Source organism: Ochotona curzoniae, unplaced genomic scaffold, assembly GCF_017591425.1.
Source record: "Ochotona curzoniae isolate NIBS_2020 unplaced genomic scaffold, NIBS_Ocur_1.0 contig_2688, whole genome shotgun sequence".
Taxonomy (NCBI): Eukaryota; Metazoa; Chordata; class Mammalia; order Lagomorpha; family Ochotonidae; genus Ochotona; species Ochotona curzoniae.
This window is the reverse complement of record NW_024465553.1, coordinates 11466274-11538362: the sequence shown is the minus strand read 5'-3', so window position 1 is coordinate 11538362 and position 72089 is coordinate 11466274.

Here is a 72089-nt window from a genome sequence, read left to right as displayed (position 1 = left end):
AGATGGGCAAACTAATTCAAGGAATCTCTACATCAAATTCACTTATTTCAGGAATGGAGGCATATGCCTCGTAAAATTATGAGCATTCAAATTATATAAATTTATATAGCTAAATACAGAAGTACCTGCCCAAAGTATTTCTTGTATGCATATGATATGGCTGGGGACCCATTTTGTTCTTGTGAATTTAAGTCTAATCTTCTTCACACAGGTAGAACTCAGCTGTCACATACAGTCTGTTATTGGTGAGCAGGATGGGAAACAGAATGAATTGCTGGTAGCATTTGTTAAATCTGAAATAATCCTGCCACCTTGGGCCAAAAGACAAATAAAACTCTGGGAGAAGGATAAGTGTTCTCTAAATTATTTAAGCCTATACCATCCTTATTATGCAGCACTGCTGATTTAATTAAACTGTCTCCATACCAAAAAAGGTTCAAAGCTAATGAGAACCATAGCCTAGAGCATTTCAAATGCACTGAGAAAGCAATTTGGTGATAAAATGCATGTTTATTTATTTATTTATTTATTTATTTTTGTAATTTCAAAGACCTTAGACACAGGAACCATTTGCTATCATTAGTAGAGTGTTTTGCTTTTTTTCTTACAGTATTTCTCTTCTAAACAATAGATTAAGTTAGGTTGTATTACTTATTACATACCAATGCTACTTAGCATCATGTCACCTCTACAAATAAGTCTGTTGGACCCTCAAGGAGGACTGCACATCACCTGCAAGTCAGCAATGAAGACTGTGAAAGATCTATCTGCTCATCCTTCTACTCTGGCCTTTGGCTTTTATTAAGGAAAATTATTAAGCAAAAGTAGCAAAAGATCATGAAAGGGCTCCTGTGTGAACTGAAGGTAATCTGCCAGTCTTTGTTCCCTGGCACGAAAGAAACAATCACCTTAGTTCATCTATTTTGTATGCTTAATCCTATCCCTCGCCTCACTCCGAAGTGAGGGTGCTAGGATGTGTGAACTCAAAGGTGGAAAGGTCAGACGTATGGAACACTTGTGAACAAGACAAAGTGCCCCCAAAGAGACGTTTCTGTCTCTGTGAGAATCCAGCAAAATTATACCCTGGACCTGGAATTGGTACTGCACCAGTCACTGAATTTGGGGGTGACATGATCATTCACTTTTCAACCTGCAGAAGTGTGAGAAAGAAATCTCCACTGCTTATAAACCACCTAGTGTATTCTATTTTTGTCACAGCAAGCCAAATGCACTAATCCAACACTATTTGCCAATCTGCTTTCTAAAAGTCTGTATTACAGCATCCACTGAGGACAGAGTTTCCAGAACTGAGTTCGCTAAAACTGGTATCTCCCTCCTCAGATGCTCCAGTCACCTAAACCGCTGCCCTAACTTTCTCATCCACCTTTGCTTTGAACCTGACATTACAGTTCTCCACATAGTTTGCAGGGTGATTTTTTTTTTTTTTCATGAACACTACTCTGTCCATTCTGCTGTCCGGGTTAATTGTTCTTATGACTCCCTGTTGTATACTGAATCGCATCCAAGCTACTTCACACAGACACTGATGGTTGTATTTACAAGTGAGAACGAGTCAGCAGCACATCCAGCCTCACACTGGCATGAGATCAGCAGTTAATGGCTGTGTCACATGCTTTCCTCATTCATCTCCTCAGCCAGGGTTACCTCTGCGATCTCCATCCTACCTTACCTCACTACTTGTTCTGTTCTGGGGTTGCCAACTCTCATTGCTCGCTCTACCCTAGGTTCCAGGCTCATCCGTATGAGCTTTTTGTGCATAAGAATCCTGCAGGCAACCGCACTGCTGCTGCTTTGACAAGGCCGTAAACACCCATGTAGGTATACTGTCCGCTACATGAGAAGTTTCTCTGGGAAAAGGCTTGATTTGTCTTTATGCCATAATATGGCATTGTTCTCATCTTTAGGAGAAAATTATATAGGTGAAATAGATGATAAGAAAAACATGTCTTTTTATTCTACTCACTGAATACTAAATGCCATGCACGTGTTATGTTATTAAATTTTTGAAATCAATAGTAGATATTCCTTTTACAGGATGCTTGAAGAAATTGAAGCTCAGTCATTTTTTTTTTTGGAACTAATCCATGACTCTTAGAGCAAAAATGTGAACTCCAATGGTGTCTCCAGTCATTGCCTTTAATTACTGCACTGTGGAAAGTGATAACCTAAACAATACAGCTACAGAGCCCGTGCTGTTGTGGCTACACTACACAGTTAACATTCAAGGAATCAGAACAAGCCTGGTGTTTTAGGAAAAGATTGATGAAAAAAGATCACCCTGGGGTCTGATTTTTGCACTGACTGCTCGCTTGCCTTTCTTCCAGCTGTCCCCTTCTTTTCCCACGCAGGGCTTTTTGCACGTTTATCGTTCCATCATGGGTAATCTCTTAAGCAGCACAATTTCGAGCGTTTTCTTTTTATATCTCTCTGTCTTTAATCTCGGTGATAGAAATGGCTTGATCTTCAAAGATACAGAAAATTGTGCTGACCCTGACCTCATGCTGAGAGAATGCATTATCTTTTGAAGAAAATTAAGCAGATAAACATATGTTCTCATAAACTCAATAGCTGACATAGCACATCTTAGAGTGACCTGTCAAAAGGAAGAGCTACCATAAATCCAAGCATCTGTAAAATGGAAATGCAGAAGGCATAAAAAGTGTGTGGGATAATGCAAAGCAGAATCTATGCAGAGCAATTTGGAGGAGATGGGAGGGATTTATGCTTTAACTATGAACTTCAATACACTAGTAGTATAGCTTCTGATTAAAGTATCTGTTCTTCTCTTCTTTGTTTACTAGCACAATTTCTAACAAGAACCAAAGGCCGTGAAAGATGTTTCTTCCACAGTTGGAAAGGTGCTTTCATGTCTTTCCCGCATATGAAACGTAAGAGCAAAGTGACTTTTGTCGACCTCAGAATCCATAGCTACCTGGATTGGGTATTTTGCAACCCGTGGCAGAACAACTGAGCTTGATTCCTGATTCTGACTTCTGATTCCAACTTTTTTTCAGTGCAGACCCTCATAGCTAGCAGTGAGGACTCGAGTAATTGGGCTTCTGCCATCCACATTGCAAACCTGGATTTTGGCCCCAGCTTTGGCCTCAGCCAAGTTCTTGCAAAACTTCAGGGAATGACAAGGCGGGCCAGAGTTCTCCATCTCTTTGAGTCTTAAATAAATCAGTATCAATTAATTAATAAGAATGAATATAGTAAAACATCAACTTCTTTCTTCCTCTTGCTAACACTCAATCACTTCCTCCCAATTACAACCTGTTTGAGAAAAGCCTTGCAATAACCCGCCTCTGGGTGTCAATCCTCAGCTATTTTATCACAACCCTACTTTCTCAACCAAGTCTGAGAAGCTGTTCCCATTTACCTCTGATTCACAGTCTGGCTTTTCTGCATCTTTCATCCCATCAACGCTGCTTTCAAAATCTGGGATGTCTTAGTGTCACATTTTGTATTTGCCTATTTTCCTTTTTAACGAAATTGTAAAATCTTATGCTTTGTTGCTAACTGCTTCAAAAAAAAAGCCTACTTTTCCCTTTTGAAAATTTCCCTTATGATTCCCTCCTACGTGTGGTTTACTGGGTTATTTCTTGACCTTTTTGTCTCACACACACATGTTTATAGATGACGTCACCTGAATGCATGCTTCCTATTTTCTGTGTAATCAATGGGTTAGTTATTTAAAACAGTTCAAGTTCTAGTTGTTACGATATTATTACCAGCAGCTAATTGCCGTAGACTGGTTCTTACCATGAGCCGAAAACACCAGATGTAACTAGACACACAACGACGCAGCAAAGTATCTTAGGGACAGGAACAAGGCTGGGTGGTGGTGGAATAGCGAGGAAAAAAAGGAGGAAGGAGGAAGGGGGCGGGGGAAACTGGAAGGAGAAGAGAGAGAGAGCAGAGCCGCACCTGGAGGCCTTGATGCCATTCAGGTGAGCCCGCAAGGTGTGGGGCGCGGGGGGATTGGGAGGGACTGAGGGCAGGTCCCAGGGGATTGGTGCTTAAGGATGGTTGGTAAGTGGGCAGAGTTGGGGAAGAGGCTGGGGGATTGGGGGTAGGATTCTCAGGTGAAATGCTGGGTTACATCTGATTGGTGGACAGCTGGACTGGCGCCTATTTTGTGAGCTGTGAGGAAGAAGAAATGGCGCCGGGTCCAGGGTGGGAAATTTGATTAACTCCTTACACAATAACCCTAGAATATAAAATCCTTGATCAAATTTCTCTCCCAAGCTGAAAAACAGATGTCCTCTCACCTCCTGGGCATTGCTGGTTAAATGTTTTTAGATGTTTCCAAATCCATGTCACTAGAGACCAACGCAGGATTCTTCTCCCCTTATGCCTCAACGCCCTTCTGTATTCATGACCCAGAGGGTGACTCATTTTTTAACCCTTTCAAAGAAAGCCATTCAGTAACTTGCATTTCACAAACTTTATATGGAAGTTGCCACAAGGTCTGGAGCTGTCTTAGAGAAGCGGGATCCAGCTGTGTTTCTGTCAGAACTGCACCCATGCAGGGCCTGAGTAGTTATGGATTCGGGCAAGCGCTACACTTTCAGAAAACACCATTGCTCAGAACTTTCATCGATTTGTCTGTATGGGAGTCTTCAAAATCCTCTTTCTGTTTTTTTCTATCAAGTTATTTCAAGTTAGATAGCGATTTTTTTTTTCAATAATAGTAAATCTCATACAGAGAAGAGAAGTTTACTTTTCAAGGGAGGATGGAGACATTTGGGGGCTTCAAAACTGCTGTTTACTACACGGTCTAGATTCATTTAACTAGAGGGGCTTAGGTCTTTAGTTAATCTGAATGTCACACCAAAGATTGACAGAGAAGGGGATGGGGAATTACCTTGCCGCTCCTTCCAGAAAATCTGCCTACCCCAACTGGCACCGCGGGGATTTCACACCAATGTTTATGAATGAATTCCATGGCTTAGAAATGGGATTTCCTGAGTCTAAAATATGTGGTGTCTATAAACCGTTTTTGTCTGCCAGTTTAATGACCACACTCAGTGTGAAGGGAAGGTAGAGTCTGTGGCTCTGCACTTGCTAGCTCATTTCGAGCTGGCCTCCTTTATGATGGCTTTGCCCTTTCTGAAGCACCTGCCCTGACTGCTCTGCTACCCCTCACATTCAGAAGTGATGCTGGGGATTTACAACTGCCTTCCTCCTGCAGAGCTCCAGGACCGGGAGGCAAGCAACAGGAAGAGAGAATAAAGGGGTTTTTGTCACATGCCATATTTGATTGCTTGTTATCAATTTAGAAGGATGTAACGCAACATGGCTCCCTACATGAGAAAGCCTCATTTTCCTGCGTCCATCAACGGCAGATGATTTTATACATTAAAGCCCCCGTCACTGTGTCTAATCCCATGTACTAGCAGAATTAAAAGATTCTGGTATACCTCTTGATTGCAATGTAGATGCATAAGTCATTTATTGATCAGGGCTGATATTTAGAAAGTATAATCCATCTTCAGTCAGTGACCTCTTAAGATGATTCATTATCTAACATTTAAAGGAGTCTACTACTATTTGCCTTATCACAAGATTGCATCATTTTTAATTAGTTCAGAAATATGAGTAATTGCTAAAGCAAGAATATTTACAAAGCATATTAACGGCACACTTGTCTTTTAAAAGGACAGTGCTTCAGATATACTGCTTGTTGTGCTCCCTCTAGGTCACGGCAGGACCTGCGAAGACTGTTTAGCAAGAATGGCTGGTCATCCCAGCCACGATGGCACACCGTCAGAGCCTTTTATTATAGGTCTTCCAGCATATCTTTTGCTTTTCCATCTGTGTGGAAATCTGTTTTTCAATATCATCTTTTCAATATCATACATTATTTTTCAAAGCAGTATTTGGATTTTTTTTAAGATTTATTTATTTTTATTGGAAAGTCAGATATTCAGACAGGAAGAAAGAGAGGAAGATCTTATGTCTGCTGATTCACTCCCCAAGTGGCTGCAATGGCCGGAGCTGAGCCAAGCCGAAGCCAGGAGCCAGGAGCCTCTTTCGGGTATCACAGGTGGGTGCCAGGTCCAAAGGTTTTACTCCATCATCAATTCCTTTCCCAGGCCACAAGCAGGGAGCTGGAAGGGAAGTGGGGCTGTCAGGACAGGAACTGGTATTGATGTAGTATCCCAGTGTGTGCAAGGCAAGGATTTTAGCCACTAGGCTACCGTGCCAGCTCCTGCACTTTTTTGAAGCTAGCCTCTTGGATTCTATTTCATTTTTTCTTCCCAGAAGTGGGTTTTATTAGGGACGTTTCGCCTGGGACCACCTCTAATCTCTTGCCTACACATATTTTATCTTCCCATTCAGCTAACCTCCTCTCACTGGAGTGGGAAGGAAAGAAAATGTGATACTTAATTAGTTCTGCATTCCTTCCAATGTTATTCCTAACTTAAAATACCATAAAAAGTAATTTCTTGTCAGAATGCATTTTTATTGAATTTCCTCCATGCTTAGCATCAGCGGCAATGCGTACACTCAGAATCTCGCTTCAGCATCTACTCACTAGCACAAAGTATAGTATCTCATTTCAGGAAATCATCAGTGGAGCTCTCTTGTTTCCTTCCATTACAACATCCAATCTGTGTGCCAGATCTTAAGTGCCAGTCCTGTACTAATAGATGCATAAATGAAATGTACATTGCTTGTATAAGATGCTATCCTTGTTTCATTCCCTCCTTTCAGTTTGTAAGAAGTGCAGGAAATTCTGTTTCTGGCCACTAAACCTTCTTGAGCCTTAGTGATACTCGTCTTGAAACAAAGACCTCAATGCACTGTTCATAAACATCTGATTCTACATAATTGCAACCGGGGAAGGGAAAATAAGATCTTGTTTATATAGCAGATAGAATACATATTAAGAGCTTCTAAGGCCAATACCAAGTTGTTTATCATTCATCAACCAGAGCATTCACTCTTAAAACGTAGATCTGTTCTGCTCTTAAATAACATATCGGATCACGCTCAAGGGCCTGCTATTTCTAAATATCTCAAAACAATCTTCTGAAACTGGATTAGTGGTAATACCACTACCTCACTGAGAGCTAATAGGAAGTCCACTTTTGGTGAAGTAACCTTATGGTCTGACTTTTTGCAAAAAGTTTTCCCTCTTTTTAAGGCATCCTATGTAGTGAGTACACAAAGAAAATTATCTCTGTCATCAACAATTACTTGACAATTTTTCCATTTTTTTTACTTAAAAGTTAATTTAAGCATTCCATTTGCTTTATGCTTAAGTTAGTGAACAATTTCAATAAGAGCTGAGAATGTCTAAATACTACTCTAATATCTGCGAAATACAATTACGAAAGCAAGTAAAGCAGGAGCATGTGCCCAATATGATTAAAAGAAATACCCAATCATCTAAAAAAATCTGAAGGCATTCCAACATACAGAACTTTCTGCCTGAACTGCAAATGAATCTAAAAAGTTGAACAAAACAGAAATTCACAATGTACATAAGATTTATTGTAACATAACCCAGGAAACCCTGGGCACCACACTTGAAAGTAGAGACAGGGTAAGTACACTTACATGAGAAAGTTCTCACTGGAAACAGGATTGAAACATGCTTGGATATGGAAAAGCAGAGAAGAAAGAGCAAACCATTTCTATGATAAGTAGCAATAGCAGAATACAAAAAACTTCATGCCTCAAGACCAGAGGTTGGAACAGGGAGCTAGAAGATCAAATAAGGGGTTCCGAATTCTGCAGCCAAATTGCAGAACTTTGATATTCCATGGTTATTGCACAGAAAACTAAACATGAAACTGCCATTACTACATCTGTGTAACTTAAATAACAAAAGCAAAACAAATTAGTAAAAGTACTTTAATCTGTTAGAGTAGCTGCAGAATATTGAATTAAAAAGTCTGCATTGCAAACAATGACTTTTGCTAACTTACTTTTTTCATTTATTAGAAAGAATTACACACTGACAGTAAAAAAATCTCCGTTCTGATAGTTTCAATCCTCAGATGCCTGCAGTAGGCAGGAAGGGGACAGATTGAAGCTAAGCACTCGGTCTGAGTCTCCAACAAAGGTGACAGCAACACAACTGCTCCAGTCATTACTTGCTACATTCTAGGGTGTGCATTGTCAGGCAACTGGCATTGGAATCAAGGCATTCCACTCCAAGATATGGGAATACCATACATTGTCTGTAACTGCCATGTCAGATATCCACCCCTAGAATCTGTACTTCAAATGTGAATATTCGTATCTGTTACCCTAATAAGACTTCTTTAATTTTCAGGTGTTGTACTATTTTCAGGTTTACTTGTACTATTTAATACAGCTTCTGAACCAATGATGCAATATATTATGATTTTCCTAGATACTTTGGACCACTGTTTACATAAATAAGTGGAAATTTAGAAAATTTTTTTTTTAAAAAAAGGAATAAGGCCTTAGATGGTTCCTCGACAAGTTCTATCAGTTACACTACAGTTGTTCAATAGAATGCAGGTTTTGACTTCTGTTTCCATAGATGCTAATTTCAGTGTGGATACTACAAAACTGCTTGAAATCTGAGTGAGATAGATTTTGTCTTCTTTGTTTCCTCTGTTTTGTCGTTCTTGATGCTCCAGAGCTGATTCGACAGAGCACGGTTGTGCTGTCCTTATCATCGTTTGGAAATGATTTGAGATATTCTGTAGCTAAGGGAAAAGCCAAGACGGTACTGCTAATGCATTTCATTTAATATTTTAAAACATACAATGACAGGGCTTATTTGCTCAAGCAACACTTGGCACATTTTTATCTCTGTATTAATACTGATGACATCAAAGCTAAAAAATACAGCATCTAATAGTATCCTGCATCAGCACTTTATTGTGTATACAACTGCAACTCCATCATCCTAGAACAAGATTTTAATTCTCAGGTTAAGTATTTTGCGTATCAGTAATCCTCACCATTGTGTCATTCAAGGGCTTGAGTATTGCTCTAGGTTCAGCTTTTCAAGAGGAAACAGCAATATGGTGATGCTTAATAAGACACATATTTAACAATGAAGACTTTTCTACACATAGCATGGAGATGAGGTTGTAATATGTATTCTCTCATTTTCTAAAAGCTTATTGTTTTGATTGAAAGTTTTCTCATTTTTACTGAACTCATAGCATTTATCTGAAGTCTGAATTCTCTGAAGTTGCAAGGGATGATCTCTTACTGAGGGGTTCCCACGTTTATTATTTCCATGGAACTTTGCCTACATGGATGCTCTGATGTTTGGTTGACATGAAGTGTTTTTAATGTGCTTTCCCATGTGCCTCACACATGTGGGACTTCTTGTACCAACTGTTTGCTTTGTAATAGGAATTGATTTCACTCTAAAATTGATGTCATATTTCTTTTTTCCCTCCTGGGGAAAAGAAGTTAAACAATTTGTTTTAACTTCATGAGAAAAAAAGCACATCTCCAGAACTCTTTTAACATAGAAAACTTTAATGCTCATTTCTCCAAAATTCTCTGGTGAAGGCTTCTGAGATAATCTCTCATTATGGAATAAAATTATTGCTTTGAGATTTAAGCTGAGATTGCAGCATACAACAGGTATGGATACCAACGTGATGTACCATAACACAATGCAGATATTCAAAGCATGCGTGATGTTCAATGGTACCACATTTGTTAGTGGTATTTACCTCCAGAATAAATGTGCATATATATAAAGACAGATATGTTAGTATATAATTTTGGCTTGTATTTTTTTAAGATCCTCACCTTCAAAATAAGGATAACAGGGAGTGTTTAGTAATTTAAACTTACTTAGAGAATATGGAGGAAAAATGTAATTCTTACATCTAAGAAAACATCAGACTAATTATTGTAAAAGACCAGGGATAGAAATTGAATGGAACTAGTCTCCTTGCACGGGATTAAGCATTCTAATTGAAACTTTCAGTAAAAAGTAAATTCTGCTTAAACTTTACTAGAAAGTGAATGGCACAATTGTGAGCTCCTGGCATATCCAATATCATGAATAGAGTAGCCTGACTAAGAAATCCCAAGCAGATGGCAGAGGAGATTATAAAAACATGTGTGGCATATATATATATGTACACACTTATATGTATATGTGTACATAAATAATATACTATAGACACTGTATATATGCACACACACACACACACACACACACACACACACACACAAGTAAACCTTGAGTGAATCTGCATCATCATTAACAATCTTCTGCTCTGAATTACTGCTCCAACCCATTCTCGATGAAGAATACAAACTATTGAGCAAGCTCCACTGCACTGTCATCCTGATTGAGTTTCATATGATTTTGTTTGTTTGAGAGGGAGAGACATAGGAAAACAGTCACACAGATTAACAAAAGAGCTTCGAACCACTGGTTCACACTCTATGTATTTACAATATTTAGAGGTCATGGGCTGAGGCTGGAAGCCAGACACCCAATCCTCACATGTGTGGAAATAGCGGTCTTGACAGCACACCACCGAATGCATTCTCAGAACACCAACACTAGGAGCCAGTGCTGGGAATCAGACTCAGGCTATGAGCAACACAGGCATCCTAAGAAATTCTTGGCTAAAAGTTTATGCTCAGAGTCAGATTTGAATGATGATAATAAGTTTCAAACTTGCCAATGTGTCTCCCTGTTCTGTGCTAAATACAAAGTTTGCATTTTAATAAGGAAGAGGAATTATCAAAGCAAGAAAATAAAACACATCAGCCCAAGGTGTTATGCTGTCCTTTTATCTTTTAAATATCAGTTTAAAGGCTTGTTTATGGAGTCTAGCTTGTGTGAATGCAAATATCAGTATTGATCCTATACGATTATTGCTCTTGCTTTCAAAGCCAATTCATCTCTCTGGCCTATCGGGATAAGTGGGAGGAATTACTTCAGTTTTCATTTTTAGAATTTGTTTTCCCTAACATCATGTCAACCGAAAGTAAGCCATGTAATTCAATAGATAAAGAGAAATTTGAATGACACGATTTCCTCTCTGAACTGTGCATATGCAAACTCACTTCTCAGAAAAGATTCCTGGAACCTTGTAGCACACTACTCAGTAAGAATCAGAAATTGTACAATCTGTTAATTGCCTGTTTCCATGGAGAAAGGAAAAAATAAAGTCATGTTGCAATGAAGAGAGCTGTAGATTAAGGACTGAATGATTTAAGAGTTAATCTCTTCCAAAATGTTCTTCCCATTTGACACATAAAATTAACCTTCACATTCACAGAAACTTAGCATTACTGTTAGAAATAACTTAAGTTACCATAATGCATAGGAACTTCAGAGTGGAAAAACCAAAATGGCAACTCTTGGCTCTGTCTCTGCTGTGTTAATTTTACTGTTTTGTTTGTGTTTTTTTTATTCCATTTACATTAGTATAAGTGAACACCATAAAGCGAGTGACTTAATAAAAGAGAAATTTAGTTTTCGGTTTTGAAAATGGGAAAGTTAAGATAAAAAAGCTAGCAGGAAAGAACTATTTGGCAAGGAGGGATGGCTTGCTTCCTGGTTCGTTGAAAGAATGCCTTTTCACTGATCCCACAAAGGGCAGAAGGCACAAAGAAGGTCACCGGGGCTCTTCTGCAAGGTTGCTCCTCTGATCCAGGGGAGCTCTGCTTCCATGAGCTAATTTCTCCCCTCAAGGTCCCATTTCCTAATACCATTGCTTTGGAGATTAGGAATTCAGCATAGGGATTCTAGGCTGCCAGAACACTTAGATCATAAAATAATTACAATACTTAGATGATTCAGAAAAGAAGAAGGAGTTTTGCATATCCTTTTCCAGCAGTATTCATTTACAGTACACAATGTTTTTAAAATTTTATTGGTGTTGCAGACCGGTGTTCCATAGCCTAAAGGAGACAATTTCTATTTATACCTGAGCAATCATTTGACAAATTTGTATTTCTGAGGCATTTGGATAAATCCTGTACATGGTAAATACAAATACACAAAGATACAGAAATCTTTTCTCTTCTTATGCATTTTGGAGCTTTTCTGTGAATTCAGCTATTTTTGGTGAATAAATCGTAAAATAGGATTTTTGGCATCGAACCTTTAAAGGACGCAATTTTCAAGGTGTAGCCACTGTTGTCTATCTCTCTTCCACACCTTTTTCTCGGTCTTTCCCCTTTTTACCACTCCATAATTAACACTTCATTAATTAATGATTTTTGTAATCATATGAAATGTATTTTAGTCAAGCAAAGATACTTTTGAGTTCATTAAATTGCTGAAGAGGGACAACGATAATAACTCCTTTGACATCACTGATATTTATAACAATTAAGGTATAAAAGCAAATGATGTCAGATTCCTTTTACTATATATTTTGGATTTTACGTTTGTGTGTAGAATGCATTAACAAGTTAGACAAGACAAAGCATAAAAGGAGTATGATTTGCCAAAATCGTAAGATAAATGAAATGTTCCCAAAATATTTAGAAGCTACACAGAGACACAACAGATGTTAGAAGTACACAGAGACACAACAGATGTTAGATGCATTGATTAAGATGCCAGCTTGGGCACCTGTATCCCATATTGTAATTCTTTGGTTTGAACAACATCCCTTGTGGATACCTCAACCATGGCCACAGTTCCTGGCTGCAACTTGGCCAAACCTTAATTGTTGAGTATCTTCAGAGAGTGAAATTGTAGACTTTAATACTCTCTCTCTCTCTCTCTCTCTCTCTCTCTCTCTGTTTTGAATATGTAAAACGTAAAAAGGAAAAATCAAGAGAGGAAAAACTCAGGCACACAAACGCTAAATTGTCAATCAGATTGTAGTAGTCACAGATGTTTTAAAAAGAAAATAAATGATAATTATGAAGCACTTGGTAGTAGTTAACAAACTGGATGAATTAAAGGTAATTCCATGTAAAATTAGTAATTGGAAATGTCCCCATCCTCTTAAGAAATAATTTGTAATTACTAACCTTTCAGCAAAAAATAGTTACGATGCTGATAGTTTCACTTCGATATTTTATTTACAACATTTTAGTTAAATCTGCTTGTCTTTAAAAACTGTGAATACTTCACAGTGATTTTTCTTTAACTGGTAGAGCTCTGATATCAAAATCTGACATGGGCATTAAAAGTACAGATCAATAAACCTGGATGCAAAAGCCTTTAAAAACATTATACTACAAAAAAAAAAAATCTGTTGTTTTTCAAATAGCAGAAAAAGTATTGTTTCTCTTTGATGATAAGAAAGTTTATTGGGCTCTTGCTCTGAATTGGATTAACTATGAATCTCAACAACTAATTAGCAGCCTTTCAAATCATAATGGATTAGCATGGAATTAATCAGTCTTGAGTCAACACTTTAAGCTGAAGGTACTTTGTCGAATGTATCACTCTCCTTTTCTCACTGACCCAACATTTCTGCCTTCTAAATGAAAAGGATATGATAAAAATCACTTGGTGCTTTGCAATGTTCAAGGTCCTAGAGAGTTAGAAAACTATTAGTTTTCATCAGGCATGACTCTTAAATGTGCCAGAGCTCCTACATTCAGTGTAAATTCTGATCATCCATTTATGTCTCTAAACTTCACATTCATCCCCATGAATTGGAATCAATATTACGTTTGACTAAGGAGATCATTTAAATGGGTTTCTTATAGGTGATTGTTAAAAAAGAGAAAAAAACATCATAGATACCTGCGAGATTTTTATTTCTTGTAGAGTGGAACCAAGTAATGAGAATTTTGTTTTGTTTTTTGCTTCATTTTGGTATATGCGATTTCTACTTTGGTAAAATAACAAAAGATAATTAGTTGGAAACAAGATATTTGGTAATTATGTTTGGTCTTGAGGAAATTTTACAATTATGACCTGCTTCGTGGAGGAAAAAAAAACCTTTCAAACTATTTGAAGAATGCTATCAACCTCAGTTCACACAGTCCGCACGAGGATGCACAGGAGACAAAACGCCAGTGTCAGACATCCTGCAGTTCAGGGGCGGAAGAACCCAGAACTTCAGGGATGTTGAGAGAAATCAATTACAATCAAATGACATTACATTCCCAATAAACATTGAATCAGTAACTTAAAACCAAGTTCTGATTTTGTTTAGGAAATAAATCACCTAGCAAATTGTCATTCTAACAGCAGATCTAGCTGAACCACAAGCTCACCTTTTGACCTTGAATAAAGTCTTCAAGTTACTCAAAACTGTCTGTGCATTGTTCTTTGGAAAATCGTGGCAGGTCTCACACACAGTTATTGTAAGTAATGAATGATGAAATTTTCCTGCAGCATCTCTCACTGTGACTGACACATCGACTGTTTCCATAAATATTTGTTCTATCCCTATAAAGCAGGTCACCGGACCGTGACTGTGTTTCTCAACACTTCTCCAGAGGAGCTCTCTGTGTGTTTGTAACTTGGCTTGGGGAGTAGTCTCCCCAGGAACTTCACTTAGAGGTGCTGACACATGGCCTCACTGCACTAATCACTACAAAGTATAAACAAAGTGAGGCTCTCGCAGCTTAAGGAAAGCAGTAGATTAAACCATTCCCAATCCTCCCTACACATGGTGTGATTCTTTGATCACATCATGAAGACATTTTGGAATGGGACCAGAAGGACAACATGGAGAAAGAGCAGGGGCAATAGTCTGCATCTAACTTTAGTGAACACCTCTACCACACATTCAATGATTCAGAGCCCAGGTAAAGTCAAGTTTTCCAGAATAACATTGACCTGTATTCTCTAGTTGCTTCTTTTGACTGAAGCTGTCAAAGCCAGGAGATATATCTTCTTCAAACCACAAGCAGCGTCTCAGATGTAGTCAGTATTAACATCCTCCTTTCTTTCCTTTTTTATTTTTCTGAACAACTCATTGAGACCATCCAGGCCTTATCATTTATTTTGCCTCTTCTAAGTGGGAAAACAAATTGGATATTTTCTTTAAGATTTATTGATTTTTATTGTAAAATTTATTGTACACCTCCCTATAAATACAGAGCATGGTCATACATGGGTGTTCTCCAAACCTAAAACTTGAAATTCTAGAGTGTGTGGGCTTGTGAAAATGTATTCAACGAAAGCCAGAATTAAAATAACCCAACAAGCAGCATTCTTACTGTTAGTTCACAAGCATGCTGCAATTCTAAACTGGGTTATGAAAATGCAAGAACGAAAGCATGCCAAATAACTCAAATTAATGTTTCATGGAATCATATCTCAAGGACCCAAATAATCATCTGACTCGTTTCCAGTTCAGCAACTCAGATCTTCACCCTCTCTGATGTTCTACATAATCAGAAACGCACAACACAATGCGAAATTAAGAGCTGCTCAGTGTTCAGTGCTGTGCATGAGCTTCAGGCCTAAGTAAAATCTTTTTAGAACTTACATAGCCCAAATGTTTAATTTTCCTTGAGTCATAATCAAAGTAGTTGCTAAGCTATAGAACAGGTGCAGTGCCCTACGGTTATTTCCTGTGTCAACTCACCTTCAAATTCACATAGAATCCCCAAGGAGAAAAGAAGAGAGGCTACTATGAGGAGTTGATTCATCTGTTTTTTGGTGCATGAAATTCAGGAGGAAAGAAGAAAAAAATGGAGCTGATTTCTCTACCAACAAACTCTCACTCACTATGTCAAGTTTAGGCCTAATGCAATATCAGAGTATGTTCTTCAGTGCATGCCGATGAATATGCAAAGAGGTTTCCATAAGCTCCTTTGTGTTACAATTCAGCAGTTCATTTATTCCACAAATACTCATTTGTCCTAGAGAGGCCTCAAGCAAACTGACAAGTCCATGCAGAACCATTACATATAACATATCACAGTGCAGTTGTGGAGAAAACAGATCATATTTAAGTAAAAATAAGTAAGTGCAGAGAATTATAATTGCTGTAAAAATAAGCACATGACAACATCATTTAATCAAATTTTACTGAATTACCCCCCAAGAAAACCCTAAGATTTAAAATGAGAAAGCCTGAATTCTTCAAGAACATATTATCACTTAGAGTGACGGCGTGACATTAATCTAGCCTTCCTTGTATTCTTGTCTGTAAAATGGAAAGAAGAGATTAAAGTGTTGTCAATGTGTAATGCCCGCAGAAAGAATATGTAAATTAGTAATCTTGACTGAATTCTTGTTTCATGCAAGCACTTCACTACATTTCCAGCCTTGCTAATTTTAATATTTCTGACAATCCAAGGAAGTAGATGCTACAAAGCCTGCTTTACAAAAGAAAAAAACAAGAGAGGAAAGTTGAACAGCATACCCAAATCATGCATTTAAGGTAAGTATCCAAAACTGAAAACGTATGCAACTACGTCACACTTATTTATTTGAAAAAAGCTAGACTATTCACTGTGTTCATTGAAATGATTAGTGGCTTAGCTTTTGTGGAACTAATGTTTATCTTAGAACAAAGGTGGAGTCTTGGGGTTAAATTGTGACCTTTTGTCTTGCTTACACAAGATTCCTTTACCTAGTATATATTACAGTGTGTCTTTTTTAAAAAAAAAAAAAGATTTATTTAGCTTTTTATTACAAAGTCGGATATACAGAGAGGAGGATCTTCTGCCCAATGATTCACACTCCAAGTGAGCGCAATGGCTGGTGCTGTGTTGATACAAAGCCAGGAGCTTGGAACTTCCTCCAGGTCTCCCACATGGGTGCAGGGTCCCAAGGCTTTGGGCCGTCCTTGACTGCTTTCCCAGGCCACAAGCAGGGAGCTGGATGGGAAGTGGAGCTGCCGGGATTAGAACCGGCACCCATATGGGATCCTGGGGCATTGAAGGCGAGGGCGTTAGCCGGTAGACCACCATGCCCGGTCCAGTATTACATCTTTGTACCAGAACTTAACATCTGTCTTTCCAAAACATATTGGTGATGCTCAAAAAAATGTGTATTTATAAACAGATCATAGGTGTGGATTTCAGGATCATTTCCAGGAATGGACCACATGGAGAATATCAAACATTTTAATGAACTAAGTCTGAATTCCTTATGCTTTATTATCCAATTCTATATGGTAATGTCAGACTGAACATCTACTTAAAAAATGAATTTCAGACAAGGGTAATTATTTGAGACAATACACTTTCTTTTGATACCTACTAGTTAGTACGCATGTACACATTTTACCTAAGAATATGCTTGTCTATGCAACATGTTGGCTCATCTAGCAGCCTCTTAGTGGGAGAGCTTCTCAGGGTTAAATTATCTGTTTTAAGGAGAAACTCTTTTGGAAGGAAAAGAACTCTGAAAATCTTGAGTTTCAGTAAAGTTTTTCCTGCTGGCAGAGTGAATCTATTTAATTTTTTATTCGTTTGAGTATATACAATACGGCAATATTCTAAACACAAAGTGGTGTTTCACTGGGGGTATTTCTGAGGCTTCCTCTGCTTGACAGGAGGGGCTCATGTCACCCATACAACATAAAATGAGATCAAGGTTAAGTTCTGCCTCAGAAGGCCTTTGAGGGCACAACAAGCCATGAAGCCATTTTTAACCTGAGGCCATTTATTACATAAAGGGAAAGGTTAAATTAAAAAGTGCCATTTTCCAGTCTTTATCTCACATAAAAAGGGACATCATGCATCAAAACTGGACTCTGTAGCTGTAGTGTTGAGATGTGGGATAGAGTAGAGCCCACGCTGAGACACAAACTTTCGGCTGCAACTAACTGGCCATGTGTCTTTCCACTCCATTCTGAAGGAGCCAGGGCAGGAAATATCAGACCCTTGCATGCAATGAGAAAGCATAAAAGGAAAGCCTTTAGGTGAGATAGCAAGGCTGGAGATGAGGAGATGGCCTCGGAAGAGCTCTTCTGAGCCCTCTCATGTTCTAGAAAGATGACAGAGTTCTTCCAAGGTCAAAATCAGCTGCAGTTCAAACCTCTCCTTGTGTGGCTGATGTGATTATACAAGGCTGCCAGAGCACCAGGGTGGTGACAGTCTCCTAAAATCATCTAGTGTAAAACTTTCCCAGTTAGAGAAATATGTTATTTTGGCTCCTCCAATCAAAACATCAAATGGAAATTATATTCTGATAAAGTTGAAATCATGGGTTCTTATAGAAAATTTGTAACTCATAATTTGACATTCATGAGCTAGGGATGAAAGTTCAAAAATGCTTAGATAAATCTAAATGAAAAAGAAAAAAAAACTTTAAAATCCTTTTAGTTTGTCAGTGAAAAAATCCTACCATTTTATGGGAAGATCATGATTTCTGAGCCTCATTTTTATTCTCCCCAATGGAAAGATTATAAAGAAGGGTAAAAGTGCTGAAAATCTCTCAAAAGAGTTGGCCTAGAATCCCAAGACAAGGGCAAAGAGGAAAGGTGAGAACCCAGAAGGGCTGAGCTTTAGGCTTGCGTCCATCTGACTCAGAGCCATGCCCTTCCTCATGTGTTTAACTTTCCTTTTGGCAAGACAGCGCAGAAGAATGTAATTTCTCTCATGCACATACTATTGAATCCTGCCCAATGCATCTATGTGTATTGCTTTATCCACAAGTAGAAGCAGCCCCGTGAAGAACGATTCAGGCGCTAGAAACAGGACATTTCTATTACTTCCTAGCTTTGAAATAGCAGACCAATGACTAGAGTACCACGCAATGTCCATGGAAGTGTTAGAGAATTGATGCAGCTGGAAGTAGCCCGGGACCTTGAACATATCTCGCCCTTTGCACCTTTGTCTAAAGTGTCTGCAATTCAGTAGAATTGAGATCACAGACAGAACAGGCGTGACCACATAGCCCTTCTTGCCTTCATTCCTGCTTGCTTTGGGGAAAACAGAAACCTAAATCTGAGCTGAGCATGAAAGTTACAAACAGATGCCACTGCAGGAAAATGAGCTGCATAGTATTTTCAGAAAAAAATAAAAGAAAAGGTGAATCTGTGCCTCGCGTGAAAATAGGCCTAGCACAGGCTCCTGGGACACTGGTCATACCTGGGTGTAATACATGTTATAATTAGCACTGGGGGGGGTTAAGATAAACAGGCTAAGGCAGAAACTGTTAGGAAAACTGTTGAATTCATATTAAATACAAATAATATCTTAACCTAGGATTTTGATATATCCATGAAGCAAATTTTGATCATATTCATATATACATATACATATACATATACCATGAGGCTCTGGAACACTGCTGGTATTGATTTGTTTCATCATTTGAGTCATGTTTCTTGATCGATGTCCAATATTTTCTCCACGGTTCAAGTTTCATGCACTGATATGTTAATGCCACGCAATGATCTTGTCTTTTGACATTGCCCTCTTAAAAGAGGATGCTACTGTGTTAAGTACATGGCTTTGTTATGAACAACAACATGTAAAATAATTCACAGCCTGCAAATTATTGCTTTGGCATTTGCTTCTCTCTCTCTCTCTCTCCATATATATGTATGTACATATATGTATAGTGTGTGTGTATAGCATTTTGAAGAGCTATTATGAGTCAGTCTTAGATGCCCAAAGTAATTTCAGGTCTGGATAGTAAAGAATGTATTTATTGCTACCAGCATTCCCTTTTATCACTCCCTATATCACTATGGCTTTGCTATATGTTGATAGGCAATATTGCCCAAAGCTTGTTCTTAAGCTTTTAAAAATCATAGCTATAAAGAATATCCCGGTGAGTAAAGCATGAGATGCTAGATCTATGGCAGGCCACTCAGGAGAAATGACCCACAGACTTCATACAGAAGGCAGCTAAAGGTGTCTTCTGTAACTCACTTTAATGCCCAGAAAGGAGATATGAGAACTGAAAACTTGGCCTTTCAATACTTTGCCATGTAAAATCATAACTGCACGAACTTCTATAAAAGAACAGATGTGCATGCTAGCATTACAAAAACACGCACTGACCACTAATCCCAAAAGCTCAAGGGACGTGAAAGTCTGACCCTGGGCTGATCTCATTTACTATGGTTTTCATGTAGTCGATAACTGACAAAGTTGAACATCCAAATACCATTAACTGTCCATAAAACCAGGATGATGACCTGCCTACACTATCCTGACCAACAGACGTACTGCGCATATTGCATATATGCAAAAAATAAATAAAAACACAGAGAAAAAGGACAAAAATAATCAAGCATTGGATTGCTAAGTACATTTACTAGAAATAGAATAACAACATTTTTTTAAGGTTTATTTTATTTTTTATTGTAAAGTCAGATATACAGAGAGGCAGAGAGACAGAAAGGAAGATCTTCTGTCCATTGATTCACTCCCCAAGTGGCTACAATGGCCAGAGCTGAGCTGACCCATAGCCAGGAGCTAGGAGCCTCCTCCAGGTCACCCACGCTGGTACAAGGTCACAAGGCTTTTGGCCATCTTCCACTGCTTTTCTAGGCCACAAGCAGGTAGCTGGTTTGAAGTGGGGCCGCTGGGATTAGAACTGAAGTTCATTAGGGATCCAGGCACATGCAAGCTGAATACTTTAGCTGCTAGGCTACCACAATCGAAAGAATAACAAATAATTATTAAGTGTTTCCGAATAGAAAACGTATGACATTAGAAATTAAGAGAGTATTTGAATTAGAACGGATATTCTTAGTGTCATCATCCATAAAGTTGGAATCTTATATATACTATTTCATTTACTTATTTATATTTTAATTATAACAGCAAACAAAAAAGTATTTAAGGTCTAAGAGTGTAAGCTGTATTTCATGGTTTATTAAAATAGAGATACTTAATGTGTATGTCAGTATGAATACTCAATGTATTTAATACTCAAAATTTTAAAAATCTGAAACAAAATTGAAATTTTCACATATTTCTGATATCACCTTTTGTGCACCTGTGCTATTCTTGAAGTAGTTGTGTAATTAATCTGAAAGAGTGGATAATCCTGAAATCTTTACTGTTTGAAAAAGCAAACAACAGTGGTCAGATATTAGTTTCAATTTATTAAATCTGTTCAAATGAGAATACAGCAGAGAATGGTGAAATACACAGAAATTGTTTTATGATCTTTAATACATGATACTTGATAATAAATCGTGATAATGTTATCAATAACTTAATAATAATATAGCATGTTTCTTGTAATATTCAGACGTTCCAATTATATTTTGAATATTCCATAATATGACTTTACACTAAGGCATTATTATAACTTTCCTTGACCTTCGTTTCTTCCTGTGCTAAATAAAGAATTTAGAGAAAATAGATGATACTTATCTAATAAGACTGTGTACTATAGAAGTGTTAAACATTTGAGGGAAAGCAGTGGATAAGAATCAATGGCTTCTCGAGTCATACTCCAATACCAACACTTACCTCAAGCAATTGTGTAGATTCAGGTGTACTTTCCAAAGTTGTATTTTCAAATATTGTGCTGAGTTATTCACATGATCATGATGAAGATCTACTTGAGCTAGTAACTCCGCTGCCAGTATCTGTAGTTTGCTTTTAAATCTCTACTTTGTTTCAATTAATGATGTTGGACAGAAGTGAAAAGAGGATTGGAGTCTCTGCTTTGTCGAACATTGGAAATTTAAACTAGGCACAAATTACCCAGAAAGAGGATACCATATAGGACCAACAATGAATGGAAAAATAGGAAAATAGAAAAATACAGATACAGCTTTTGTTTAGGAAATATCACTGCAATTGTATTTCCTGAATATTCTGATAACCCCCTTTCAAAATTTTAGAAAACAGCTACTTTTTGCAGCTTTATATTCCACATGATTTTATGATACTTACAGAAATTGACATGGAACCCAGGCCAGCAGTTGTAGGCATAAACATACAAGAACCTTTAGTGGAGTGCATTAGAGGCAGCAAGGAACCCATTTAAGATGTCTCTGTATTTGGTGCGAGCAATATTCTCCAGGTCTTAAAACATTTATTCAGGCTAAAATACAACAAGCTATGTCACACAAGTCCTCTTGCCTGTGCTCCCAGTCTGAAGAATTGATATACATATGCATAAAAGTCTGTTTCTTTCACTGCATAAGCAGGCTGCATGGCGTTTATGGAGTCATTTGAATTTTTTGGAATATGTGGGTTATTTGAAATGCTCGGACTGCATAACAAACCAACACTCAGTTCCTTAGAGAAAGAAACTCACTAAATGTTTGCTGCTGGCAAATGGATATGCTCCGAGGCCATCCCCGGAGTTTGCTTTGACAGATGTCAGCTGATGGACATTTGCACAAAAGTCTCTGCAATGCCTTATTTTATACCCTGTGTCAGTTGGCACATTGCGTTCTTCTACCTTCTGTGTTTCCATTAAATTAAGTTGGAAACAAAGCCTCCCATTTACTAAGTGAATTCTTTTCTGTGCGAAATGGTGAACAATTATAACCATTACTCTGTCAACCATTTCCATCAGCTCCATTGAAGACGCCTACACGCTGCTTCTGCCTCATAGTCACGCTGAGTAAAACTGGAGTCTGGCATTCACAACTGATGAAAAGGCTCTGATCACGGTGGGGCGGGCGGAGGCTGCTTTCCTTTGTAACTTCCCTGTGCATTCTGATAAAGTTATCCACCTTCTGTGGAAGGCTTGGGGTGGTTATCCCATCCTCATTCAACGAAAGACTCATCCTTGATGTACCCAACAAGCAACTATGAACTTCAAAGACATACAATGAAAGCATGATTTGATGGCCTAAGTATAAGTGAAGGCAAAATATGTAAAATATGCCAGTTTGGAATTTACATTATTTCAAGTAACAGCTAATGGTCCATGTATTCCCAACAGTGGAACAGGAGAAGCCATGGGGAAAAAATGACTGATTTTGAAACTGTAAAACACTATCCTACTTTCCAATGTATTTCTAGAGGCTGTTGTAATCATCACACATGGAACATTCTATCAATCGGCATATGAAACTATGATAAAAACCTATCATTTATTACTCACCAAATATTTCTACAAGTTTGTCTTAATTTCGACATATAATAGTTCATTTATTATTCAGATATGCACTGTAATTTGCTCATCTTAATATTTTATTTAATCCAAGTTCATAACATTCCCTAAGTATAGAAGGAAATCAAATTTATAATATTCTAATTTATTATATACCTTCGAGGTAAGCACAATGCTCATTCATGAAACAGGTTATGTTAATACTCATGATTACAAGTTCAGATTACCAAATCAGAGGACTTTTTAACTAGCTCTAAGAGTCATGAAGTCAGTGGCATCTGAAAGTGTATGATAAAGCAACAATTCTATTATTAACTTACATAATAATTACTATGACCGTTCCCCTACCCAACTGACCAAAGGGTGTTAAAGAAACCATGTGACATCCTTAAATAATAAATCTTCAAAGTCAATTATGATTGAATTAGGTTCATTTTTAAAATTAATATTTCTAAGTTTTAGTGAGATTATTTTTAAGTAGAAATCACACCCTGGGTCACGTTCAGTGTCATGACTTGGCACGCTAGAAAAAGCAAAAACTGTGTTAAACTGATCCTCATGTAACCTAACAACCTACATACTGCCTTTCTGTAATATTTTTGAAATTTTGTTTGTGAAGCTAAAATCCAATTAATCTATTTTTTCAATTATAAGATATCTCTTAAGAAAACAGAAAAGTCATTTGGATTGTTCTCTGAATAATAACGATAGCAGTCATTAACATCAATCCTTTTAATTATTTTTTTAAAATAGTCTTGTTTTCTGTCTTCACATTTTAATTAACTTTCCCAAGTTTTTTTCTTTTAGAAACCTGACTGTTCCAAACAATGTTTTTGAATTATAAACATTTATCAAATTTAATATCAGATTTGTGATTAGACCAAGATTACTACAAAATATGTGCCCAAAGAGAAAGAATACCAATATTTATATCTTATACCTTTACAAAGATTATTTTTTAAGTTTTCTTCCAGTTTCGGATATTTAGTTTTATACTGAAACAAATATCCAATTTACTCAGAAGCTGAAGATGCATAAAAGCAGTAGCCAAGTGTAGCAAAACAATAGATAAATGAGAAAGCTGACATGCCATTCAACAGAGATGACAAGAACTCAAATCAAGCAAAGATGAAGTGACACACACATTGGAGAAGCTTTTATGACTGAAAGATGGACAACTCTGAATTTGTCACCCATTAAGAAAGGAAACCAGATGAAAGTTAATGTTACAAGGCTGTGGATTCTGATTCCATGAGCATGATTGCTTACGGAGGTTCGACCACTTAGTTTGTGTATTAAGAATCTGATCTACAAATGTCAATGGGTAGTAAAACTCAGTTTAATAATACGCTGAAAATACCTGTAACCTATCTGTCACAGGGTATTAAACTCGTGGTCATGACAGCCAAGGTCCCTGGATGAAGGATTATTTGATCTGCCTACAGTAACAAACTGAACACATTTCAGAGGAAAAGAGGAACACAACCTTTTAGCGTATTCAGCTGTCTTGAAGCAATATTCTAGCACTGGTTTCTACAATAATACCCTTATACCATTGGACTACTTAAAAGGAAAGTTAAATTAACAAAAATAATTTTTAGTTCTTTAGTAACAGAAGCCATGTTTCAAGCTGTTAGTAGTCAGTTGAGACTAACAACAGCCATGCTGGATACCCCAGCTCACAAGGTGTTTACTGGATCTCGGACCGTCTGTGGTTTGCTCATTGATAAGTTCTGCTCTAGGACTGTCATTACCAATTAAAGACAATTTTTTTCTCTAAAGAGAGAACTTGACAGTGTGCAAGGAAAACTTTAGCTGTGCCGGTTGGGGTGGTTGTGGCCAAGGTTGCTGCTAAGTGTCTTTCAGCACTGAGGAGAGCCCAACCTAACAAACGCTTCTCTGGTTTGAGTCATCGGTATTGTCCAGATTCTGAAACCACGCCCAAGATCAAGAAGCACTATTTCAAATATCAGTTGTTAATTTTAGAGGAGACACTCGATTTGGGAAAAATCACGCCCACTGTGGCGTTGGTCAATTTTATAAAAGTTCTACGTGTAATGTTGCTCGTTCACCTGACATGGTGCATGGACTGGAGCTCTGGAAAACAGTGAAGAAACATGAAGGAGATCAAACTAGAGCCAACACTATTAAGACGGGACACAGACACGCCTGAGTCCCTTCAGTATCACTGTCCAGAATTACAGCAAATGCAGCAAATGAAAACAATAAAAAGGAACACAATGCCAAAGCTATTTCTAAATACTTCCCTCTGTACGCAGGAGGAAGGCCCGCACTTACAGGTCTGTAATTTGTATTTGAAATGAGTGACAATAACACATGTGTACAGAAATAGATTAGGAAATATCTCCTGCAAATATTAAACTCATTTTTGACCTTGAAGACAAAGATCAATCATGCTAACTGTAGTAAACATTGCTAATACCTCTTTTGAGTCTTGTAACCAGTTGTGCACTCCACACCATGTAGTCAAGGAGACTCTGGGAGACATGACAGACTGGCTCCCTTGCCTTGAGACTGGCAGAACTGAGTTAATTTATGCTCCAGCCTCTGGGCAGGTTCAAAATTAGGCTAAAATTTGTCCTGACATTGTACCTACTGTTTTTCTTGTCCTGCTCCCCCACGCCTGGGTTTCTCTTACTTCGTTTGTCATGTATACAAAGCTCCAGGATTGGCGTCTGGGACATTTTGAAGAAAACAGCAATCAGACGTCATTTATTTTCTCTATTGTTTTGTTATCATTTTCATGTATTGCTACTGTTTCTGGCCTTACCGTGAGTTTTTTTTTTTTTTTTTCCTTGCATCTGATTGATTTGAATTTACAGACCTCTTTGTATTTTTTAAATAATTTCTTTGGAAGATTAGGTCATGGTTTAAGATCTCATTCTTTAGTCTATGCCTGTTCAGTGCTCTGTATTTCCCTCTAAAAATTCTGTTAGTTGTGTTTCCCAAATTGTTATGCATTGGATTTCTGTTTGTACTTAATTCATTTAATTGGTGATTAACTTTCCTTGTTGTTTCATTTCCACCTATCTAAGGCCTTCCAGGTATCTTTGTATTACTACATTTTAGTTTAATTTAGAAATGGCATTAAAAAAGACTTTGCATATTTTCAATTATTGTAATATGTGGGCATTTCTCTTACTTGGAGTTTGATAAATATTCCTCATAAAGTAGAAAATATTTATGTTCTTCTATTGTATATGAAGTGTACTAACCAGTGTCATCAATTAAATTTGTTAACAGATACTCAATATCCTTTATTATTTATTTTTTCTGACTAGCTACTTTTCTTTCTTCTTTGTTTCACTCCTCATTTGCTGGGAGAAAGGTGTTGAAGTATTCTAGTATAATGTATGTTAGCCATTTCTTCTTTATCATGTAAGGTTTTAATTTTTATTTTTTTTTAAATTTTTTGTTACTCAACAGGAGGAATGACAGAGACACACACACAGAGAAAGAGAGCGAGAAAGCAAGAGAGAGAGCGAGCGAGAGATTTTGTTCTCACGGGTTCTGCCCCCAAAGCCCCTAACACCCAAGGCTGGGCAAGGAGGAATCCAGCAACCAGCAACTCTGGTTGAACTTCCCAGGTGCATAGCAGAGACTCAGCACTTAAACCAGCACTGGCTGCACGGACTGCCTCCCAGGCCCATAGTCAGATAGCTGCAGGCAAGCAGCACTCAAAACACACGGGATGGGAGATGTCCAAGGTGCGAGCTTAATCCATCGTGCCTCTGACAATTTTCTCATGTGATTTACAGCTTTATTTTAAGATGCATTGATATTTAGAATTGTACTTCTGGGAAAATTGACTTATTTCTCATTCTTCATGGTTGCAGGTAAGAACTGTAGATCTGAAAAAAAAATTTTTTTGATGCAAACATATCTATTGTTTGCAGGGCATATTCTTTCTCATTATTTTAATGTGTCCTAGTTTGTATGTTTTATATAAAGTAGATTTATTGAAGACAGCATGTAATTGTGTGTAAATGGAATGTAATAATCTAGTTTTATTCAGTGTGATTGAATCATTGATATTTGAGTTGGAGTTGTGTTGCTATTGTGTTTGTTTTCACTATCAGTATCAAATCTGTCACCCTGGGCTAAGTGTAGAGACTGAGATGCCTGAGGGCTTTCATTAATATTCCCTCCCCAAGCTTAGCTTACCGTTTTCCTGTGCCTTTGAATCCCAGGGAGATTACACACGTATGCACGTGCCCCGATGGTCATTGCTTGTTACCTCATGATGCCTGGCCACAGCGGGACAGTGCTTTCCACTGCTGTAAACCACTTTAACTTGTAGCTTATGGATACGATGTGTGTGCTAGGCAAAAAGCAATTTTATTTTTTTTTCAAATTACTTATTATTTCTATTGGAAAATCAGATTTACAGAAAGAAGAGACATAGAGAAAGATCTTCCCTCTGCTGTTTCACTCCCCAAGTGGCCACAAGGGTTTAACTAAGTCAATCCAAAGCCAGGAGACAAGAGCCAGGAGCTTCTTCCTGGTATCCCACGTGGGTGCAGGGTCCCAAGGCTTTGCGCTGCCCTGGGCTGCTTTCCCAGACCACCAACAGGGAGCTGGATGAAAAGTGAAGCAGCCAGAATACAAACTGAAACCTAAAGGGAATACTAGTGCATGCAAAGCAAGGACTTTAGCCACCAGGCTATTGTACCAGGCCTAGACAGCAGTTTTGTGATTTGAAGTTGTAGAAGACCTGTATAAAATGGAGTCAAGTGGAGCGAGGCGAGTGTGGTTGTCTTCTTGGAGCTGGGTTTATGAAACACATAGGATCTGTTATTTCTATATTAATAAAAATGAAATAAAATAAATGTAAGATATCTTTACCTGTGGAATGTCAAGGGTTGTGAAAGAATTACTTATTGTAGCTAACCACAAGTAACATCCTTTACGCTTTTTTAGGGCATTTACTGAGAATGGCACAGAACCATTCTATAGTCATAGATGCCACGTATTTCCTGAAACTCAAGACTTTCTCAAGATTCAAAACTAATCTGTCCCTAATGTCTGTGGGAGGAGAGAATTCCAAACTTGTTCATTTGCAGTTATCAGACAGTCGTTCTAATCAGCAATCTCCTACCCAGCTCTTGTGTATTTGTTTTTGTCGTGTCTGCTGCGTGCGGCTGCTTCCCACCCTATTCCCATTCTTCTTTCAAGTGTTCTTTCACTTCTTAAGAAACAGAAGACAATTCAATTATTTGAAGAAAAAAACAAAACCTGATTTAAATCTCTCCTTACCGCTTTCGTAACCAAGTTTTGTGTACTTTTTATCATTTTTTTCACTCTTCTGATTACCCGTCTCTTTTGAGATATTCATACTTTTCAGTAAGTTTTAACATGGTGTTCTTAACTTTGTTTCCTGTTCGATGGCCTGCACACTGTGCCATTTGTGAGTCTGGTTCTATCTATTGCTTTGACTGTTAATGTGTGTGTGTGTGTGTGTGTGTGTGTGTGTGTGTGTGTGTCCTTGCTTTTCTTTTTGGTGTGTGGGTCTGAGTGTTTCTGATATTTTGGGTTTGTGTCCTAGATATAGAGTACAGGAGAAGTTGAGGTAAAGAGGAGACACAAGTGAAAATGAACATACCTCTTTGCAAGTACTTAGTGTGGGAGATGGAGTCACTCTTGTTATTTTATGTTAATTTTTTTTGATTCAGAGAAGAATTTAGTGAGAAAGAAAGTGTTTTGAAGAGATGGAACTAGGAAAAAGAAATCAAAACCCATGAGATATAGTTTCTGCTAATCTTTGTTGGTGAGATATGTCTCCTGTAGGCAACAAATAGAAGGATTCTGTTTTCTTCTCATTCAGTCTACTATTTTAAACGGCTTTCGGTTTGTTGTTACACATTTTGTTCCAGGATGTCAGAATGAAAACTCCTTTGACCCAACTTTTGCCATGGAGTGGAGGCAGAGATTTTGAAATTTCTCCTGAATTGCTAACCACCTTGGTCTTTCTCTTCATATCACAGCCAGCCACTTTTCATGCCCTTGTTCAGCCGTTTTGAGCTAGCCTTATTCTTAAATAGGTCTTTATTTTTGGTTCTCATAATAGGGTTTTATTACAATGGAGAGATGTGTAAGCAGGGATTTTGATGCTTCCACCATTATAAGAAGAGGTAAAAGGTTTTTCACTTTACAAATTACTTTGATTTTCCATTTTGCACGTCACGCATATGCATCAGACAACCAGACAAGGTCTTATTTTTCTTTCTCCTATGTCTTCCATATTTTATTTGTTAAAGTCTAGTCAGGAAGTAAGGAATGTGAATGTCTCAACTGGAAGTGTTGTAGTACAATGATTAATTATAGGCTATCCTGAGTAAAAGTGCTACAATACTAAGATTGATTGCATGAGTGGGCCAAAACTCAAAAGCCAATAGAGGAAAGGCAAGTGAAACCGAATTTACTGACCCCCAAAAGACCAAGGAACCAATAAAGGGGGGAAGGGAGTGTTGGACTAAGGAACTAGGAGTGCCAGGGGCCCACACGTCAAGGGCTGTGGGGAGGAGGGATTTCTTCCATGCTGGGTCTGTCGCAGTCACGTAGCACTTTTTCAGACACTAAGAAAGGGCAAGATGAAAAGAGTGTGGAAATGTGTCTCTGTTTTTCTGCTTTCAGATCAGCCTCTTAAAGCCCCTTGCAGTCAGAACCAAAACAAGTCAATCAGCAAAGATAAAAAAAAAGATAAATATTTATTTTTAAAAAATGGGAAATAGAACTTGCACATCTGTTCTTCCTCTCAGCTCCTGAATACATGCTTAGCCATATTATAGCTGAGATATATATGTATATGTGTATATGTTTATCCAACCTTCTGTGAAATCTTGTGTACAATTACCCCGAACATACTGCCAAATCGTGCCTAAGAAAAGTTTCGTAGAGCTGAGTGGGGAGGTTGGCAAGATACATGCTGAAGAGGGTCACTTAAGTGAACAAATGAGATGGAGCTACTGTGATGTTGAGTCCTATTTATTTTTAGGTTTTTTTTTCTTTTGCCTCTTAATTGATAGTTTTTTTTTTTCTTATGACGCACTAACAACAGCCTTAAATCTGAAATTCCGGAATAGTCAATTCATTACAGTGACTGTCTTAGGACTGTAAGTTTGGGATTTTGGTTTTATTCAGCAATGATCATGACTGTCGTTCAAAAGCTGCTTATTACTGACAGTTCACAAGAATGTGGACCACTCAGTGGCAACAGCAACAACAAAAATGTTAAAGAAATACAAGAAAGCAATTTTAGTGTTTCCTAGTGACGGACTAGATGAGGACCCTGTAGTTCAGAAATGTTGCAGGTCTCCAGCCTGTAAGGGCTGCCTCTAGTAGCTGATGCCCTCCCTGGAGTAAGCAGGGCACAGTACTCCTGCCTCCAGTCTCTGAGAAAGCATGTAGGAGTGACCATGCGTGTGATGGGGGAGGGAGGACAAACTCCTGCATTGATTGCTTTCCGTGTCAAAGATGTACTGAGAGTTGTTTGCTCTCTCTAAAATGTAGTAAAAAAGACTCCAAGCAACACAAGAACTATGGAGGAAGAAAAAGTGGTGACTATTTTAATATGTTAGGAAGAATTAATACAATCAGTAATGAAAATGATCCGAATTCTAATAGCCCATGGGCAAATAGAAATTGTTTTTTATATCAATGAGAGTTATGCCCATTCCCTATCTTTTACTGCCTCTGAAAATTCAGTATTTTATATGACTGTTGTTAGTTATGATATTAACTAATTCTATCATGTTTCCACTCCAGTAAGCTCCTTTCTTGTTTTTCCTTTATCCCCTTAAAATATTTTATTTAGTCTAAATATAGGCTAAATATCCCCAGCACACCAAGGCGAATACCCAAAGTCAGAAAACGTCCCCTCTACGTTTTAGCCAATATATGTGTACACAGAGTTGATTTTCCATCTGTTGAGAGTAATTTCTTTCTCTAACTGAGCCTTTGTTTTCTTTGACTTCAAAAATTCCCTGGACTTTGCAATGTTAACCAAAAAAGAAAGAGCGAAAGAGAGCCTGAAGGGGATTTAGAGAGGCAGCCCAAGGCTCAATTCAAATTCATGATTTGCCCAGGCACTGTTGGGTAATTGCATATTTTTCTTATCTGAAGACAAGATTGGAACATTGGGAGTAGCAGAAGAGAGCATCTGATGCATTATTTCTTTAAAATATTGGGTTGGAATGTAGGAATAACAGACAAAGCCTCTGGGTTTAGCAGAATCATTAGTGTGAAATAATACCTGACTCCAAAAATACGTCAAAAAGCAATACAGAATATAAGCCAATTCCCAGCAGTTTGAATTTATTATTTATGATGCCAGTTAAACAAGGCTAATGTGCTCTGGAAAAGTGGTTATAGCTGCTATGCAGTATTAGTAGAAATTAGTCAGATGTTACTAGCTCAATACAAAGTAAATTTGCAAAGGTTTCTACAAATGACAGTTTGGCTGAGTTGACATGACAGTTGGGAGCATCCAAGCTGTTTTAGTATTGGCAAGTGAGTTTAGAACCAAAGTCAGCATTTATCATGTAGGAAGCAAATTACAGCAAAGGAAGCGGAGGGCGGGGTGGTGGGGGAGATCAGAGAAGAGCTTCAGTACTTTGCCCATAACTGCAGAATAAATTCCTCACATCCTTTCTTCTCCAATGTTACTAGCATTCATTTCACAGAAAAGCTGTGAGGGTCACCATCCTCATTTTGTTCATTTTCTTCTTCACAAGACTTTCTCTCCTAAGATTCTGTTTCCTCGGAATACTCTATACGAACACGTTACAAAATTCTGCGTCTGTAATTGTATCAACTTGTTCCCAAGGAAATGGTACAGGAGGATCTCATTTCACAGAAAATGAAGAAAAAGTTGCAGACTATATCAAAGAAAAGAAAATAAACTTATATTCAAGAATTCCACTTAAAAATCTCAATCAGAGCAAGGAAGCATTATCCTGTTTGAACATTCCTGATCAAATCAACCAGTATTGATTTTCATGACGTCAGTGCACAATTCTTCAGAGTTGGTGAAGAAAGCAGTTACAGCAAGTTGGAACTGAGTTATCACATTGTTAGATTGGGTTTACATTCTTCCTAGTTCTTGTCCCCTCCTCTTTCCCCATTCATTTTTAGTCTTTGATGGGCACGTGCTGTGATCTCATGAAAGACAAATCCTCCTTCCTCTGGACAAAAAAGGAGACCAGTGCTTGGTTAAACAAACCCGAGGGGCTGCAAATAGACTTTGTGCACATATTCAGCACATATGAGGACACTGATTATGATTGTCAGGATTCATTTCATACTTGAAATATGGCATTCTGAAAACTATATGGAAAAATATGTGAATCAGATGCAAGCAGAGATTTAGTTCAGGAATCCAACATCTTACAACAAGACTGCATTCATGATAATTTGCTTCTTCTTTAAGAGTTGAATATTTTATCATTTTTATTATGAAATAACTGAATGTGTGACCTTACTCCAGTTCTGGTTTTACTATCTAGGCTATTGATTTATCCTCTAAACTATTTTTTGTGTCATTCTGAAAATAATCTACAGTTTAATGAGAGCTCTAAAGACAGAAGATGTAAGATTTCTGATACTTAGAAGCAGTAGCATGATAATTTCATATGCCACCCAACTTTGCTCCTGAAAACATGTAGTGTGACACTTCTCCTAAGTATTAAACATAAGAACATAAACTTGTAGTTATTTCTGCAGCTATTATCTTATATAAATACAGGACAATCTTTAAATGGTTGGAGTGGGTATAATTGTGTTATATAAGATTTAAGAAAATAAAACTTGGAGAAAAGAAGTGGAAAACTCCAGGTTTTGTGAAAATAACTGCTATTCCATGCTTGAGTTTGACAAAGGACTACAGGTTGAGGCTCACATTTCTTGAGGCCGGAGTCCAAATGTCGAATGCCTCCATTAGAGGGCTGTGAGAGAAGAATCTGTTCCTGGACTTAGCGTGGCTTGCATCCAGCTGCTTTATTTACACAGCATTTTTCTTGTATGCATGTTTGTGTTTAGACTTCCCCTATTTAGCAGGAAAATTACTAGGTTAGATTCAAGTCTAATAAAAAGACCTCACTTTTTTTTTTTAAGGAAAAATAGCATCCTCTTTTATTATTTGCTTATTTGAAAGATGAAAAGTCTAGGAAACAAACAGAAAAGGAGAGGGAGAGCCAGCATCTCCTGGTTCACTCCCCACATGTCTATAACATCATGTGCTTAACCAGGACAATGTCAGCAGCTAGGAACTAAGTAGTTGGCATGGACCCAAATGCGTGAGCCATTGCCTCTGGGTTCCTAGATTGTGCCGAACAGGAAGATGAACCAGAAGCACAGGTAAAAATTGAATGCAGGCACTGTCACAACAGACATGGACATTGCAAGCAGCATCTTGAAAGCTACCCCCACTCATGCAATCTACCTTTTTTGTTCTATTTCCTTCTGTTTATTACTAAAGGTATGATGAAGTGGGTCAGGGGGTGATTTCAACATATGAACTAGAGAAGGACGCACAGTTCAATCCGTAACATTGTGAAGAACCATATTGAAGGATTTACTACTCAGAATATGTATGTACCACCATGCCATGCTGTAAAGAAAGACGGAGAAGGAATACGAACACATTCAGCGGGATGTATCAAGAGAGAGCAGAACGTGACGAAAATAGGACGAAGATGGACAGTCATAGGGAAAGTTGAAATTTTTTCAAGCGTCATGTATTACTAAATGGGATTTAAGTTTAGGAAAGGGTGAAGAGGCTCTTGCCTATTCCCTTTGATTTATGACAGTATGTTCCAATACTTTTGAATCAACATCGCTCTATACCATGTAACCTTGATTCCGAGAACTTCTTTGCTGTGGTGTTTAACTATCACAGATAAATGGCCATACTGCGTTCTTTGGCATGGCTCCATTTATTCAAAATGTATCTACATTTTTCTTTTTGTTCTCAAATTCCTTTGAGGGAAGAAAATACACGTTGACCAAATGCTGAGCCTGTTGTGAATGCTGTGATTTCAGAAGAGCAGTGTGTTAAGCCCGAGACGCAAACCCTGTGCTTTTTGTAGCTTCTAGAGACAAATTATTCTATTAGGAGGAGATCCCAATTTACAGACTCAACTTGGGAGGGATAGCTGTCCACACCTTTTTTCCACCTATCTCCCTGCTCCTCTAGACTCATAAAATACTGAAGCTACTAATTCAAAAGACATGTTCACACATCCATTTCAGTCCTGCTCCTAATCTTGCTTTCATAAATATTTGTCCTTCTCATATAATGGAACTGTAGACTGTTATAACAGCACCCATGCTTTAAAGTTCCTGGAGGAGGAAAGTGAGTGGTGATGAGATTTGGGTGCAGTTTATGTGGGCAATTTGTTATGCACACAGGAGGAATGGCAACCTGATGACAGATTCACTTCTTGGTTCTGAACCTTAATTAACAAGGCCCTATGAGTACCATGCTGAGAAACAATAGGAAAATTCTTCTTCGGATTTCACAGATAATACCCTTGTAATCTTAAGGGATTTATTTTATTATTTTTTCTTTCTTTGTGAGCTGCAGCTTTGTTGCCTTAACATCCACTCTCAAGATTTATTGGTACCAAACCAAGCTGTATGAAAAGTTATCACGTACTTTTCAGAGTTTCCACAGTTCAAAGCTGTGCTGGCAGCCTGCCTGCTAAGGCATATGAACTGTGCCCCAGTGTGGTAAGTGTGGCTGCACATGTGAAAAGGAGCTCTGGAGAAGTGGGAAACCCTGCCAACTCACAGAGCCCCGAGAAGAGACAGTTGGATGTGGCTCCGTGTGAAGCTGAGGGACCACACAGAATAATTTTCTTGACTAGGTATAACTGTCATAGAATCACACTCTTAAAATTCTTTTTTTAGACAGAACCAGCTATATTAACCGAGAAAGTAGTAATGATTAATTTATTTATTTTGTCAGAAAAATAGACACTGCAGAAGTGAAGATGAAAGATGGTAAGAAACTGTAAAAGCTCACATAGTTAGAAAGCAACAGAAACGAAACTCAAACTAAGCTTTCTTCACTTTGTGCTCATTTTCTGATAGAGGAACACTCTCCCCTGTTTGATAACATATTCACTTGAAAAATACGTGCATCCTACACAGGCTGTGTATGTAAAGGATTTTGTTAATACCCCATGCATTTTTCCCTGCCTTTCAATTGTGCGAATGGACTGTAAGTTAATGCTAACACAGGAACTGACCATCCACCCATAAAAGATAGACATTGAAAGCTTGATATCAGGACACCCTCACCTCCCACCAGCACATTTCAAAACACCTTCAGTCCACATTGGTCTGAAACTGTCATCCACAGCTACTGACGTGCTCATTCATTTACCTACACAAGGATCATCTTTTTATGTTATTATTTTTTTTTCCTTTCTATTATTTTTCAAGATGCAGTTCCATAAAGCCTGGGCCCCGCGTGGTAGCCTAGTGACAGAATCCCGTATGAATTCCAGTTCTAATCCTAGCATCCCTGCTTCCCATCCAGCTCCCTGCTTGTGGCCTGACAAAGCACTACAGAATGGACCAAAGCCATGGGACTCATCACCCACAGAGGAAACCTGGAAGAGATCCTGGCTTCAGATCAGCTCAGCTCTGGCCATTATGACCACTTGGGGAGTGAATGGGTTGTGGGGTGGTCAGGACATGAATCAGTGCCCATATGGGATGCCAACACATGCCAGGCAAGGACTTCAGCTACTAGGCTACTGTGCCGAGCCCATCAAGGCATACTTAACAATTCCATTGGGCGTTCTCTTATTCAAAAGCAAAGATGGATACTGCAGTGTATCTTCTCTTCCTGGTGTGCTAGTCTCCATTGTAATGCTCATCTAAGAGAATATAAGTATATGCATGTTTGCCTATATATCTATCTTGTATTTTGCATGGAGGTTGTCATGTATCAGAGAGAACACATGATATTTGTGTGATTGTCTTACTTCACTGAGTATAGTGATATGTGGTTGGATAACTTTCGAACACACACTCAAATCATGCCAAGGTATGATCAATGGACCCTGACCCTAAGAATCCCACACTAAGCAGTATAATCTACCTGGATCCTTGCTTCTGTCTAAGCCTCCTCTTGACCCATGGCTCAAATTGCTGTATTTTAAGAAGGATTTTGGGTACCATGGTATTTCAAGAAAAACATAAATTGATTGGAAATTATGATTACATAAACTATAATAAATATCAACTCCTTACTTCAGCCAATTAGAAACACACATTCTTATAACTTGATGGAGACACACACACATACATGCATAATTAAAAATAAAGCAACTCAGCAGTGTTTTGCATTCTTTTTATGCTATAATATAGGATAAACATCCTTGAGTGTTTTCAATTGAAATTTTGTTGCATTTTTTAAGTGCAGACCGTGACCTGATTATATATAGAATTTGAATCAATATTATACAGAAATATACTTCTTTTTTTGAACCAATGTAAAAATCTCGAACTTAAGCAAATTTTTTATTTATATTCCTACCAGCAGCAAATGAAGACACTGGCAACATCATCACAGACATAGTTCAGTTACATCTCCTTAAAACATGTGCTAATCTGATAGTTGACAACTGGTTTTTACTGCTTTCAAACAGGTTTTCCTTATCCAATCATCTCCCTGTTGTGTGGTTATCAAAATAATATCAACCGTGTTTTAGAATGGGAGAGACTTTCTTGTGAACTTTTCAACTTCCATTTCTTTGTGGTTGAAATCTATCCCGAACAGCTGTCTGAAAATTCCGTCTTGAGGCAGCTGCTATCTAGGAGTGGCTATTGTGGAAGGAAGACTGTGCCACGGGGTTGAAGAAATAAGGAGATAGGCCTTTCTGAGGTATTGGGAATTGAACTTCAACACGACAGCTCCGTGTGCCTTTTTCTCTTTTTTTAATGTTGGAGAAAGATTTTTAACATGTGACTTTGCCATAACATCTAAATCAACAATATCCTGTCTGCTTCTCAGTTGAAAAACAAAGTTCCTTAAAATAATACAACAGAGAGTTATTTGAATCTGACTTTATTCATTCTTTATTTCCACTGTTAGGAATATTGTATCATTCCCTTCATAGGTTTAGAAGGTTATGAAGTTAGTGCCTGCTCCACACACTTAAGTGATTTCAGAAATGAAGAAAAATGATTTCTTTTCTGGGTATTAACTTAGTCTGGTATTGTGTTCTCGACACACAAGCAAGAAAATGACGTCAGAAAAACATTTTAGTGACAAGGAGAGAAATAGCAGGAAGAAAAGAGAGAAAGGGAATTGAAGAGAGGGGGAGAGAGACAGGACAGTCTGGGGAAATAAAAGGAAGGAAAGAAAGACACAGAAATGAAGGGAAGGAAGAAGGACCTATACTTAATGACTGCTTACTCACACTACAGAATAACTTTAATAGCATGGTTTGGAATTTTTCCTATAGGAGGCGTTTCTGTAGTTATGCATCTGAAGAAAAAATATATATATAATGATGGGACTGGTGGCTTGTATCAGTCATGGCTATTTGATAAATTCTGTAATTTTCTACAGTGTACGTTAATTCGAGATGTGCATGGATTGCATAAATTTAGACTAATAGGTCTGATCCCCAGGTAGACTGGACTACACATTTATAATGATGGCGCCCTGTGTCTTATACCTGCTTTCCAATGAGTTGTAGACATCTCTGTAACATGTATAAAAAAAATGAAAATGGAAAATTAGTCTGTCATAGCTCATTGTCACACCGAATTCTTTGGAATCTATAGCCCTGGAGAGAGAGAGCAAATGAACACAATTGAAATTGCATAGAGCAACAATCCTCTCCAAAATAGGTTCTCTAGCTACCTGTTCACATTCTTCCCCTGTAGGTCTTTTACCCCTTAATCCATCACTGGTTTCAGTCGTCCTGTTACTATGGAGAGCCAGTAGGCCAAATTCTTGATAGTGCCCACCATTGTATTTGTTTTCTGGAGAAACTTTATCTTTGAATAGGATTTGTTAGGTACTTTGCATCAGTACTTTAAGTACCTAGGCTAAGCAGATGGACCATGCAATGTTTCAGTAATCAAAGTTACTGAAATCACAACACTAAGTGAAGTTAAATTATCAGAAAATTGAATATGAAATAAAAGGACTAAGAAGACATGGGAGTTTTCACCTCTCCTTAAAATGATTCCCAATGCAATGTTTATTTTACCAAGAAGTGGAATAAAGTATGGAATAAAATATAGGTGACTGCAGAACACTCCCATCAGTAGAAGTAGAATAAAAGCAATGTGAAAACACTTATAATTGAGGCTTTACTCTGTATGAATTTTGAAAATATACAGCATTATGTTATTACCTCTACACACTGTTACTGAATAGCTACTGTGTGCAATGTATTTTCAACATCACGAAAATATCACCACGAGCAACCTTATAATGAGAAAAAAAAGTACTGATAACATAGATTTAAATATTGAGGTCTGGGCCCGGCACGATAGCCTACCGGCTCAAGTCCTCATCTCGAATGCATCAAGATCCCATATGGGCGCCGGTGCTAATCCTGGTAGCTCTGCTTCCCATCCATTTCCCTGCCTGTGGCCTGGGAAAGCAGTGGAGGACGGCCCAAAGCCTTGGGACTCTGCACCTGCGTGGGAGACTCGGAAAAAGCTCCTGGCTTCAGATTGGCACAGTTCCGGCCATTGCAATCACTTGCGGGAGTGAATGAATGGAAGGAAGATCTTGCTCTCTATCTCTTCTCTCCTCTGTATATCTGCCTTTCTAATAAAAATAAAGAAATATTTTTTTAAAAAATTGAGGTTCTGAGAATTTGATCATTCATCCCAAGCCAATCAGTTGTTAAATATTAACAAACAGATCGATCTGGTTTATTCGTCAATAGAAGTAATGATGCATGCACAGAACAAAAAAAATTGATTTCTACATCTCACTTATAGACTTTTCCTATTAAATTTGAGATAATGACTTCCTTTTCCTGTTTTCTGTTTCTTCCTAATCTGTCATTGCATCATTTTTTTCTTGTTTTATTTCCTATATATTTTCCTCCTAGTGAGAGAGGCAGTGTTATCCATTTTCTTTAAAGGAACGGGAAAAAAAATACATTAAGACTCAGAATGTTCTTACAGTGTTATGTAACAGTGTTATGTCCCTGATTTCAACTTTTTTTAAAAATATAGTTATTTTGAAACTGCACAGTACAGTTGTCAAAAGGACAACATTTTAATCTGCTGACATCATCTGTCACAACTGCGTCTGAGTGTCCTGTTCGCATTCAACAGTTCAAATCTCATTTGTAAAATGAAACACAACCTACTACAGGGCTGGTAATGGACCTGAACGAGTTAACAAATACCAGCATCAACTGTAGAGACATCACCTGAAGCTCTCTTCCATTCTGAGGTGTAAGTGTACCTAGTTCAAATGTGCCAGATCATTAACTCAGAGATGCAGAAATCATCATGTAATTCTAGAAAATTCCTGATAGCTTATTCATCGTAACCCTTACTTCACCATCTGCTTAATCCTCACATGTTGTGTCATGTTTGAAGTCAAGCAAGTACAGGTTCATTTTCTTCAGCACACTTAATTCTCCCTAACATCAGCCGCAGAAACTCTGGGATGGTTTGTAGCCTGCAGGTTGAGAGAGCAGTTGACATCTCTCTCCTGTGTGAGTAGGTTGGTTTGGAACTTGCCTGTAGCTCTTGGTTCCAGCTCCCTAGCAATGCAGACTTATGTAATTGGGTCCTTGCCATCATCTGAGAGTCCTGGGATGGACTACCAGCTCCCTGCTTTGGCTCGGCATGGCACTTGGTGAACCAGTGAAGAAAACATCTCTCTCGCCCTCTCACTCCCCCTCAACCCTCTTTCCCTCCCTCTAGCAAATACATTATTTGAATTTAGATTCAAGAGACTTGATGAATTTAGTAACATACTATATTTCTTTGATCAGTTTTCTAACTTCAGTATCCATTATCATATCCTCTTTTACACACTGGCAATAAGAAGTTGAAAATATTTTCAACCTCCGGTCACATAATTTTACTTATGAGAAGTGTGCTGAAGCTGCAGATTCTGTCCCAAATTCTTAACCAAGAACATTATTTCTTCTATACTTATTTATTTCTTTGTTTATTATTTCAGAGAGAGAGAGAAAGCTTTGATCCACTGGTTTACTCTGCAAATGCCTGTAACAGTCACGGGTGGGCCGGTCTGAGTCAGGAGCTTGAAAGTCATTTCAGGTAGCAGGGACCCACTAACTTAAACCACTAAATGGTCTCTCTCTCTCGGTGAATTAGAAACAGTCAAAAGTCAAGTCTAGTATTCCCACATGGAATACCAAAATTCCAAACAACAATTCAACTGCTGTAGTTTATCAATTTCTAACAAAACACAGGGAATATGAGCTCATTTTACTACACAAAATATACAATGTTTTACACTATATATATTATTAATTATTTGAGAGAAAATTGTTCTCCCTATTTCTGAAAGTACTTAAATATCGAAAAGACAACCTCACCTTGCCCATTAGCTTCTCTCTCACAGCCTAAAGGAACGCAGGAGCTTGCGCCCTATTCCGTTCTGCTTGTCTCCAGTCCCCCAAGGGCGTGAGCATGTGCTGTGCGTCTGAGTGGCCCAGATGTGCACACAACTTGATCTGTCAAGAGCTACTTCCTATCACACAAATAATTCTTTTTTTTAAAGATTTATTTCTTTTTATTACAAAGTCAGATATATATGTAGAGGAGGAGAGACGGAAACAAATATCTTCCATCTGATGATTCACTCCCCAAGTGACCGCAGTGGCCGGAGCTGCGCTGATCCAAAGCCAGGACCCAGGATCCTCTTTCAGGTCACCCATGTGGGTGAAGGGTCCCAAGGCTTTGGGCCATTCTCGACTGCTTTCCAAGGGCACAAGCAGGGAACTGGAAGTGGGACTGCCAGGATTAGAACCGGCACCCATATGGGATCCTGGTGTGTTCAAGGTAAGGACTTTAGCTGCTAGGCCATGGTACCAGGCCCCACACAGATAATTCTAAAGTTCAAGTTCAGCACCCTAACGTGTAGGTCAAAGTGTAAAGTTGACATTTTGTCCTCCTTCTGCCTAATCCCTGTTTCATTTCTTTCCAATTTTGAACGGGATGCCATTGTCTAACTTAGAGGGTACCCTAAACTACATTATTATTATTATTTTGCTTTTTAAACTTTATTTGTTTATTCATTTTCATTCACCTTAAAGGCAAAACCATGATGGAGAGAAAAAGAGAAATTTTCATATACTGGCATGCTCACCAAGCCAGACCTCATTCAGTTTGTGCAGTACCTTCTGCAGGGCAGTAGATCTTAGAGACAAAGACTGGAGCCCTTGTTACCTCCCAGGCCGTGCATGGTCAGTCAGCCAGAAGGCAGCAGAGCCACGGCTCCAGCTCACTCTGACAGAAGTTTTCAGAAACTCAAGCTGTATCTTACCTGCTGAACCAAGCACCAACCCAAATTCCATTTTCCATGCACTTCCGGGAATTTCCTCATATTTCCAGTTCAGACATATTAAACTTTATAAAAGAATTATCAATGGAGATAGGAGCCTTCTCTGGTCTCCCACGTGGGTGCAGGGTCTCAAAGCTTTGGGCCATCCTTGACTGCTTTCCCAGGTCATAAGCAGGGAGCTGGATGGGAGGTGGAACAGCCATGATACAAACTGGTGCCCACACTGGATGCTGAAAATTTCAGGCTGGGGACTATGCAGTTGAGCCATCATGCTGGGGCAAGACCTGTCTCTGAGAGCTTTACAACGTAAACCAGCTTTGGCAAATAGGAGCATCAGGTTTTGCTTTGTGGGTAGATTCTGACCCCAAGGCCTTCATTCACAGACACAGTTTTCAACAGCACCCACCAAAAAATATTGCATATAATTATTACAAATAATCATTGAGAATGACCCATTGTTTGCTATGTTTACTAAAACCCATTTTTTTTTAATATTCCTCGCAGCCTCTCCTCCACTCTGTATTGATACCATTGCCACACACTAGGAATCAGATGTAAATTACTGTATATAGGACAAACTGCCAGTAAATTTCTCAGTGTAGTTCCTTACTCACAGAGGTTCATAACAACACTCCTCCTGAGGATAGCAGCGCTGTAGTCAGAAGGAATAAAAGCTTTTAGTCAAAGAGAAAGCAAAACGAGCTTCATCTTTCTCTGTGCATTTTCAATATTAAATACATTCAAACTTCAGTTTTCAGTCTTGCAGAATAAATTCTTGTGTTAATTTCTATAACAAAGCTTTAGGAAAACAGTTACTAGAAATTAGCCTAACCCCAGCTTTTCATATCTGGTGTACAAGTGCCCTGATTAGTCCGTGAGCATCTGAAAGAAGGCAGTACAAGCCAGGACTGAAGCTACTGCTGTTTCCACAATGTGTGGCTAGAGCAATGCTCTGCACTGACCTGAGCTCAGAGGACAATAGTCACATTTCTTCTGTACAGATTTGACTGAGGAGACAAACCAGACTAAACATTATGACTAAGATCAGATGCACTCAGGTTCTATGAACATACCCAGTATAAACCCTTGAAAAAGATAAAACGGAGTAAAGCATTAGAATGAGTGAAGTTTCCACATTGAGTAACAGCTATCATTGCCACCGTTTTTCTCCCCTGTTTGTACATTGGTTTCTATTGATTCTGGCTACAGGGAGGAAATTGAGAATGAAGCATTGGAGCAGTTAAGAGGAGTCTGTTCTCAGGCCAACTTCAGACAAGCCCTGGAATGAAAACTCCCAGAGTGGAGGCAAGAATGCCTGCTCTCTGGAGATTTCCAAAGAAGCTTTGCCTTTGAAAGCTCTGAGTCTATAGAAGATGTCAATTAGGAGGGCTGCTTTGGCATACTAATGCAAACCTCAGATCATTTGAGGTTGGCCTTTCTCTTTAAAAATGCATAATGTGGTACAGATTAATATAAACGTTGAGTATCACTGCCTCCCTCCCTTCATACTTCAGATTTATATTTACAGGAAAATCAAGTGGAAGACCATAAGCTGGGAAATGCAACTCATTTACAAATAGGCATTATTGATCGAGGTCTGTGGGCTGCATCATGCACTTCTAAGTTCTGTTTGCCAGCTTTATTGATAGCCCATCCTTGCCCATACCGCATGCAGAACCTTGGGACTCGTGTCATCTTATGGATTTAACAGACTTTCTGAAGGAAACTGGTTTAGTGTGTACCAAATGTGAAATGCATCTATGTTAGCCTGACCATCACTTTTGATAATACACATTTTGATACAGAAACATCTTAAAGGAATCCTTATAGTCCTAGAATCTCTTTTATAATTTCTGTTATTTCTTGATAAACTTTATTACACATTTGAGATGATTCTGCTTCCCATTTCTAAGTTGCTTCACAGTTAACAGCTTAGCACTTCTGGTTATGTTACATGCAATGCAAAAGAGGATTTATTAGAGCTGCTGTTTTTCAGCACTTGTAACTTCATGAGCAAAACTCTATTTCCTGAAAAGAAATGTTTGTTTTCTGACCCAAACTCATTTGGAGTAGAGAAGTGGGAATGTGTCAACAGAGATAAATGAATGTGTTCAATTTCTTAGACACTGTACTAAGAAAACAAAAACATGTCCTGCAATGTGTAAAAGTACAAACCTACTCATTACGTCTATAACACTGAATAGAACTTTTCCCTTTACTTGTGGAAAATCAGACTAACTTTTGATACCACAATTTTATACAGAGGGAAATTCATTATTTGGAAATAGCATTATTTCTTACTACTGCTTTAACATTTAACACTGCAGTTGAAAATTATGGAATAAGGTAGCTAAGCTAAAATATTTCCCATATTTCAGTATACCGTTAATCTGTAGTTCAACTGGTCAGATCACCAAGACACAACGAAGAGATATGATCGTCTCTATTACACCATCAACATACATTTCCTTAAATGTGAGGCCATGCAACAAAGTCAAAAACAGGAATGAAGTTAAGACAAAAATTACAGCACCATGGAGTCAAACAATATGCTACTAAATAACTAATGTACCCATGAAGCAATGAAAAAGAAACAAAATGTTCTCAGGTAAAATGATGCTAGGAGTCAGTGAGGAATTTGATAAAAGAAACTATTTGAAAGAAATGAAAATAAAAACAAAAATATCAAAGTCCATGGGTTGCAGTTATTGAACTTACATATATAAAAAAGCATGATGGCTTCCTTATATCAGAGAGAATATATGGTATTTGTCCTTTTGGGATTGACTTACCACTGAGCATGATGGTCTCTAGTTGGGACCATCTAGCTGCAAATAATACAATTTTATTCTTTTTAGTGGTTGAATAGAATTCCATGGAGTAGATGTACCATGATTTCCTTAACCATCCTCTTTGGACAGGCATCTGGATTGTTTCCGTGTCTTTACTGTTGTACATTGTGCTGCTGTACTATAGGATTATAGTTCCCCTTCTCACATGCAGCTTTCATTTTCTTTGGCTTTATTCCTAGGAGTGGGATAGCTAGCTCATATGGCAGGTTTATTTGGACTTCTCTAAGTACTCTCCATACTGATTTCCATAGTGGTTGTACCAGCCTCCACTCCCACCAGCAGTGAAAGAGGGTACCTTTCTCCCACACCCACACCAGCAGATGTTCTTAGTAGACTTCTGAATGTAGGCCAACCTCACTGTTATTAGGTGGAACCTCAATGTGGTTTTCATTTGTATTTCCCTGATGGCTAATGAGCACCAGCATCTTCCATGTGTCTGTTGCCATCTGAATTTGTTCTACTGAAAAATGTCTGTTCATGCAACCTGACCACCAGTTTGTGCCCAGGCTCTACAGTTATAGATCCATCTGATGGCCTCTCAGCTGCAGCCTCATGCCGCCAGCAACTTCACAAGCCCAGTCAAGATGATCTGTATAATCCCCACTCCAGCTGCCCCTCAGTCTGACAGCTCTACTCCTTTGTTGCCACCCTTTCAGAAACCTGCTTTGGTTTTTAGTTTAAATTAAAGCAATCATTATTGTGGTGGGAAACTGGAACAAAAGGCAGGCAGAAAAGAACTGATGGAGAACTAATATCCAGGATTTACAAAAATCTTCAGAAAGCCAGGGATAGGGGAAAAAACAAAACAAAACAAAACCTGTGACGAAATGGGCAGTATTTTTTAAAGATAGATTTATTTATTTATTGTCGAAATATCAGATACACAGAGAGGAGGAGACACAATATGGAAGATCTTCTGTTCACTGATTCACTCTCAAAGTGGCCACAATGGCAGAACTGTGCTGATTCAAAGCTAGGAGCCAGGAGCTTCTTCCAAGTCTCCCAAGTGGGTGCAGGGTGCCAAGGCTATGGACCGTCCTTGACTGTCTTCCAAGGCCACAAATAGGGAACTGTCTGGGAAGCAGGGCTGCCAGGATTAGAATCAGCTCCCAGTTGGTATCCCGGCGCATGCAAGGTGAGGACTTCAGCCTCCAGGCTACCATGTCAGGCCCATGGGTGAAGTTTTACAGTTACCATCGGTGTGTGTGTGTGTTTGTGGGCATGTGAATATACATAAATATACATTTAAGCATACACATACATACTTCCCTTATGGATCTGTGATCCTCTCACTATGACAATTGTCTAAATTATCCAATTAAAATAAAACTGACTGCTTTGGAATAAGATTGAGGGATGCACCAAGGCTTTGAAAGACCATTACTTTGAACTAAATGATCTGAATAATATTGCTGAAATATCAATGATTTTCTTCTAGTTTTTCTTCTAGTTCTATCATATCTACTACTTCCCTTAACTTGATCAATAAAATAAGCAAATCCAGCATGCAGGGAGATTAGTGCCTTTTTCTTCACAGCATGAGTCACTGAGTGAGAAACGAATACTTTGTTCTAAATAAAATCTAATCACCTCAAATTCAAAACCACAAAATCATTGGATAAATGTATTACATTGCTAAGAATATAATCAAGAGTTATTATGACCTTGAAATTTGGAAATATGAAAGATTAATATTGACATGATTAATAGAGCATAAAAGGTAAAATTGGCATCATCTTCCCCAAAATTTATATCCAGTTCTTATCTATTTTTTTCTTGTAAGATTACATTGAGATCTAGACTTATAGTTAATAATTATTATAAAATTCCTAAGAACTTGCCCAAAGAAGCCTGTGGAATTGTGAGCTCAGCTACCATGTGCTATTCCAGAATCCCATGCAGGAGTACATGACCAAAGCCCAGCTTCTTTTCTTCCACTCCATTTTCCTGCGAATGTGCCTAGGAAAGTGTGGAAGAGAGTCCAAAGACTCGGGGCTCTGCCATGCACGTCATTGTTTCTGGTTCCTGGCCTCAGCCCAATCTAGCCCTAGCTACTGCAGTTGTACGAGGAAGTGACTCAGCAAATGGAAAATCTCTCTTTGTGTTTGTATGTGTGCATGTATGCTCATACGTGTATGTGCATGTTTCTCTTCCTGCATTGCTGCTGCATTGCCTTTCAAATGATTAAATCCTTAAAAAGAACATACTTACAGTGTGATTTACTTACCATTTTTTGCCTTTTGTTTTATTTATAAATTTCATTTTTTTAGGCTATGAAGACATATTCATAATTAAGAAATTCAATCTTCAGAATTTAATCAACACATCTGATATATTTTATGCCATAATCATTTTCTCAATTTGACTTTGATTGTGTGCCTTTAGGGTAGGAACTGCACATATAATGATTCATGTACTGATGCATACATGGAGTTCAATAAATAATAAGCAATAAAATAGATTGTCTAGCAAAAATGCAATTTCCCTGCTAGGGACAAATTGGTTAAATGACTTAGAATTCTATTTTCTTTTTTATTGAAAAGCAATATCATGACATATCTTCATGAAATGAAGTAATGCTTTTTTCATTATTTTAATATCTCAGATTTTTTGTTCTGTCTTGCTTTCATTTGAACATTCAAATCAAGTTTTGCATGTTTTTAAAATATCATTTTAGAGAATATGAACTTTTGATTAAGACTCAATAAGAATTTGTGAATTAGTAACTGATATCTTCTACTTAGTTCACATGCCGGCCATAGCATTTGGTACAATTTAAATTAATACGATGGCAGTGAAAATGATGCTTCACTTCTACCTACATTTATTTCTGCCATTCTTACACTATTACAGTTACACTGTGAATAGTTCAATCTTTGTGTTCAGTCTTTGCCATATAATAATCCAACGGTGCTTGCAAGATGTCAAATCAGAAAAGGAAATTCTTACGTTTCTTGCTTCATTATGACATCAGCCTAGACTCAAGTTTAATAGAAGGAAAAGTCATACAGACAGTACAGATTATCTTGTCTTCTACTCAGAGCCTCTGACAAATGTTCTCTACCTGAAACACGCTTCAATTCTCCCTCTTATTTTTTTTCCTCTAGCAAGTCTTCATTCATCATTGCAGTCCAAATTAAATAATTCTACAAGAAAATCTTTACTGCTTCTGCCCTCTCCCCAATTTACTTATCCTATGGAAATAAGCCATAGCACTTGAACTTCCTGCCAAGTTGTATTTCCGGGAGTAGTCATTATTAATTTGAGATGCATCATCTTGACCAGTTAATAAATATCCTGAAGGGATGGCCTTCCTGAACTAATCACTGTTAGACACGGAACACAAATCCCACTACCTGGCATATAGCAATCATTCACGAAATATTTGCTAACTTATGGAAAAGCATTTTTAATCCTTCATGAATACAACAGAACACATCACAAACGTTCCTGAAGCAAAATAACTAAGATTTTTATTTGAATTTTGGTTTTAAATCATGGAAGCCAATGCACTTTCACAAACACCTGTGAGGCTCTAAAAATACTTGATCCAAACTAAATGCTTTCCTGGAACAATCCCAATGGTCTGTACAACCTGGACACTAAAATATTGTACAAGCTACACTAGGAGGTTTTCATTTTCTTCTCAATTGAAGCAGTAATGTTAACTTCTGTTTTTCCTTTAAAATGATTAAGACTTATACCACATCGGCACTCCCTGCTGAAGAAAATTTATTCATAAAGCATTTCTTTTTTAATTTAACAGACTGAATGACTCCAATGCAAAGCTACACTTTTATGCTTTTCAAGACTTAACTACAACTGAGCTGTGCAGGATGGCTGCAGTAATATTGAAGATGTGCAAATCAAGTAAGGAGCTGACAGAACCAGGGGGAGATCTTTTTTTTTTCAACCTGAGAAAAGAATCTGACCTTTAACACTGAGGCACCTGGACTTGTGCATAGTAACTAATCTAAGCATAGTCACTAACAAGGAAAAATGCTTTGAATTCTGGCTTCTCTGCTTCCGAACCTGGTTTCTGCTAACGGACTAAGAAAGGCAGCAGACACTTGGGTATCTTTTATCCATATGGGAGATCACAATGAAGTTATTGGCTTCTGCGTCCAATGAAGTTCTGGGTACAAATCTGACTATTGTGGCCATTTGGAGAGCAAACTAGATGATGGAAGATTCATATTCTTCACCTTCCTCCATTTCCCTCCATCCCTTCCCCTCCCCCTTTCCTTCTATTGTTCCACCTTTCAATAATGCATATATATTTTTAATAAAGTCCACCAGCTGGCACTGTGGTATACTAGTGGTATACTGTGGTATACTATACTAGTGGCACTGTGGCATACTGATTGTAGTACTGGCAACCCATATGGGTTCTGGCTTGTGTTACAAATGCATTAAAGGCATTAGAGGGTGGCTCAAGTCCTTGGGTCCCTGTACCCATGTGGGAGACCTGGAAGAAGCTACTAGCTCCTGACTTTGGGCTTTGGACTGGCTCAACTCTGGGCTCTGTGACCATTTGGGAAGTGGTGTAGCTTATAGAACACTTCCCTCTGTCACTCATATCTCGGAAACTGTACGATCCAAGTGGAAAAAAATAGAAATCAAATTCCAATGTTTATCCAGATTACATAATGAATTTCTAAAAAAACCTATTCATAAAATTATCTTTAGGAACAGAAAGTATAGGATCTTACTTTTATTTCATGGACCAGTGAGATCATGCTCCCTTCTCTCCCCATGTGAGCCTGCAGATTTTCATGAATTTATCCTTATTTATTAATTTTTAATGATTTTTCTGGAACACAACCTTAATTATAAAAGGACAAATACATTGCACCTGTTCTAAGAGATATGAGAAAGTGCCTATTTATCTTTAAACCTAGTCATCAATGTATAAAAAACTGGATATAACCTATGGAGATAAAAGGAAGTTTAAATTACTTCAGCTCTTTCTGTTACATGAATTACTTGTTAAAGACATTCTGTGTAGCTTTAGAAGAAAAAGCTTTTACTAGTGTGGAAGTATGAATAATCCATAGATTAAAGGTAACTGAAGATAACGCACAAGTTTTTCACTTGTCCCATGTTAGCTCAACAGTTATTTAAAAAGAGGAATTCATATTTGATTTATGGATCTTCATGATTTAATAATAAGCTCACATTCAAATGTTAAAAACCTGAAAACAACCAAGAATCCAAGTATCGGAGGTATTCGTTCCTATTTTCTCCTCCAAAAATGTTTGACTTAATTGAAATCTGGGAAGAACATTTTTCCTCTCTTGATTTAATGCATACACTTACAAATCGCAACTGACAGCAGTTCCACTAAAATGGTGTAAAGTCTAACTTTATTGGAATAAGAATATTAATTTACTCATTCTTGTGCTTTCATCACAGTTATTCTGTATAAAAAGTCAGACAGTAAGTTTCCTAATTATGTAGAATATTCTTGTTCTCTGTTGATTTCATCTCATTAAATGTCTAGCATTTATGCTAATAGTTCCAATGTGTTTTGACATTATGAATATAATCCTCACAGTTAAGCATCCACATGTTCAAAATGCAGAAGGGAGTCTTAAATGTCATTACACAGTGCAATCTCTATACACTGTTTTTGCATCAGTTCACAGCACTCTGTACTACAGGTTTACAAACAAAGACTATTACTGAATAATCCTGTAGTTCCAGCTTCAGAGTGTGATGCAATTGGAAGGAAAACCAAATTGATACTAACTACTTGGAGGTAAAGCCATAGTTTTAGACTGTTCCAGGAATGCAGCTATTCTCTTAAGGACTAACAGCTACCACATTATTGAATTCAAGGCCAGTCAAGCACAAAAGCCTTACATCTCTGGTCGTTTGTGCAGGTGGAAAATGGCATCAGATGCTTTAGCAGTAAAGTTCCTTTGAAACAAACTCTGAAGGAGAGAAATCCCTTGAACACAGCACATGGACTCTATAAAGAATCTTCAAGCTCAGAACTCAACATCAGAATTCTTAAATGTGAAATATTTGAAAATATGAAAATCCATTCTCCTAACCATGATTAAGGCAGTTTATCACCAATTATACACACATGTTCTGAGGTAATCAATGGAGGTTAAAAAGGTTTTTTTTTTCTTTCTAGAATTAGTTTCCTAATTATTACAAATGAACTTAAAATGCCCTTCTGAGAAACAACAACTACAATTTCTATTGTTTATGGAACAGCCTTGAAGTCAAGCTTGCTTTTTGGCACTGAAATAGAAATGAAAATCATTTGCATGAGTGGAATATTATTTGCTCTGTTGATTATTTTTCTCTTTTCCCTTTTTGTATACTGTTCATTTCTATTATTTTAATGATAAGTGACTTTCAGGCAGAAAACAACTGTCTGCTGTTTTTTGATCTCACAAACAGGCTAAAAATATCTTCCCATAAAATTAGCACATTACATTTTGTTTTAAATTCAGTAAAATGTGTTCTCCAAACAATAATACAATTCAGTTCATTTAAGTTCTATTGAGAAGATACACAGCTATATATAACATTGCCATGTACATAGCAGTAACTGTTTAAAAATAGATTTTACAGCAGCACACATTTAGTTTGAATGTTAAGCTGCCAGTTGAGATGCCTTTGTTTCGAAGTGTAATATCTGTGTTCAATTTGTAGTTTTGATTCCTTACTACAACTTTCTGCTAATTTAAATCCTGGGACACAGCAGTGATGACCCAGGTAACATTTGCTGCTGCCTGCTGGGAAGTGCTGCATTGAATCCAGACACATGGCTTTGGATGCTGAATACATTCCGCTATTATGGCATGTTAGCATTTAATCAGCAGTAAAGTCTTTCTCTCTCATTCTCTTTCTCTCTCTTGCACACACACACACACACACACACACACACACACACACACTTCAGTAAAATACTAAATAAATAAACTAATGCTTAACAATCTGAACTTCAAACTGTGTCTTTCAAGGGATTTTTTTTTCTCATATTTTCTAAACCACCCTAAAAATACAGGAGTTTTCTAAATTATTGCTAATCTAAAATATGAAACGGTTATTCCATTGTGCCTCCTAAGTGTCATGAATACTTCCTTAAAGTAAGTAGGTTTTCTAATGTAGATTTTACGACACTTTTTTATATTTTATTCATGCCAGTTATTATAAGTTAAATTGTTCCTTCCAAAATTCAAGTGCTGAAGTTCTAACCCCTACACCTACCACAGAATGTCACATCATTGGAGACAGGACTTTATAGAAGCTATCAAGATCATTAAAACAGATCCTCAACCAAAGATAACCAATGTGCTTATAAAGAAGAAAAATAAATCACCAAGAAATATGTTTAGACAATGACAATACGAAAAGACAGAAAAAGAGCTTCATGAAACATATCCTTCCCTCATGATCCTCAGAAGAAACCAAGCCTGAAAACATCTTGGCTTCACACTCCATATTTCTAGAACTCAAAAAAAAATGCTTAGATTTTATGGTTTATGATACTTTGTAATGAACTAACAAAGAAATACTTTTTGTAGGCCCAACACAATTAGCTTTGTGGTTAAATTCTCTACTTGCAACCTCAGAGATCCCATATGAGGACTGGTTCATGTCTCAGCAGCTCCACTTCCCATCCAGCTGCCTGTTTATGGCCTGGGAAAGCAGTGGAGAATGTCTCAAAGCCTTGGGACTCTGCACCTGTATGACAGACTTGCAGGAGTCTCCTGTCTTCTGGCTTTGGATCAGCTCAGTTCCAGCTGTGGAGGCCAATTATAGAGTGAACCAACAGATTGCCCAACAGAGCCTAGCTGTTAAAACATTCGGGGAGTGGTTCAACAGATAGATAAATAGATCTTTTTTAAAAGTATATGCCATCTGTAAAAATCATATGTGTATGTGCATATACACATTTTAGCATAATTTTGTGACTTTGATATGCATACATGTTGATGTATAATTTTAGAAATTTCAGCTGTCTTCTTAAACTTAAAATTTCCATGGAACACCAGAATAAGTCTATGAATCTCATACATCCCAGATTGGGCCATCTTCCTAGCTAGAGAAAAAAAAAGTAGGTATTTTTGTTTTTGTTTTTTGCAATTTTTGTCCATTGATAATGTTTATTGGGTGACATTAAACAAATTATCTCAAGACTAAGAAAGTATACACTGCTAAATCCATTAAGTGAAAAAGAACATAATTTCCAGGAATCTGGAACACTAATTTTTAACATTTTCAACTTATGTAATTTATTTTCTTTTTCTGTCATTGCTTCCTCTGTGAAACTGTTGGGAAAATGGAGAAAAGGTCCTTCCTGAAAATTACGTTGTGGAGTGACTGTCCTCCATAATTCTTTCCCTGATTTTAAATTGTACATTCAAGGCCACAAAATGTTCAACAAGCACAATGCTGGTGCTTCCTCTTCTAGAGAGCTCTGTTTTACAAAACAGTATTGTTTACAAAACTGCTCCCTTCTGTCAAATGGGTACTCTGGGGGAATGTTCCTGGCTCTGAGATACAGCCACAGATTTTCAACAAAAAAAACAGTCTTGAAGCCAATGAAATCTAATAGCAGCAAACACTATTCAGTGATCTCTGAAAGGAACAGATTCATATTTCTCTTCCCTTTGGGCTATGGAGTACAGGACATACTGGGATATGTGAACTGCAGCCTCATATAAGCAAATGATTGCAGAAAGTAGCGGAGCATTTCATGTTTTTTGGCATCAAATGGGAGTCCTAAACTGTCAGGCTTAGCAGCAGTGGAAACGAGTTTCTCTTTGGGGACCAGAATGCACATACATTTGCTTCCCATTTGCTTTGCTGATACAGCAGCCATACTCTGGCAGGTGCTTCCTGGGACTGCCAGGGAGAGGAAAGCAGAAATAAATCATGTCCTTCTATTGGGTTTTCAGACCAATAGAAAGAATTAATGCTGTTCCGTGAAGACCCAAGTGCTTCTCAAGAATCGGGGAAACCAATACATTACTGATGGTGCCAGCTAGTATTCTGTAGGAAAACAAAGCATGGTGAGTAACAAAATGGCAAGCGTCATGGTATATAAAACTGTTCATAAAGAACCATAAGTGATCTGAATATAGTATTGAGTAGTTTTAATCATGCTGGTTTCTATACATTTAAATATTTCTGTATCCAGCTCAGTGTCCTTTTTCAATTCGACATCTCTCTTCTATGCACCTACAAAGTGTCATGCCTTAAAAATAAAGTGCACAACCTAATTTCTGATATGCAAATGTTAAAATCTATTTTCAAAAACAAATGAGTAAATAATAGCACCCAGTTGGTACATTTCGTGAAAGCTGCTGCACAGTATGCTGTGACAGCAGGAGGGGTGATTGTCATAACCTCATGGGAGCCAATCAGCAGATCTAGACCCAGAAGAGCTGACTGCTTAGTCGATAGTAAAGGACCAACATAGATAAACTGATAAAGTGGTGAGAAGAAGCGCAGTGAATGACTGAAACATTTCAGAGCTAATACCATGATTCAGATGATGAAGTGCATGATATGATTGGCTCTGAGATGAAGAACCCGAGTACTCTTCTTTGGTATATGGCCTACAATTAATACCCAACCCATAAATGCCTTCATGCCTGGAATTTGAAAGGCTCAGTTGTATCCTGATCACAACTGTGCTGCCATAGAAAAGATAACCCAGTTCCCTTACTTATCATGGAGACCAAGCAGAGCAGATACTCCATCTGAGATTTATTTCCCACTTGTCCATAGAATTATTCAAATGAGCTAATCATATCTTCCTGTGGGATCCATGACTTCCACCTCTTCATGATCATCCTCCATACGACATGCTGTCCCATCACCCATGCTGTCAGTATTTGTGCATAGTGACTCATAGGAAACTTAACTGTCCATCCTTGGGTATTGGGAATTATCCCCCAAAGGCTAGATCAGGCATTCATTCACCAGCGGGGTGAGGAGCAGTCAAATCATTTATTGATGCTTTCCTTTTCTTTTTTACTGGATATTATTATTGAATGTCCCCTCCAAATTTAAACTGTAGGAGGTTTAAAACAGATAACCCTATGAATCAATGGGATCAGGCTGTCTTTGCCCTCATGAATGCATTAATGCCATTATTGTGAGTATGGGTTAGTTATCCTGTAAGACAGACTCCACAAGGGAAAAAAAAGGAAAAATACACAGAAAGTCACAGGGAGGGAAAGATGGAGAAACAGTGATAGTACACAGGAGAGGAAAGAGACTATTCCTCAAAAACTTAGTGAACGGATTTGCCTAAACGAAATACTTGTGTTAAACTACTCAGCAAAATTACAATATCTTTCATTTAGCATTAGGAGTCATGAAAACATTGATCAAGTCAAGGGGAAGACAAAAAGCATATTCTAAATGCACATCCTAAAAAGTTAAAAGTTTATTCTTGATGATAAACCACGAAAGAATTAAAGAAAGAGAAATATTTTCAATGCAGATTTCCATTAAGGGTCTCCATAACAGGGTAGCCATCAGGTCACAAATAGCATCCCCTTGATTTTAAATATGCCTGGGACCAAATACTGCAAAAGCCTTTTTATTTTCTCCACTTAAAATGACAGCCACCTATCCATCATGCATCCAATCACATTTAACCGAAGAAAAAACGCTTTAGGGAAACAATATAAGAAGAAATGTTTAAGTGTTTCAACAGAAGAATGATACAAAATGCAATCTTTTCTGAATATTACTTACGTTCTGGGTTAATAGCAATACCTGCCCTGTGCAAGAAGACAAGTTGTAAAAGTAATTTTGCAAACCTCATTTCATTTAGGAATTCTCCCTTTTGATTTGTCCTCCTCTTCAGTTTCTCTTCTCATCATTTGCTCAAGCTCTCACAAAGCATAATCTGTACGCAAAACCAGATCTGTTTTAACAGCAGAAGAACGCTTTGGATGATGTTAGATGCCTAAAGATGCAAAATTTCCGCAGAGGGCACGAGTACATTTTTGTTATTTTTCATTTACATATCAGATACATATATTTGACCATAGTTGCAGATTAACCTGTTGATACAAGTCTAACATTTCTTAGAACTAGACGGAATTTAGTTTAGTGTCTCCTACTCGGTTCTTTCATCCCCACTGCAAGGTGCATCAGCTTTTAAAATGAGACTAAATATATGAATCAGTCACTTGACAATTAATCATGTAAATTAATGACACTTGATAATATGCCTTTTGCTGTTGCACTGACTAATCTGCGTTTTGCTAACTGCACCATTTATAGCTCACTGATTTGGGATTGGAAAGAATTCAAGTTTATTTGTTCTGTGCTTTCAATGACATTGCTCAGTCTTTTGAGTTTAAAATATGCCCAAAAGATTTCTTTATGGAAAAATATGTTTAACCTCTCACAAAATACTATCTCTCAGAGCTCTTAATGTGACAAAGTGGGTTAATTTATGACCTGTGACAGCAGCTTTCCACACTTGACCATGGCCCCACTTCCAATCCAGGTCCCTGCTCCCTTCACATGGAAAATTATGCAGGATGGCCTAACTGGGTGGATGCCTATAACCACACAGGAGACCTGGGTGAAGCTCCTGGCTTCTGGCATCAACCTGACCCATCCTTGGGTGTTGTGCCCATTTGGGGAGTGACCCAGAAGATAAAGGATCTCTCTCTCTCTCTGTGTCTCTCCCTTTCTGTGTTTTCCTTTCTGTAATGCTAAATTGTAAATAAACAAATAAGAGAAAGAAAGAAAGAAAGAAAGAAAGAAAGAAAGAAAGAATGTGGTCCCTTGGGAGAGCCCTTAACAACAGGATTAGCACCCCATAAGAGGAGACAAAAGTGTTGTTACCCCTTTTTGCTTCCTGAGGATACAGTTTTCAGGCTTTAATTCTAAACAGGCTTGTCACAAAATCTGACCATGATGAATCCCTGATCTTATACTTTCAATTTGAAGAAATGTGAAAAATAAATTCCTATTGGTTATAAATCACCCAGTGTGCGATATCCTGCTATAGCAGCCTGAATTGACTAAGACAGATTGGTTTATATTTAAACTAGCATTTTTAATATGCTGTCTTAACACTAATTTGAAGTGTTTAGTACTTTCCCCTATGATTTCTTTGACTTACAGATTATATTTACAAGTACGCTCTTGAAATATTTAGGAAGGCATCTGTTTTCTGATTCTCTTTCTCTAATTTAGTTCTCTGTGGCAAGATAGGAGACCTACTACATAATTCTATTAACATTTTAATGGCTCAGCATACACCCTAACTCAGATGGTGTTCCATGAGCACTTTAAAAGGATGGGTACGTTGCATTGTGGGATACAGTGTCCTACAAATGTCACTCGGGTTAAATTGCACAAGTGTGATCTTAAAATCTTTTATAACTTTTCTAATTTTTGAAACTTTTCAATACTAAAAAAAGGCTAAAATGTTAAGTAGAATTTTGAATGTTTTCAGGCTTGTTGTTTTCGCTCCTTGCGTGTTAAGATCCGCTTTTGGAGTATGTGAGTTAAAAGCCATCATAGCTTCCTAGAAACTGGCCATTGTGAAATGCTTTTCTGTATCTACACTGTTACACATTAATACAGGTTCTCCCTCATTTTTAGATGAATTGCTTTGGATAGGTTTTTTTTTCTTGCAGTTTTCATTAATGTCTTTATTTATACTTAAAGTAATCATATTAAAGCCAGCATTTAGATGGATATTAACTTTTATCCTGTGCAGCATTTGGATATATTTTTGCTGCTGAAACAAAAGCCAAATTTGTTCAAAGCAAAGATCTTTACATCATTGGACACGCGACAAGGTCCTTGTGACTGTGGTTAGGAATTTTGGAAGCACTAATAATTAGCTGTGACTGAAAACTCAAAATGTCAGAATTTTTAGGACATATTACATTCAGGGATGATAAATCAATTTTTCTGGGATTTTAATAGAGGACCTTGTAGCTTCACCCTTTAGATGCTGAAACGGGATCTTTAGTGAACATTCCCTAAGATGTTTTGATCGTTGCCTCCCTTCAACAGTAGAATCTGACGCAGTGCACTCATTTCAGTCTTTAAATCACTAAGCACTTGTGTGGTGAGATCTCCTCTAGACCCATTATCTTTAAATGAATAGAAACTTTAGTTAAAACATAAAATTCGGACAATCATTTGCCTCATGGATCCCTTTGCACATATCATGCGATTTGCTACTTGCCAGCACTGGCTGTTGTGATCAGCTGAAGAGTAAACCAGCATATAACAGACCCAGCTCTGTCTTCTGCCTCTCTCTGTAACTCCTGACTTTCAAATAAATAAGTAAATATTTTTATGACACTAGCCAGGGGTAGATATTTCGGATGGCAGTTAAGACCAGTTGATAGAACACACTGAGCACCTGAGTTCAATTCCCAGCTCCTGATTCAAGTTTCTTGCTAACATAGAACCCTGGGGGGCTACAGTGAGGACTCAAGAAGTACCCCGACATGGGAGACCTGGATTCAGTTTCTGATCCTAGCTTTAGCACAGCTAGGACAGGAATCTTATCTATCTGTCCATATATTGTCCACATCAGTCTCTCAAAAAAATAAACATAAAGATACTGCTCACATCTATTTTTAAAAGAAGAATAAATGACTTAACAATAAAATTTGAAAAAAATTTTATAATAATCAATAAATAATCATGTTTTTAAAATCTGCCTTAATCATCGTCTAAAATATGTTCTTTTCCTAATAACACTGATGCAGTTTTTTGAGGTTCTGGGAGCATTTTTAAAATAAACCTAAAATAGTTTCAAAAATTATCTGAAGTAATTATTTTCATCCATGAAGGAATCACTGTTCATGCTAAAGCCCTGAGGTTATTTCAATTAAAAAAGTGAAATAGACACATATATTGGAAGCTGAATTTTAAGTAAATAACTTAGTTGATTATTGTTTCTCTAACATACCCCAAAGGTACAAATGTACATTATGCAATTCAAACATTGCCATTTTGAACAATGGAGTAATTTGTGAGTTTGCAGAATGCCACAAATAGGAAAAAATAATAATGAGAGCAAAAATGGTGAGTGTTTAAAGAGCACAACGTAACACAAGATTTCTAAGGCAATCTTGAAAAAGATATGAGTGCATTCAAACCAAAGTGATTATGGAGCAGAAAAAAAATTCATTTAAAAAAAATCTAAGCTCTGGGACCAGCATTGTGAAATAGCAGACTGAGCACCTGCCTGGGAGAGCAGCATCATATGTGAGCTAGATTTGAGTGATGCAGCAAAGAGAATATGGACGGTTGCCATGCAGGGTAGATCAAGCTATTACTCAGGCTTGCTGGCTGGGGCATCCACATTAGTCAGTAGAAGTGGTCACGTGCCTGGCTGGGGGTGGTGCTGCTGCCTGTGGGATGTGACAGAACATGGATGGCAGCAGAGGGCATTGTCCACCTCAGTACTTCGCTCTTGCTAGTATGCATACGAAAGCCACTGAAAATAACTATGAATAATCTGGGTTTTTTTAACATTTATTTATTTTTATTGGAAAGATGTATTCACAAAGAGAAGATAGAATGAGAAAAAATGATCTGCTGATTCACTTCCCAAGTGGTTACAACGATCTGAACCTAGGAGCCAGGAGCTTCTTTCACATGGGGTCAGGGACCCAAGTACATGAGACATTCTCCAATACTTTCCCAGGCCACAAGTAAGGGACAGGATGGGAAATGGAGCAGCTAGGACATAAACTGGCCCCCATACAGGATACTGGCACTTGAAGGGGGGTGGTTAACCGTTTGAGCCATTGCACTTGGCCCATCAAAGGTGGTTTTTAACTAGTAGTCAAGAAAGCAAAATATGAGACTTCTCCGTAAGACAGACTGTATTATATTAAAAATTCTACCAAAAATCTTAACTAGAATCTACTGGCTATATAATCACAATTACAATATTTGTTTAGCTTTCATTAGAAAATCCCTCATTAGAATCCATTGATAGCATTGACCATCATGCTAGTTTATAGAAGTTAAGGCAGCAAATATGGAAAACTTAGTGTAAATTGGGCAATTCTTTCTCAGTATAACTATTTGCCTGAGATTTTATTGCCTCCTATTTTTATGTTTCACTTTACCATGCTTCTCTCAAACTTCCAACTTTTATGGTAAAAAGTTGAATCAAACTCATGACATGAGATGTGAAACACTATCTTGGGGTGTTTGCAGATGAAAACACGGTTGACAATCTTCATTTAAAACAGCAGGAATCAAATCTTCCACTGAGACTGTTTCTATTCAATAAAGGATACAGGGTTAAAATCTAAATTTCTGTGGTCGCAAGTGTTATAGGATTTGTTTCTAACTTTAGAACTGGATAATCGTCAGCTGGAGAACATCCAAAAAGTGTAAAGAAAATGGTGAAGAATCTGTAAATGATCACTGAAGAGTAAAGTTTTTGAAGATAGCAAATAATTATCTCAGAAGATAAAGCCAATTATGATGTTCAAATTGTCTTCAGATGGTATGTCAGACTTGTTTGGTTTTTTAGCTTTATGGAACCAGAAACTCTAACAAAGTTATTAAAAGGCACTTTGAGTTAAAAGAATTTAGACATATCTTTCACTAAGAATTTTTATACTATTTAGTGACTACTTTAATAACCCTAGACATCCATTCCTTACAGGAACTCACTTTATTGTACAAAAGACAGAGGCAGCCCTGAAGTATCCCATTCCTGCTCTCACGGACTCGATCATGGAGCACCGCTGGTTTACCTCCTTGTTGCCTGTGTGTTTCAGGAGAGGATCATGTTCGCACTTGCTTCTGCTTTTAACAAAACTAAATGCAATGGCAGCTCCAGCGAGAGAACGCACAGCTCAATCCACAGGAGGCTGACTCCGCAGTCACATCCGCTCTCTGAATCCCATTCCAGCTAGCTGCCTTTCTGAATAAATGGTTATCCACTTAATGAGGCACTGATGAAATGTATTATCACCAAATTATTAACTTAGCCAATACTAGGGAACTATATATGGATAAATGGCTACCATAATGAAGGTTAATAGTAATAAATATGTTATCCTGATGGTTATTTTAAAAAATCTTCCTGGATATAGATGAGGGAGACGTTATTTATTAAAAGCCATTGAGGAGAAGACCCAAAGGCATTAACTGATGATCAAATCAATGGGAAACCATGATAATTAATCTTGCTTTTTTTATTCATGCTTTAAGAGCACAGTACATTTAAAAAGAAATGTTGGTTTCTTTTTGCTCTTAAATTGTAAGAGTGATCCAGATTATTATGAGCAATTCAAGGTTCAACTCCTTAAACCAAAATATAAACAAAGAAAAAAATCCTTTTATGATGAATTGGATGCAATAGGGACCACTGTGATTCGCAAAGTAAGCCAGTTCCAGAAAGACAAAAATCAATATTTTCTCTGATGTGTGGCAACTAACACAAAAAGTTTTTAAAAAATCAACTTTAACTAGCAAAACTGACATTTTGAGACTTGATCTTTTTTAAACAAAATGTGCTTATCTCATTTATTAACAAGACAGTGTGATGGAGAAGGAGAAACAGGAAAAGGAAGAACAGGGCAGGGAATAGTATGCCCCGAAAACTGTGTGCATGACATTCATGAAATCTGTTCCCCCTATATAACCTTTTAAAAAGTGAATCAGCCAACTGAAAGGAAATAAGTCCATTTCACCTTGTTCATATGTTCAAAGTTGTATTTTTTCAACCTTATTTAGCTGCATAGCAGGTGACAACTTCTTAATTTTAATCAAGATTTACGAAGATGTCAGACTTTAGAGACTGAATATCACCAACATAAACAATTCTCTCCGTGCTTTTCGTTGACACATTTAAAGTCTATTTAAAGGAAAACTGGTGACAAAATTATTTGTCTAAAATTATGTCACTAATTTCCTTATTATCTTGACTTTAAAGACGAGAAATACTTCAAGTAAATATGCAATATTGATGTCAGGTTAAAGTTTGAATGAGAAACTATGAAGAGACATGCTGTACTATGCAGATAAAGTTTCCCAGGTAACAGCACTTGGGAAAATTTGTATCCTGGACATCCATATAGGTGTCAGTGTCAGAATCCCATATAGGTGATGGTTGGAACCCCCTGTTGCCCCACGTCTGATCCAGCTTCCTATTAAAGCACCAAAGAAAGGGGCAGAGGATGGATGAAGTTCTTGGACCCTTGCACCTACATGGGAGATCCACATGGTGGTTCCAGGATCCTGGTTTTGACTGGGCCAGGAACCACTATTATTGTTATTTGGGGTTTGAATCAGTGATGCTCAGTCTTTGTATGGAAACTAAGGTGTAAGTCAATTGTTTACCTTGGGATTTTTTTTTTCTTTTTTGCTGTTTCACAGTATGGCAAATTCTGAATGCATCCCTTACATTTGAATGAATAGGATGAATCTTCAACAGCTGACTCTGGGCTTTTGGCATGTGTACTCCTTGGAATGTGACACCAATCTGGGGCAGCAGATCAAAGTGTCTCTGGCAAGAATTGACATTGGCCACATTCCTTGGGTTTCACTACAAAGCCTGAGCAAAAAAATCCTCCCTACTCGTCTGCCTGCTGCGTGAATCACCCCATCAAAATCCTGAAGCTGTTCTTCATGTAGCGCATTCTAATTCATGGATTTCTTTTCTTTTTTATTTCTATTGAGTCCTTCCTTTGTAACAAAAAGACAAAATGATTGTTTTTGTACTAGACTTTGTGATATATTACCTAATCTCACCCTCTCCTCCACACCCCCCCAAAATCATATTCTCTCTTAAGTGCATGTTTCAATATAGATTTGACATTCATGATAACCAGGTCTTCAAGTCGAAGAATCCCATATAAAAATAACCAGGGCATCAGGACATAAAAATCCTGGTTTTTAAAAACAGATTTATTTATTTTTATTGCAAAGTCAGACATGCATAGAGGAGGAGAAACAGAGAGAAAGATCTTCCGTCCAATGATTCACTCCCCAAGTGACCTCAATGGCCGGAACTGAGCAGAACCATAGCCAGGAACCTGCACCAGCGTGAGAGACCCAGAAGAGCTCCTGGCTCCTGGCTTCGGATGGCACAGCACTAGCCGTTGCAGTCCCTTGGGGAGTGAATCGTCAAATGGAAGAATTTCCTCTCTGTCTCTCCTCATTTCTATATTTTCTGTACTTTGTAATAAAAATAAAATAAATCTTTAAAACAAAAGAGAGAAAGAGAGGAAGCTTTTCATGTGTTGCTCACTCCCCAAATGGTCGCAACAGCTAGGTCTAGTCCAACCAAGGATCCAGGAGCAAAAGCTCCAAAACTGGTCTTACACCTTGCATGGCAGTGCTTCAAGCACGTAGGCCATTTCCTTTGCCTTCCCAGACCATTAGCAGAGAACTGTGTTGGAAGCCAGATTCTAACTGGCACGCTCTCCGGTACAGGAAGCCAGCATAGCAAGCAGCAGTTTAAACCAAAACTTTATTTCAAATAAACCAGCCATTTAAAAAAATCGTCTTTTTATGTACTGCAAAATCTCAGCAGGAGAGTCAAAATTGACAGTGAAAACCTTGTTGATTTAACTTACATACTTTTTTCATCATATTCCCAAAGTATAATTCCAGATTGGGGCATATTTGATTGCTGTGAAGTATTTGTTCCAAGTTAATCTTTATACACTTGAAGTTTTCACCTGTTGGTACTGTCCATATTGACTAGATGATAATAGGTACTTACTGCTGAGTAATTTGGTCCTTCAGATATTTCATAGTTTCTATCTAGCATTAATTAGTAGAAACACTATGGCTCAAACTGCAGTTCCAAATGAGGTTATTGATACACGTGTGTTAGATCTGAAATATACCTACCAGTACAAAATCTGCTTCGATATGCCAAATCCCTGATATTACACAAAGAATTGTTTTGAATTTCAGTGCTCCATGAAACACATCATTGTCACCTGGGATGACTGGATCCTGCTATGAGTCCCAATGACAAAAGCAGTTTTTCCAAACTTTTAAATGCACAATTCTACAGAAAAACCAACAATATCACACTGTCTTAGAACAGATAAGACCATTATATGTTTAATGATTATTTAACACATGTTTAGAAGTTATTGCTGTGAATACAATACTGAAGCACATGAAGTTGACCAAAGTGCCAAAAATATTGGCCTCATAGGATAACATATATAAAGTTAATCCACTATAATATTCAGCTTTCATCTTAATCACAGGTGTCATTCGCTTTCTTCAAATCTTATTATTCACTTGCCTTCTGTTTTTGTAGACTCAACTTCCATATTTTATATTTTAAATACTCGTTGTATTTGAAAGGCAGAGGGACAGAGAGAGACAGATACAGAGAGAAAGAGATTTTCATCTCCTGATTCATAACCAACATGGAGCCCAGGGAGCAGCTCTGGGCAAGGCGCAAGCCACAAGCCAGGATGACATTCAGGTCCTTCACACGGGTGGCAAGGACCCAAGCACTTGAACCTTCTGCTACTGCATTCACAGGAACATTAGCACAGAACCCGATAGGAAACAGAGCAGCTGAAACTCAAAACAGCGCTCTTATTTGGGATGCTGGTACGCGAATAGTGGCTTAATCCTCTGTCCTACCACACTAGTCCTAGACTCAAATTATAAAGAAGGTGAGAACCACCAATGCTCACTTTTATTTCATGTCTCCAGAGATTTAATCAGTTGATGCAAATATATCAAGTGACGGTGTCGCTCTCATTGGGTGATGCACTGGAGGCAGACTGTGAACAAGACATTTGGGAGATGTCGAATTTACATGATAACTTACATGCGGAATTTTGTTCGGAAGTCAGAGCTAGAGTTAGAAATGGCATGCCTTAGAGCTACAGAGTGCTTCATACGATTTCAGGTGGAGCTCTGGAGCATGAGAACTTAGCATGCATTCTACCTTAAAGCACCACGAAATCTAGCAGAAAAGTAGTTAAACTTGTTAAAACTATACTCACCAAATTAAATACTACGGACCCCTTCTCACAGACAGCTGCCAACATTTCATAGAACTGGTTTTCCAAAAAAACACAACTCAAGACCCCGAGTTAATCATACAACTTCCCTCAAATACTCATAAATAGCCACACAGTTTACTGTTCAGGCATGAGGTATAAAGCAAGCATAAATATCGCAAAATTGGGGAGGCTTGTTGAAATAATGATCTCTACCTCCCCCCACCTAAGCTTTAACATTTCATCTGTAGAAAAACGGTTAAGGACGTATTCTAAGACTTTTCCAGTGAAACCTTAAGAGGTAAATCATATTGGCTAAGCATTTCAACCTCTTCTTTCTCTGGGTGTAGCTAGCAATGTAAAAATAAAACAAAACCATAGCCTGTGTAGATTCCAAAGACACATGACTGCCTGCCAGCATGTGTGTGAGTTCATTTCCACGTCTATTTCTTCCGTTCATTACCTTGTTTGTAATATCGGTTTTAAGAAGACACCGTCAAGTGATTATGAAAGAAAGAATGCATTTGGCTGTCCTGCCCCTGCCAAGCTTGTGAGCACAACAGTTGGAGCAGAAACAAAGGTGGAGACAGGAGCTGCCAAGCAACGCCTGCTGTGAACGGGAGGCCTTTTCTGGATTGCTAACAACACCGTCCAGGATCAGGCGTGTGGGTTGTTTTATGGTCAGTTATTTCTCTGGCTTTTATAAAAATGTGTTTTACAGGTGAATCAAAGAAGAGAAGGTAGGAGGAGGAGCTGGCATGGAATGCTTCACCAGGATTTGGAGAAAAGAAAAATAAAGAAAATAAATGAGAGAGTGATGCTTTTTATGTCTAGGCCAAATGGAAAGAAACCAAGCTTATTGGCCAACTGTACCTGCTGGTAATAATTAGATCAGGTGGCAGAGAAATGAAACACTGTGCTTTTAAACTTAGCATTTCTTAATTTTTATGAAATCGATCGTTACACATGTGCCTCCATCCGGCATGTAGCAGCCACTTGTCTGGACTTTGAACTGTAATGTTAACACCTGTGACAATGAGGCGATTGCTGGGCTCCAGTTCTTCCCTCCTGCTGGTTGCAGGTAAGTGGTCTTTGGTGTCAAACTTGTCTGACCACCTGTGGGTATGAAGCTGGACCGCAGGAATGAAGGAGCTCTGATACAGTGGTATATTTTTGGTTTTCTAAAGTATCAAACAGAAATGAAAAGCAAAGAATATCAAATCAAAACAGCATGCGTAAGGAAGCAGAATTCTAAGCCAAGTAGCATGGCAAGGGTAGACATGGGATTTTCTCTAGCAGGGCATCTACCAGCAGACAATGGAGTGAAAATTAAGTGTTTTTAAGATTTTGTTTATTTACTTATGTATTTATTCATTTATTTTTTGGAAAGGCAGATAGGAGTTTTAGAAAGAATGAGAGACTAAAATGAAGATCTTCCATCTGCTGATCACTCCTCAAACGGCTCCCAAGCCAGGAGCCAGGAGTTTCTTACAGGTCTCCCATGAAGACGCAAGTGCCGAAGGCTTCGGGCAATTGTCCACTGCTTTCCTAGGCCACATGCAGGAAATGGGATGGGAGGTGCAACAGCCAGGAATGAACCCGTGCCCAAATGAGATCCCAGCCACTGAACCATCGATTTGGCCCCCCCTTTTTTTTTTAAATTAACTCCAAAATCAGGTTCTTGTCTAACTCGTCATTCCTCTCTAACCATCATTTTCTGCTTTCCCAGGCCACAAGCAGGGAGCTGGAAGGGAAGCGGGGCTGCCGGGATTAGAACCGGCGCCCATATGGGATACCGGGCGTGCAAGGCGAGGACTTTGACCACTGCACCACCGCGCCAGGCCCTAACCATCATTTTCAATCCAGACACATTTTCAACAATATGAAAGGAGTTTTATTGGTGTCTCATTCATTACCCAAACTTTTAGTATTGAGTTTTCTCTCTTACATTGTTTCTGATTTTTCCCCTGTTGTCATTCAAAGGGGAGATCCAGAATTTAAAGTGGCACTTCAGGAACGAATAAGACTGTCTTTTCTCTCAAGATTCTGTGGCAACTATTTTTCCATATCATTACATAAACCTAGTAGCATTAACTCCTTCATTCATTCACATATATATAAGTCCCTTATAAAGCTTGTGAAATGTCATTGCAACTATTTTAAGGCATTATAAATTTCTACAGGATTGAGATTGCACTCCAGTCATATTTATTTAGTTAATTTCATGTTTTCATATATGTGTATGTGTACATATATGTGTATACATATATGAAAACATGAAATTGCAAAGCCAGATATACAGAGAGGAGGAGAGGCAAAGAGGAAGATCTTCTGTCTGATGATTTACTCTCCAAGTGAGTGCAACAGTCAGCCAGAGCTGTGTAGATCTGAAGCCAGGAACCTAGAGGTTCATCTGGGTCTCCCACACTGGTGCAGAGTCCCAAGACTTTGGACCATCCTCGACTGCTTTCCCAGGCCACAAGCAGGGAGCTGGATGGGAAGTGGAGCCACCGGGATTAGAACCGGCGCCCATATGGGATCCCGGCGCATTCAAGGCGAGGACTTTGGCCTCTGGGCCACTGCACCAGGCCCTTTACATATATTTTAAATTTATAAAACAAAAGTTGTTCAGAGCTGGTATGGAGGCATAGCAAATTAATTTTCCCCCTGGGATGTCAGCATCCGATATGGGGGCCAGTTACTGTCCAGGCTGCTCCTCTTCTGATCCAGCTCCCTGCTTGTAGACTGTTAAAGCAGTGGAATATGTCTCAAGTTCTTGGTCTCCTGCATGCACAGGCGAGACCAGGAAGAAGCTCCAGATCCTGGCTTTGGGTCAGCTCAGCTCTTGTGACTATGACCATTTGGGAAGTGAATGAGCAGACGGAAGATCTTTCTATGTATCTTCTTCTCTCTGTTATGTCTTATATTCAAGTGAAACTAAATAAACTCGCTTTACAAAAAGCTTGTGTTATAACACATCGAGTTCCTATATAACCTCCAACTCTTTTCTCCTATTAATATCTGATATTTCTGTCTGTCATAATTAATGATCCATGCCCAGCTACCAAGTTTGAGCTCCCACTTTGTGTTAACCTAATCCCATTTCTAACAGATATAAGGCGGATTCTACCCACCCCAGGCATATTCTTTCATCACTCTCTTATCATTTTCTGTTTCCTTCCTGTATGTGCTCTGTGCTCCACAGCAGGAGTCAATTATTTCCTGTGATCACTTCCATATTAATTAGTATCCACCCAGACAATGGGACAAAGAAGAATTACACACAGAAGCTGGACAAATAGCTAGAAACACAGGCAGCAAGGAGGGGAATATGATGGACAGGCCACAGTCTTATTGCCCAGGTGTAATTGTCTCTGGGTGAAATTTCTTCTGTCTGAGGAACCTCAGATTCAGTGTAAAAGTCTTGCAGGTCATACAGTTAGTTTATCCAGGACAATCTCTCATGATATAAACTCAACTGAATACCAACTTTAATTGCATCTGCAAAATCCTCTTACAGCCATATCTGTTTTAGGTCTTCATCATTACTCTTCCAGTTTTGGAGGACAGTATATACAAATCAATTAATCAAAGAAAACTGTTGCAGTTAGCCTTGAGTTTTCACACTTGTTTTCAGTCCCAGAGTCAACTTTGGGAGAACTCAAATTAACACTGGATTCCTGGTGATCCAATAACAATTTACTTTTGCCACACGTTTGCCATACATTTGTAACATGATTTAGGATAGCTTTTTCAATGTAGGTGAAGTAGCCTACATTGGGGAAATTAGCCATTATTATCCAACTTCTCAGCAAACCTTATGGTTATATATCTTATGCTCCCACTTCATTTTATCATGGGGTAACAGTTGGTCTGCTCAGGCAAGCTGGGGAGAAGTGACAAGAGCAATGTGGGTACTTCTGGGTGGGAGCTTGGAAGGCCATTAAAGGAGCTGCCATTTGTTCTGCTTTGTCTTTGCAGTATCATAGTACAGAAGCAAGGGCCCTTCAAGTGGCTACAGCGAGTAGGCTACACCATCTATTCAGCTGAGCTACACTGAGCAATGGATTTGTAGAAGGAACAAATATGAGTGGGTGCTTACACACACACACACACACATTAAGCTGTCACACTTGGAGTTGTCTGAGCCATGCAGAGCAAATAAAGCTTTTTTAAATCTTTATTCAGCATTCCTATTTTTATCATTTGCGTATACCACTTATCAAAAGGCTACTTGGAAGAATACTTTAAACAAGTGTGCATGAAAGTGTAATTTGAGGAAATTATGTATTTAATTCTACTTTTTTCTGTAATCCAAGAATCAAACAATTCTTTGAGACAAATAATTAATATATCATAGATACAATGAATACAATCAGAAATTAAAATTTTCCAGGCCTTATTTGGGATTTCTCTCTCTGGAAGAAGAGATGATGTTATTCTGAATTGTATTGTCAAAAAGCACTCAGAACATTGTGGATCTTTCTGAAAGGTTAAGATTTTAAGCAAATTCTGTAATGATTATTTTAGCAGAAAATCATGACAACATTTATCATACTCTACTGTTGGTCTGGTATATTCCCTAGAAGACATCAGAGAAAATAAATTCTGAGCACTCAGCTTGCACCATTTCACAGTACCAGGTGTATCCTGCCCCTTACCTTCCTAAGAAATATAACTGCATAATGATCTCACTTGTTCCAGTGTAACATCCTGACATCTTTATTATTTTCATTATTATTTGTCATAGGAACCTTCAGGCTAGAAGTGTCTCTATATATCACTTTGGTAAAATGTAATCAATTAAACTCCATACTGACATTTATAAACACATTGAGAATCTGAGAACATTGTAGCAGGTAACTATTTTTTTCCTTAACAAATTTAAAAATATATATATAAACAGGAATTTTATGATTGAATCTTATCAGAGTTAAATATCACTATCAGTACTCTCATCGAAATCAGAAAAGTAGTACTTGTTGCTTAAAGTATATAAAAATGATCAGGACGTAGTTTAGTCATTATAAAGCAATTCCATGTTTTACACTCATAGAGCAGCACTAGGTATAATTATGCATATTTCTTGTTTAGTAAGTTTTATGGATTTAAATTATATGTTTATATCCTCTCCAAATTATGTGTTCATATCCTGCAGACAATAGTTTAAAATATTACATTATTTGGAATTTGGGCCATTGTGAGGCAGCTGGCGGGGACTGGCAAGGTGGTATACCTTGTTAATTTTCAACCTGCACTGATTCCATTCCTGGCTGCTCCACTTCAAATTCCAATCCCCGCTGATAGCCAGGCAAAGCAGCAAAGGATGGCCAATGACCTTGAGGCCCTGCACACACCATGGAAACCCAGAAGAAACTCCTAGCTCCCAGTTATGAAACAGCTCAGTCGTTGCAACAATTTGGGGAGTGAATCAGATGGAAGGTCTCTCTCTTCTCTTTAACTCTGACATTAGAGCAAATTAATGCTTTTCAATTTTTTAATGGATCATTGTAAATGTAATTAGTTGGAATGAGATCATACTAAAGTATGACCCTAATCCAACTGGGTGTCAAACTCAGTATGACCAGTGTCCATATGAACAATTCCATATGAAGACAGAACCACAAGATGTGATGTGATTGCAAAGCTGAGGATGCCATGGGTTCCCAGTAAAACCCCAGAAGCTAGGAAGAGGCAAGGATACATTCTCCTACAGCCTTCAGACAGTCAATAGACCTGTCAAGATCTGATTTCAGCCTCCCAGACCATAAGACAATAGATTTCTGATGTCTTAAAATACTCAATTTGTAGTACTCGGTTAAAGAGAGCAAGCTAATGTACTACTTCACCATCGAAATATCTACAAGGAGATGGCATGATAGAAAAACAAAAAGAAGAAATGAAGATGAAGAAGATACAACAGCTGTCTAAATAATGGTAATTTGAAATACATGGTAGCGGTGCTTACACCTGGAAAGGGAATCAAATGATTTGAGCAGTTACCTTGTGAAGAAAGTAAAGCGTGCACTACAAGAGAGAGAATGTTTGGAGAGAATGTCAGAGCCCTGAAGCCTAAAGTGTTCAGTGCATCTCATCAGCTGTGTGCAAGCCATCCGGGGGGTTTTCTTCTGCCTTTACAGGATGCTCATGCGACACTTCCTCGTCTAGTCCTTAAAGCAAAACTTGCATCCACTAAGCTGAGTTAACAGGCAGGTGAACACGCAGAAATACTGGCTCTTTTGTATTTCTACCATGATGGATTCCTTTTCAGGCTGTTTTCTTTTTGTTTGTTTTTAATTATAAATCCATCTATGTTAAGCATTGTTTGAATTTTAAAAACCCGATCGCTCAGCTGACATTTGTTTTTACATATTCCTAATCAGCTTGACACATTTATGATCAGAAAACCCTTCCTAAAATGGTCTTAACAGGAATATGAACAGCCGAAAAACTAACAAGAAATTGGAAAGAAAAAGAACCCTGATTTGGATAAAGCAAAAATCCCAAAAATAATACCAGAGGAGCTATGAACAGTTTATTTTAAGCAATTGTATTACTGAAGGAAATTTTTTAATATCCAAGCTCATTAAATCAAACTTCACGGTTAACTTTTTCCTCCTTCAATAACTTTTAGGAATCAATGTAAACCACATTGAAACTATTTCATCAGAGGTTGTTTGATTTATAAATACAAGGCAAGAAACTAAAAACAACATAAACATCCTATTAAAAATCAGACTAATTGGCAAAATGCCCTTTGAACGCTTTCAACAGATTTAGAAATCTCAGCCAAGCATTTGAATTTATGGTAGTTTTATCTTTCATCATCACTGTCAGGTCACCTTCGTTTCTACGCCCAGAATTCAGCTCCCAGTGGACTTCTAAAGTGTAAATCAGCCCTTGAACTTGGTCATAGAGGAACATTTGACATGGAGTGTTCTAGAGAGACTAAAATATGTCTCTTTTATCGAAATGTTTACCCTGAAATGATATTTAATGCTTCTTCTTCAAATTACTCACACATTAATTTCAATTTTGTTTTTCTAGCCTCCTTCTCCCTGCCCTTGAATGACAGGTATATTAGCTAAGTTTGTCAGGCCAGTTGCTTGTCCCCCCAGAGAAATCCCAGGAAGGGCTTACCTCATGCTCACAGCATGCATGGCCAGCTCTGACTTCTCTATCAGTCAGCGCCTGGGAAGGCCAGGCTAGGTCTCAGCTGCCTTCCTGAGTAAGCTTAATGATAAAGTTGATCCCATCAGGAATGAGAGCATTGGTCAGAGTCCAGTTGCATGGCTAATGTTGAGAGTGAACTTTTTGACATTTCAAATCTGCCATATCAAATTAAGCAGAATAAAGCCGGCTGTTTGCACGATTATTTATAACATCACAGGAAACTTGGAATGACTTATTAAAGAATGGAAATATTTCTTTTTCCTTAGAAATAAGCTTCTCTCTGCCAAGAAATGCAGCAACTGGCTGGGTATGGGAACGGTGGAAAAGAGTCCACAGTTCCAAGGTTATTAAAACATACCTGAGCTCAGTTAAATTCCCAAGCCCAGGACCAAGAGGAACAAACAGGGGACAACATGGGGTGCCACAGTGCGTGGTTGGAACAGACTTTGTTTAATACACACAAAAACGAATAGGAATAGGACTGTTTGATTTTGTTAAAAATGGTGCTGACAATCAGCTGTGACCGGAGATGTTTATCCCATTAATAATCCTCCAGGAATAAGGAAAAAGGGTGACTTGGAGAGTGGTTTTATGGTACCAACTCATATGCTAGC